This window comes from Electrona antarctica (assembly GCF_951216825.1).
Source record: "Electrona antarctica genome assembly, chromosome: 5".
NCBI lineage: Eukaryota > Metazoa > Chordata > Actinopteri > Myctophiformes > Myctophidae > Electrona > Electrona antarctica.
This window is the reverse complement of record NC_136810.1, coordinates 9,253,896-9,325,984: the sequence shown is the minus strand read 5'-3', so window position 1 is coordinate 9,325,984 and position 72,089 is coordinate 9,253,896. Positions and strand designations below refer to the sequence as shown.

Below are 72,089 nucleotides of genomic sequence, written 5' to 3'. Positions count from 1 at the left end.
CAGGCTGTGCGCTGCAGTGCGAGACCAATGCAGTGGATACATTAAGCATGTTCACACACTGCCTGTGAAACGTGTCGCTGCTTAGCTTTTTGTGTCGTTTTCACACCTCAGCATGACTCCAGAGAACTGAGATGAAGGAGTGTATATTGTTTCATATGGTACATCATTAGTTGCTTGGTAACTTCAGAGCGCTTCAAAGTCCTGACATTATTTCAAGTCTTTAAAGGCAGGGCAACAGACTAGTGTAAATTCTGGATATTCAAATGATGTAAGTAGAATACTTATGTTATCATTTGGCATTCCCATGAACAAAACAATAAATATGTTTTTTAAATGTTTGAACGACTAAATCTGCCCATTAAAACTGGGAAAGCATCTGTGTCATTTTAGATTTTAGCGTTATTTTTTTTAAAAACACACAAATCGTCTCTTTTGAGGGGCTCCTGTCATAAAACCTTTTCAGATGGGGGTTCCGTGGCCAAATTTATATCAATTTGGGGGGTTCTTGGTACGAAACAAGTTTGAGAACTACTGATTAAGTAACCTCGCGTCACCAGACTTTCCACCTCAGAGGAAAGCGTGGTATTCATTCCAAACCAGCCCGTGGTGGCAGCGGCGATCAGACTTACGTCTCGCACCGAAAAAGGATGTATACCAAGTCTTGTGAAGAGACAGCCTCACTGTGGATATACTTCTACCGTCGGAACGCCAGAGGATTATAATGGCAACGTCACACAGAGCGCCGAAACAATGGTGCTTAACACAAATAGAGAACGTGAACTTGTTTGTATACACTGTTACTTGACAATGAGTTCGCTCCGTTCCTTGTTGACGGCACAGGGGTGGGAGAAGAAGACTAGAGCGTCACCACACAGAGGCTTCGACCCTAAAATTACTTATCGCAGGGAATTATTTTGGGTAGATCTGTTTCCGGTTTGGTGGTTCTGACGTCAGAACGTACAAACCAGTGACTACAAGTACATGACGCAAGTGATTTCCGCTCCCGACCGGAATCAGAAACCCCAAAATGGTATTGATCCCAGGCTACTGAGGAACCCCTTTTGGTGTTAGCATTATGTTATGCTTTAGCTATTGAAAAATAGCAGAGCTACAAGCTCATAGCACGCCACCGAGTGGCGCGCTACGAGCTTGTAGGTCTGCTATTTTTGAAAAATCGAAGAACGAAACATAGCTTTTTCAGAAAACTGTCAGGATGTAGAAGACATTTTTAGAATCTGATCTCAGGCCTAAATGGGTTAAGAAGGCAATTGTAGAATCGGCCTCAGGTTTTAATGGGTTAGAAGTGAAACTAGAGCATAGTTACGTATGTTGATGTACTGAAATAAAACGTCTGGGTTTCCGAGGCTATGTATGCAGTGGTGTGGTGGGCATGTGTGGGAGGAGCTGTATAAACTAGTCAGGGATCCGCAGGGAGAGAATGAAGGAGCTAACAGCTGTTCTAAGCATCCTGGCTGGTGAGACAAGGCTTATGTTTGGGTCTTATCATTAAGTATATCAGGGCTGAATCACGCTGTGTCTTTGGCCTGCAATCAATGTTGATTTTGTCGACTAAAACTGTGATGAAAAAATTTCGTCGACTACCTTTATTCACTGACGGAAACAAAATAAAAGCTAAATAAAAACTAAGCCATCATCATGGCTAAGACTAAATAAATATACTGACAATTTCGTCAACAAATAAAAACTAGACTAAAATGTTCGGAAGGGACTAGTGAAGTTCTAGTAGAAGTCAAGTTTGGTTGCGCTCCAGCGTTGTGCTCTGAATATAGCAGATCTACTAGCTCACAACGCGTTGCGCTGCAACGCCTTGTAGATCGTCTATTTTCAGCATGCAACCATACAACCTGCTTGTAGATCAGCTATTTTCAGCATGCAACCATGCAACCTGCTTGTAGATCAGCTATTTTCACCATGCAACCATGCAACCTGCTTGTAGATCAGCTATTTTCACCATGCAACCATGCAACCTGCTTGTAGATCAGCTATTTTCAGCATGCAACCATGCAACCTGCTTGTAGATCAGCTATTTTCAGCATGCAACCTGCTTGTAGATCAGCTATTTTCAGCATGCAACCATGCAACCTGCTTGTAGATTTTTTTTTGGATTTATTCATTAGATCCCCATTAGCTTGCTGTGAGACACAGCAGCTATTCTTCCTGGGGTCTTAAAACATATCATCATTACATTATTTATTTTATATTATTACATACATTTACATACAACATTCATCCAACACACAATACAACACAAAACTCATGATCCGTCTACTACATTGATAGCTAGCTCCACAGTACAATTAAATCTTCAACATTGATAATAAAGTAAATATACATTATAATGGGATATATACTATCCCATTATATAGATCAGCTATTTTCAGCATGCAACCATGCAACCTGCTTGTAGATCAGCTATTTTCAGCATGCAACCATGCAACCTGCTTGTAGATCAGCTATTTTCAGCATGCAACCATGCAACCTGCTTGTAGATCAGCTATTTTCAGCATGCAACCAAGTGTGAAATCAGCCATTACGAAACGCCATTATTAAAGTCCCGCCAAAATCAACACTGTTTTTTGGCCTGCAATGCGGACGCTCTGCAGAGAGCCATCTGCAAAGCTGTTGGCGATATCTGAGCCGCCCAAACAAAACCAAGCCACTGCAATCAGCCAGAGTAGCTTGTCCGCTTGCTCCAACTGTATTTACATAACTGTGGCTTTCAGTTTAATGGCCGTGCAGGCGTGCATGACCTCACACATGAAGCCCTGCACCAGAAGATCACAGAGGCAGTCATTTGGTTGAAACAGTTCTGAGGGAATTGTAATATATGTTTATATAGCTCTGTAAGAATAGAACCATACCTACGTTCATCAACATATATCTTCATCAGGGCATCCTGTGTTGTTGGAATTGTACAGTTGTGCCCACACCCACATGTAAACTCATTAACTCAATGTAAGTTTGTAAACTCAGACAACAAGCATATAGTACTACAGCCAATGATTGTAAAGGATGATATAAAAAAATAAAAAAATGTGCACAAAAAAATATGGTGAGGCAGCTTTTTGCTTCTACGGCCCAACAGCCTGGAATAAATTACCATTCCAGCTCAGACACGCACCCTCTGTAGACATTTTTAAATCTCAACTCAAGACTCACCTCTTCACTCTTGCTTTTAGTTGAGTTTTAATATCTGCGTTCCTACTCTGTCCTGACTGATTTGCTGCATGTTGTGTTTTTATTTATTTTTTCTCTATGTTTTTATACTTTTATTTTGTTCTTTGCCATTGTTCTATCATTTTAACTACTTGACTGTGTTTTATTGTATTCTATTTTTGTGTCCTGCCCTGTGAAGCACTTTGAGCTGCATTTATGTATGAAAGGTGCTATACAAATAAAGTTTATTATTATTATTATTATAAAAAAAACTATCATTAACAAACAGAATACGTCTTGGAATAGAATAAATTACCGGTAATTAAATAGTCAAAGCAGCAGCTTTGGTGTCTGTGGCACGGGCGTAGAGGTTAATTACTTGCACCACCCCTGAGACCTGAGTTCGATTCCTGTCAGCGTTCCAAATGTCAGTGTGATCAGGCGGGAATCTGGCAGCTGGGGTATTGTGTCCTCGTCATTGCAGTAGCAACTCCTGCTAGTTAACCTGGGTGCTGTTCAGCAGGGAACTCAGTGGGAGAGAGAGAGCGTGAACGAATGTCTGTGTGTGTTAAGCACATGAAACGTAGTGTCCCTGTCGGGGGGGGGGGGGGGGGGGGGGGACATTCAGCCATAATAGCAGATGTACAAGCTCACAACACGTCGCCGTTGTTACGCATTGTATAGCTTGTAGATCGACTTTTTGGGGGCAACTGTATTTGGTGTATAGACGGAAACATGGAGCGGTCCCAGGCAGCATAGACTCCTGGGGGACTCCTGTCACTGAGGTATTTAGGATTGAAGTGGTTTTGCACTCCAGGTGAAACTCACATCACTGTTGGGTGGAAAGAAGCTTAGCAGCAGGTGCCTCAGTGTGGCTGGTGCCTCAGTGTGTATGAGAGTCTACACAGCCTCCAGGGACCAACAGACAGTGGAGGTTGGAAGAGAAAGAGAACACTACACACATGGGAGAGAAAAAATTGTCATGATAAAAAATTGGAGGAAACAGAAAAGGAAAAACAGCATCTGCATTACAGAAGCTTATTCATGCAATGCAACAGTGTTAATTTCCCCGATTAATACTGACTTTTTCACTAACAAACACGCTCACAACGTGTCGCGCTGCTACGCATTATGATCTTGTAGATCGGCTATTTTCAACATGCAAGTGTAAAAATTCGACACCATCAAGGCCTACCAAAATACATTTTCGGCGACAAAATCAACTGTAGATTTATGATATGTAATCGACTAAAACTAGTTAAAAACACACACGCGCACACACACACACACACACACACACACACACACACACACACACACACACACACACACACACACACACACACACACACACACACAGGTTGACAAACAGCCATAAAGCTGTGTGTGGACACCTCTCTGGCACACAGGGTTTTATTAGCTCATTCTGGCTCCATGTCAGGCCTCATCATCTCCCAGGATGTAACTCAGACAGCCAGGATGCATCCATCCATCCATCCTCCATCCATCCATCCATCCTCCATCCATCCATCCATCCATCCATCCATCCATCCATCCATCCATCCATCCATCCATCCCTCCCTCCCTCCATCCATCCATCCCTCTGTCCATCCATCCATCCATCCAAATTGTATTCCAAAGACTATGACTCAAACAAAATGAACACTGCAATTCCATTTTCAGCTGGAGACAGTCTTGTCTTTGTGTCCCAGATCCAAGCCAACGCCTACACGGTGATGTTTGACGAGCGTTTCTCTGTGATGTTGGACCCCTCAGCGCTGGATGAGTACAGCCTGAGGTTCGCCGCCTTTGGCATCGACACCGACGAGCGAAACATCAGCGCCGGGATCGCAGAGCTCAAACTGACTGACCTGGACCTCAGCATCCGGCCCTTCAGTGCCTGGCTCTACCTCCAGGATGTTAACAAGGTAGGCCCAATACAAGAACACTCACCCCGGGTCAAATCCTTCAACGCCTGGCTCTACCTCCAGGATGTTAACAAGGTAGGCCCAATACAAGTACGCTCACCCCGGGTCAAATCCGCCAACCTCTGAACGGTCTCCAGCATGGTATTCCTAAATGTAATCTCAGTAAAACTATGCCTAACCCTAATCTTATTCCTAAACATTACCGCAGTAAAACTATGCCTAACCCAAACTTATTCCAGTAAAACAAATACAAGAATACAAGAACCGCTGGGGGGGCGAGCAGTCTGTGACAAAAAATGGGGCTGAGTATGCTTTGTGGCGAGCCTTCCGGTTACCGGTAGAGTATGCTTTGTGGCGAGCCTTCCGGTTACCGGTAGTATGCTTTGTGGCGAGCCTTCCGGTTACCGGTAGGCTACCTATGATGTGATAGAACGAAATCTTAATTTATATCTGATTTACAGATCAGACTGATTTTTCCTTTAATCTTCCTACAGGATTCATTTAGACCAAATAGACGTTGATAAAATGCGTTAATGTGGTACAAAATGATGTGAAATGCTCACCAGAACGTGAAGCCATCTTGAAATTGCTTAATATGTTTAACCAGCATTTAGTTTTTATGCTCATGGGGGAAATGTGTTGTACAGCAAGTGCTTGTTATTGTATATTATTGGCACACTGATTCTTATCGGTCCGAAGGGGCTGCTTTTTTGCAGACATGAGCCTAGCTGACCTCGTATCAACCCCATTCAGTAAAGGCTGTCTGTATTTTTACCGTGGAAGATCTGACTTCACTGTACTCGATGCAGATAAAAGAAAAGAAAGATCAGAAGTGAAATGATTGAGGTGGTTCGATCGGGGACATCTAGTAATGATGAATCAGGGGAGCCTCCCCTGGGGAGGTCCTGCCAAGGCCAGGGAACGCCTGGGGATCCTCCAGTCAGAGCCAGAGAAAAGCATGTCTGGCAGTCTCTGCTGGAACCTCCGTGACTACACTCTGGGATAAGCAGACAAAGATGGATGGATAGTAGATGGAACTGTAGTTTGTTGCGTTGTGTTTTTTGGCAAGTAGCCTAAAATGTACTCTTTTATAGAGATGCTCATTAGGCAAGGCTCAAGATAGCAGTAATTGTAGGCCTAATAGCAAATTAAGTTTGATAGATGCATGTCAAGGATAAACGTTCAAAGAAAAAAAAAAAAACATTTATATTCATTTTCATTTTAGAGTAGAAAGCACATATCGTGTTTTGTTGATAGACAATTTATAGACAGTTCATATATCATTATCAAAATACTAATTGGTTATGGACTGTCAGGGAAAAACAAAGAAGAACACCCAGGTGCTCAGAGATATAAAAGGTAACAGTAAAAAGTGTCAATGGTGCTCACGGATCAAACGGGATCAAAACGTGTGATAAAACAACAGATGATCCGGGCACTCAGGAGGAGGAACAGCCTTTATTTATTAAAAGGCAGCTGCCAACACATTTTGATCTCGTTGTTATAGACTGTGTATTCATTCATATTCACTGTATACAGGGAAACTGCATGAATATGGATTAAAGTAAACAGTGATTCACTGGCAAATGCGTCATATATTATCTTTGAACACATATGGACAAACCCACACATTGACACAGAGAATACACACATTTATCGATAGATAACAGTGTAGGAATGTTGAATGGAAAAGTAGTTAAACCCCTCTTTCTTTTTTCTTCTTAAAATTGCTACATACAAGTTACAACGCACAAGTACTATAGTATTGATACAATCGATTATTTGCATTGCAAAACATTCAATACCGATTATTTGCATTGCAAAATGATACAATACGATACAGTCAATGTCAATGTTGCTGTTTACATTTTGATATACTTCGATTCTTGAAATTAAAATACATTTTTCGATGCACTTTACTATATCGTTACACCCCTACTATAGCTACTGATGCATGACTCAGAATTCATGCACTGTTTGCACACCACTTCTCTGAGTTTAAAGAGGTGGCTTATGACACCCCCTGCTGGACATTTATCAGAACTACAACCTCTGTGTAGGCTAATGTTGATCATGATCATTCATGAAGCAAGTAACAACACTACTTTCCCCTTCAGTTTAGTTTACCAATAGCAATTATACATTGTGTGTGTGTGTGTGTGTGTGTGTGTGTGTGTGTGTGTGTGTGTGTGTGTGTGTGTGTGTGTGTGTGTGTGTGTGTGTGTGTGTGTGTGTGTGTGTGTGTGTGTGTGTGTGTGTGTGCGTGCGTGCGTGCGTGCGTGCGTGCGTGCGTGCGTGCGTGCGTGCGTGCGTGCGTGCGTGCGTGCGTGCGTGCGTGCGTTCGTGCGTGCGTGCGTGCGTGCGTGCGTGCGTGCGTGCGTGTATCCAGTCTGTAGATGCTGTTGGGGAGATCTTGCTGTCTTTGAGCTACCTGCCTACAGCGGAGCGTCTCACTGTGGTGGTGGCCAAGGCCAAGAACCTCATCTGGACCAACGGAAAGACAATGGCTGGTGAGTGTGTGTGTGTGTGTGTGTGTGTGTGTGTGTGTGTGTGTGTGTGTGTGTGTGTGTGTGTGTGTGTGTGTGTGTGTGTGTGTGTGTGTGTGTGTGTGTGTGTGTGTGTGTGTGTGTGTGCGTGCGTGCGTGCGTGCGCGTACGTGCGTGCGTGCGACAAGCAATCTTTGGGTCAACATTTTGTCACAGCACAGGCTATCATAAATGTATAGAATTTTGACCCGGCCAATCAGAAGAGGGCAGGTTTAGGGCCCGGCCAATCAGAAGTGGGCAGGTTTAGGACCCGGCCAATCAGAAGAGGGCAGTATCAGGCCCCGGCCCGGCCCGGCCTGGCCCGGCCCGGCCCGGCCCGGCCAATCAGAATCTGATTGGCCCCAATCAGGTTTAGGGGCCTGCAAATCAGAAGAGGGCAGGTTTTTGGGCCCGGCCAATCAGAAGAGGGCAGGTTTAGGGCCCGGCTGACATCTCCTGTGTGCGTGAAAGTGAAATTTCATTATGAACTGAATTTTATCATTTTAGGATGATTCCCCCCCCCCTAACAACTGAGTGGGTTATACAACTTTAGCATGCTCTACTTATTTTGAAAAACAGTTTTTATGTGACTTGGTGAAGAAAAATGCTTCATTAGGCTATTGTGGTCTGCAATAGTCAGTCCATTTTTTATCAGCATTGCCATTTTGTGAAATAATGGCATAAGCCATAGTTGTATACAATCTACCAACAACAGCTGTCAAACAGCATTGGACGGTGACACTTTTCCTATTGCAAGTCATGCCTCTGACTTCGCAGCGATGGCATTTTTTATTGCCACACTGTCACACAAAAAATGCTTTCTCAGGGTGGGACAATGCCGGGTCTCTGTTCTATACGTGAAGTGTCATAAGACAACGTGTTTCTGTATAATAAAATCAAATAAAAACCACACATGAAGCAGACGGCTTTGTTTGGTTCTTCTGTGTAAATAAAACAGCTCTTCTTCACACCGAAGAAGAGCTGTATACCCTCCTACCCTCTTCTCCTTCCCCCTACCCCATCCTCCTCTCAATCCCCCCTTCGCTTTATGCAAGTGTCAGTCTACCTTATGTGGATTATGCGGTCGACACGCACTGGCATTTTGCACACTAATCCCATGTACAACGCAATGACCTCTGTCTCTCTTTTTTGTGTTTTTTTTCCCTAGCACCTTCAATAACATCCATAAGTATATCTTGCACAGTATACATCTGCTGCAATGCTCACGCACCTTTATATCTTATCTCAGGGACTAAATATGTGTAAATATGTTAACACTGCCAACGAATATTCCATATTCGAACGAATTTTCGAATCAAAAAAATAAATTAATATTAAACTGATGATGATGTGCGAGTTCTTGCGAGACTCTGGGCCACATAACGTTAATCGGTGGCTTGTCTCGTGAGATCACCAGAACCCTCAGTCAGAGAGGGGCACCCAGCTGCAGCAGGAGAAGTCTCCCCTAAGCTAATTTATGACGGTGCCGTGGGTAAACGAGAGCCGAGTTAACAGTATAAAAGAGTCGTTAATGCAATGCGTTGTGAGCTTGTAGATTAGTTATATTTGCCACGCGACACACAGACACCGGCATACAATGAAGAATAAATCGTCTGCCTCGCTCTGCTCCGCTCTGCCTGCCTGTTGTTAACACCATGGGACCACAGTGACACGGTAGCCTTGGATTTAATCACACAATGTTAACACTAGGTCAAGCTGAAACGGTGATTCATCTGGTCGTGAAGCACTCAAGGCAGACAGTTTACAGTGAGACTCGATGACCGACAACGCAATGTAAAAACAATGCATGGATTCTTTTTTTTTTTTTTTAAGATATTTTTTTTGCGGCTTACGCCTTTTATTGGTTTTTGAAAGGACAGACAGTAGGCTGACAGGAAACGGGAGATAGATGGGGGAAGACATGCAGTAAAGGCCGTGTCGGGCTCGGGAGTCGAACCCGCGGCACACTGCGACTGGATTACCAGTCGGGTGCCCAGACGGTTACGCCACCGCCTGGGCAATGCATGGATTCTTGTCTCTCGCAGTAAAGCTCCCTCTGTGACTGTGACACATTTATCTTGTAGCCTACAGTACCTTAATTTGATTTAAACCAAAAACAAATGTATTGCTATTGCTTTGATTATTTCCCCTTTCATGTGGAGGTAAGAACTTCTTCTATCACAGCAGCACAATGTGCACATCGTTGGATATGTAGATATTTTTGCCTTCCCCCCCATCTTTTTCTTCCCTTTCTTTTTTTCCATGCACGAAAACACATTTCACACACTTCTATCATTCCTCTCCTCTCCTCTGCCTTCCCCATCCGTTTCTCCTTTCCTTGACTTTCCTTTAACTTCTGTAAACTTGATGTAACGTGATGTAAAATAAATCTGATCCTGAATCTGAATCTGATTACCTCCATCCTCTCTATGACCTCCTCCTGTCAGATCCGTTTGTGAAGGTCTACCTCCTGCAGGACGGCAGGAAGATCAGCAAGAAGAAGACGTCGACCAAGCGGGACGACACCAACCCCATCTTCAACGAAGCTATGATCTTCTCCGTCCCCTCCCTCGTTGTGCAGGTGAAACCACGGCACAACCACAACTCTGCTACAAACCTGTTTTTTTCAAATATCCGATGTATATAGGTTTGGTTTAAAGTGGTTAAACTTGAAGTGGTTATACTGATGTAGGGAAAAATCCCATATCCTATGTCTCTGCTATACTGTCTCCCTCTCAGATTGCCTATACTGTCTGTCTCTCTATAGTCTATACCAGAGTAATGTAGTAAGAGAGTGGTGACACGCTTTGATCTCGCCGCAAAGCGGGTGCCTATGGGCTATAGTTCCAAACATTGCTCCTATGGCTGGAACTATTCCATTGAGATAGAATGAGCACTTCCGCATTCCATTGTTACAATGAGAGTCAACGGGAGTGTCATTACTCTCTTTTATACTACTCTGGTCTAGACCAGGGGTTCTCATGGGTCGCGATCCTTCGGGTGGTCGCCAAATAAAAAAATGTTTTGGGGGGGGGGTCCCAAATTATTTTCAAAAAAAAAAAAAACACCTTTTTTTTGTGAATGGCTGGAAAAATGGAAATGCAGAGTTTACATAGTACATGCATACATCTTCCTATATGATTATATATGGTTTCAGTATTTTTGATATATTTTCTCTATTATTAAGCTTATCTTTGCAGTCAATTTGTATTGGTGGTGGGGAGGGGGGCGGGGCGGGGGGCGCGAGACATGGCCAAAGCATTTACAGGGGTCCCCAGCCAGAACCCCTATCTCCCTCTCTGCATTGTCAACCATGTAATACTTAGATAGAGGACACTGCATCTCTGCATCAAAACAAATACACTGCATCCAAACAAAGGCACCTCACATTGTCCAACTGTTATTGTATCGTATTTTTGTGCTATAGTTTTCTTACTGAAATGTTATTGTATTGATGTTTGTCTGTCTGTCTAGGAATTGTCTCTCAGAGTGACAGTAGCGGAGGCGACAGATGACGGCCGTGGTGAGAACTTGGGTCACGTGGTCATCGGTCCAGAGGCCAGTGGGATGGGAATCACCCACTGGAACCAGATGTTAGCCACGCTCAGAAAACCAGTCTCCATGTGGCACCCTGTACGCAGAACCTAGTCACTCTGCTGTGTGTGTGTGGTGTGTGTGTGTGTGTGTGTGTGTGTGCGCGCGTGCCGTGTGCGTATGTGCGTGTGAGGACAAAGCATTGGTACGGTTGTCCTCGGTTCCTGTGTACTGTATTTGTGTATAAGCGGGAATTAGAAATAACTTAATTTAACCCATTTAGTCCCATGGCAAGCCTATACGTGGTTACACCTTTCAATCCGTATCTGTGTCATTTTAGATGTTGCTACATATGTATAGCAACGTCATTTTTAAAAACATTTAAGACTTTCAGAAACCTTAGGTTAGGATGTAGAAGGCGTTTTTAAATTCGGCCTCGGGTCTAAATGGGTTAAGAGAAAATCAAGTAGCCTACCAGTGAAGGCAGACATGGGTTTTAGGATGAAGGGATGAATTTAACAGTTTAAATATAGTGCACGTGGAGCAGTGCACGACACGTTGTGGGAGATTATTTCAGCCCAATTCTGGCGAAAGGCTTTGAGGACAAGGAAAGCAGAGATGTTGATTTCCTGCTTGTCAGGGTGCATATGTTGTATTTTTGCCCCCTCTAGTGGTTGGACAGTGAACTGTGTGAGGTGAGAGCCCATGGCTTGGCGGGCTACCCCTCTCTGCATGGTGCCTACCGAGGATATTTATTTGTCTAGAGAATGATCAGGAATCCACCCTATGGGGTCAGTTATGCCTGATTTATACTTGACTGCGTGCCATGTTGTTATGCACCGAAATCGGACGATCTACAAGCTCACTGCGCACTACGCTTCGCCGCGTTGGGATCGTTGTAGATTGTCTATTTTCAGTAAAGTATAAAGTCATCCTTTACTGGACCTTTTCCTTCAGGAAGAATGACTTGTTTGTCTCCTGAAACGGTGTTTGATGCACCGTGTTTTATTGATTTTGGAGCATTACAAGTTAGAACTAAATTAGAGTATTTAAGTAAAGGTCTATTTATGAGATTTATTTGCTTGTGTCATTTGTATAAAAACTGTGAGTGACTAATATAGTTCTGGGTTTTGGTATGTCCTATATGATGTTGTGCTTTTTATTTTGAAGATAAAAAAAGAAAGAAAACATAATCCAGGTACTCTTATCCAGGTGAAATTACTAGTGATTTGTAGCAGCTGTTACAGGGTGGTCCAATGACAGGTAACCCGCCACCTAAGAACTAATATGTCGCATTCTTCACTTTATCTGCCATGTTGAAATGCAATAGTCCTACCAGTTGCAGTTTAAAATCGTTCTGATTTTAGTATTATTAATATCCCCATGTAAATAGTATACAATAACTAAAAAACATCGCATGGATGCACCTGGGACGTATCCTCAGTGATGTATCATGAGGTCAACGGGGTTTTGGGTCTCTCAACATCATACCCCTCACTCAGACGACCCAGCCGGGAGTGATCAAGTCCCGACTTACGTCCCAGTAGCTACCCTCAATCAGCCCCCTAGGGAAAAACCAGGGGCACACAATCCGTTGGAACTACTCCAGAACTACTCTGTCAGGGCTGGGAGGTACACTTCTGGCGCATGGAGGGACTAGGCTCTGTGGGTTGACTCCTGTCCGGGCCCCTCCTACGTCTCACCAGGTCCACTCCTGCTCTCACCAGGAGTAGAGCGAGCACCAGACAGTTCATTCAGGAGTGGTGGGCAATGGTTCCGCAGGGTCATGGTGCTGCGGTTCCGCTTGCTGCTTGCTTGGCCCTCCCAAAGGCCTCACCGAGGGCTGTTGGGCTTCCTCCTCACGGAGGACACAGGCTGGGGTGCTAACCCATACTGCTCACCCGGGTGCCGTCTACATTCCGGCTGTCACCCGTCTCTCCGGTGGTCACCAGACTATACCTGGTTGTCACATAGTCTATTCCTATGAGTCACTATAAATAGAAGAACTATAACTAAAAAACATCGCATGGATGCACCTGGGACGTATCCTCAGTGATGTATCCTGAGGTCAACGGGGTTTCGGGTCTCTCAACATCATACCCCTCACTCAGGCGACCCAGCCGGGAGTGATCAAGTCCAGACTTACGTCCCAGTAGCTACCCTCAATCAGTCCCACTAGGACTACTAATATCTCAGCATTATTGTTTTAATTAATTAATCAATTTATTTGTTTGTTTATTAAATACAATTTAGAATAGCCAATTATTTTTTACCCCCCTTTTTTCTCCCCAATTTAGTCGTTATGCCAATTAATTTGTCCCCACACGCATTAGTGTGTTTTCACTTCTGTTGTATCCCACTGACTCACCTGCCAGTGAGGAGCCCCCACCGGGAGAGCATAGGGCCTCCCTATACACTCCCTGCTGACAGCCCGTAGGATAACGTGCAATGACCAATATCACCCTCCCCACCCAGCTTCCCTCCCCCAAGCGGGCGCCAAACTCGGGCCAACTGTGTTTGTGTACACTCGACAAAGTCGGATGCACCGTGGTGGATTCGAACCCACAACCTCCGTGGTGGTGGTCAGGGACTTAACCACTGTGCCAGCCGAGCACACTTTTATAAATGAAATAAAAAAATATATTATTATTGTTATTATTATTATCATTAATTTTAAGCTATTTTTGTTTTACTAACAATATTATCAACACACGATGAGGGTTGGACAAGTTAACATTTGTTACAGTAAGTGGTAATAAGCATTATTAATCTTCAGCTCAATGTATTCAACACAAATAGCCTCATTCATTGTTCAGTAAATATTATTATTCTAACACCTCTGGGTATTGATGTGTGTGATAGAATGTACAAATAGCAACTCTGATGCCCATGATTTATTTACTGAAACTATATAGTATGATGTGTTTTCTTCTGCAGGTTCAACACATAATATGGGGTAGAAGTTTATGTTTGTGCTTCGGCTTGCTGAACATTTTATAGCATACAATTTGCTGTTGAAACCAGTGGGTACCATTGGCTATTTCCTGCCATTAGCCTCAATGGGGAACACTTGACAAATGACAATATTACTAATAAACGTTTTCCTCTGTGTGTGTGTGTGTGTGTGTGTGTGTGTGTGTGTGTGTGTGTGTGTGTGTGTGTGTGTGTGTGTGTGTGTGTGTGTGTGTGTGTTGTGTGTGTGCGTGTGTGCGTGCGTGCGTGCGTGCGTGCGTGCGTGCGCGTGTGCGTGGGCGTGTGTCCATAATATGTTGAAAGCCTGGTAAATCTCCTCTACCAGGCACCATGCATTACTCTTGTTCTGTTGAAACTTGTGTGAACATAAACACTTGTGTTATGCTTCCAGCTATAACCCTCAGTTTTGTTTTAATTCAATTAGCCCTTCACTAAATCCCACCCCAAAAAGCGATTGTCCAATGCCAATCAAGGTTCAAGGTTGTCTTTATTTGTCTCCCTTGGGAGAAATGTGTCTTGGAGACAGAGTCACAGCTGCATACAAATAACAGACACGTTCACATACGAAAAGGAAAAACACCATGAAACACCCAACATACACAAAACAGAGATATTGCACACATTCCCTTGATAAAGTACAACTAGTCAATAAAGTGCTTTTGGCAATCCCTGAATCCAATCCAAATAGTTTAGCAACAGTTGCTATGCAGGTCAAGCTTTCTTCGCTGCTAACGTGCCTAATGGACAAGGGTGGGTTGGGGAGGGACTAAGGGCCGATTCATACTCCTATTTTAGAGCCGAATAAAAGTCGGTTCGGCTCTGTAGAGCCTACAATGTGACGTCATTTGAGGTTCGGGGGGGCGGGTACCGTCCTAAAGTCGGCTCTTCGGTGCTACTAAAATTTTCTGACGAGCCGAAATCATTTCGGCACTACAGCGCCGAAACAGCGGTAAAATAGGAGTATGCCCTTAGTATATAGGCTTACTTATAGGCCCTTAGTGAAGGGCTAATTCACCAAAGTAATGCAAAAGCCTCCATTTGTTGACCACATTCTTCACCACACATTGAAAATACACATTTCCAACCGTGCCAAATACTGAAGCAATATTTCCATTTATTGTCAACGTAATGCATTTGACACACCACAGACTTGTAGCCTACATTTGATCATGCATGGAATTATTTAGCACTTGATGTGAATGTGCCTCCTGAATAAAGTGTATTGTGTGAACGCTGTTTGAAATAAAAAATATATATATTAAAAAAAAAGCTTTGCAACGGCAATACATTTTCAACACTTGAATGTCCTCTTGGAGTCTAATGGAATTTAATTGAACTGGGGAGCCATGCTGGTTTATGGTGGACATTTTTGTCACCAGACAATAATATTACTAGAAGAAAGACATAAAGAGCTAGCCCTAAATGTTTTATCCCACAATTTTGTAACCCATTTTTTTCACCCAGTGTCAATTATCTAATGTAATCCTGGGCACTACACTTCCTCTGCCAACCTGGGGGGGCAGCGGACTGACCTCATGCTTCCTTCTATGCATGAGGAGTCCTAGCGCGTGGAAGGAACACGTTATTCCGACCAGTTCCTTTCCCCTCCATCAGGCGCCCCGGCTTAGCCTGGCTAATAAGCCAGACTCAACGGCTGATTCGGTCTGGCTTATTAGCCAGGCTAGCCCCGGCTGGCCAGGGGGAGGTAATTTCTTGACCACAATGTCCAGTTTGTCCACCACAAGCCAGCATGGCGATGACCCCTGCAATAATACGTGTCAAATGTCAATGTAAATCCATACATATTCTGAAGAAAAACTGGAGGCTACCAATTATTGAGTCTTATGATCAAAACGTGATATGTAAAAAGTAAAACTGTGGCTCAAGAGGTAGAGCAGGTCGTCCAATGATCCATGGGTCGGCGGTTCGAATCCCGGCTCCTCCTGTCTACATGTCGAAGTGTCCTTGGGCAAGACACTGAACCCCTAATTGCTCCTGATGTGCTGGTTGGTGCCTTGCATGGCTTCCGCCGCAATCGGTGTATGAATGTGTGTGTGAATGGGTGAATGTAATGCACAATCTATGTAAAGCGCCTTGGATAAAGGCGCTATATAAATGCACCATTTACCATTTACCATTTAAAACAAAACAAAGAAAAACAGGAGACAGTATTGGGTCTTGTGATCAAAACGTGATATGTAAAAACAAAACAAAGAAAAACTGGAGACTGACATTCAGTATTGGGTCTTGCCGTCTTATGATCAAAACGTGATATGTGAAAACAAAACACAAAGAAAAACATCTACAGACATAACAAAGGCAAAGTCTTGGAGAATATATTGATGTCCCCTGCCCCAAGAGACTGTTACAGGTCTGTAACAGTGTGTAAAATGGATGGATTTTGTACACTCAGTGTAGTGATTTTGTAGGTCGAGGTCCCATGGATGGAGAATTTGGAGATGGTGGTCTGTGGCCCCAATGGATATCAAACTGCATCTATTTGAAAAATAAAATAAAATAAAGAGATAGATAGATGAATATCTTTAACCTTAAACACACATGATGAAATTAGACTGTTTGACCACATGTTTTCAAAACAACAGTTTTAGAAATTAGACTGTTTGGCCACATGGTTTCAAAACAACAGACTTGTTGTTTAAACTTCCCCTTCTTTTACTAGTGTCCTTAAATATCCCCCTGCCTTCAAGTGTGTCCTGAAATATAGGTCAGTTGACGACAAGCCAGCCAATCACAGCAGAGGGGCGCACAGGGGGCGGGGATACCGTGCAAAGTCCAGGAAGCATCTTCGTGTGTAAACAGTTCAACTTCAGACTCCCCTAGCCTTTGCTCTTCATTTGACGTGTGACCGTTGATCTGTGAACATCATGGCGGACTCCAGGGACAAGGCTACCGACCAGATGAAACTGTGGAAGGAGAGCCGAAGCTCTCAGGTTGGTATATTTTGTATACGTTTACGTCTCGTGAAAGATGTGTAGGCGCAGGTCCACTTGGATATTATGTGGCTAAATAAATGGGTGAGAGGTCGTCTGACTGCAATGCAGAATTAACGCAAACAAACGTTTTATTTCAAGTTCAAGTTTATTGGTCATTTAAAATAATCACACCTTATACAATGTATTCAGGGTTTTTTTGTTGACCAAAAGGGAGTGTTTGGCAGAAGCCTCAGCTTATAATGCCAGCCCTTTTAATATTCAAAAATAGCTATAAAAGGATGAAAATACAACAAAAAAACAAAACGAGACAAAACAAAACAAGCATAACAAAACAAAAACAACATTTGACCCAAATGTTGCGTTTGATTTGATCAACATGTGAATTATTAGCCCGTAAGGTTTGCATTAATGGCATCTTAATTGTGAACTGGAAAGCTTTATAGCAGTATGAACATTGTATTGGTTAAATATCACTGAATCACTCGAGGGGAAATGCTAGCAGCTTCAGTAGCTGATCTACGAGTAAAGGGCGACTTTAACCCTATATTTTAATGAATTAAGTCATGTATTTTTTTCTGTTCTTTTTTCACCTAAACATCATCATTGATGTTCATTGTCTTGCAATGCCATTGGTCATGGTATTTGCCTATAACAGAAATTCACACAACTTCAAAATCTCTGATTTTTTTTTAACCTATAACCTTTAACCCTGATAAAAGTATTAAAGTAAAATGCCTGTGATATATATATTTGTGTGATCATTAGAATGTCTAGAACATGTTTTATTTATTATTGTGAAAAATATCCCCCAAATGTAAATTATTAATTTATTACTATTTTAATAATTATTATAAATGTGCATAAGATTTGCATATTCTTTTTTTTTTTTTTTTTACATAATTTCCTCTACCAAGTCCGCTAGTAGTACAAGTAATAGTACGGTTGAAATCTCTTTTTTGCAAGTAGAAATATATCCGGGTGTTGCAGCGTTAAACCATGTTAGTACATGTTAGTGAGATACTGTAGATATTATCTCATTCAGTGGTGCAATATAACTCAAGCCGAACCAATGACCAAGAGAGCTGCATGCATGCTATTATATCTATTTTTCTCTATCGGATATAAGCATAACATAAATTCTTAGACGAATGAGGTTCTAATTTGGTCAATTTCCCATAGGAGAAACAGGGGTTGCACTTGAACTTTGACCCTGTGTCTACTGTCTACTCATTCTTACATAATCACAGACCAGGGCGACCTTTTAAACAATCCACTCTTTTGTCTTTGATATCGAATAGATTTAGAAACGATGCACTAAATGACTTTAGCTACTGTGTTTCCAATTCCAGGGTGCATCACCATGTTGGTTGGTTTGTGTGGATACTTTTGTCAAAATTTTAAATTTGCCACGGACATAACCACATGATACAATAATATTACCAGTTTTGTTACCATGTATGTACATACATACATACATACATACATACATACATACAATAATTGTATGTATGTATGTATGTATGTATGTATGTATGTATGTATGTATGTATGTATGTATGTATGTATGTAAAAACTTAACATGAAGTAATTGGGTCTCATACATCAAACTAAGAACATTATAATGGTGTGTAAAACAGAATATAAAAAATTTGCCACGGACAAGGCCTAGTCTTTGCCACGGACACAAATGTGTCATGTCATGTTGATGACGCTCGTGTTTCTGGTACTTCCACATTCATCCTATGTTGTACTGTATGTATACATATTTGCTGGGTCATAATGACAAGGCTATGACTCACTCCAATAATGAAAGGAATATACAATCTGCAGATCACAGCCCATATGGGGACATTCAGGGCTAGGCCAGATCACAGCCCATATGGGGATGATCTTTACGTCATTTCCAGGACGTCTTCACCAGTTGAACTAATATAGCTTATTCTGGGCCAGATCTGACTAGTTATGATATGACTTATGTTGATCTGGCCTCGATCGGAGTCTCTCTGATTCATCCAGGGATGATGTCTGTCTCAGTGTGCAGAATGTATGTTGGTTGAAATCAGGTGATATTCTGGGCCAGATCTGACTAGTCTTGGTTTGACTTGATCTGGCCACAATCAAGACATCACTATTTCGTCCAGGTCCTGACCGTGCTCGCTGGGAAAGGATCAACAGCAGCAGTCCAATGAAACAGACGCGCTTCGGCGCGCAGTCGCAGGCCTACGTATTTTGCATATTCCAACACCGTTTGGTTTTACGGCTGCTGCGCAGGCCTTCGTCTGTGTTGGAATTTTGCAAAATTCAACACAATTCTGCACGTGGCCAGTATAATATTCCTGAACTCTTCCAGACTGTCCTTGAGTCGAGAGAGCCTTTCCCTCAAAGTCACTCCAACAATGAGTCATTGTTGATAAATACATGAAGTCTGAAAAAGACAAAGACCACGCACTCTCATAACCCCTCTGGGCTGGGTGGTCAAAACAAACCCTGCACGCCAGCATGGCAGCATCATGCCCATTCCCACTGTGAAATGTATTTGGCAACATTCCTCAAACCTTATGATTAGCTCTCCCTCAGACCTTATGATGATGATCATTCATGATGATCATAAGTTCTGAGGAAGAGCCTCCCGGCTCGAAATTTAGCCAAATATATTCCACAATCCACAGTGGGAGCATGATACTGGTATGCACTGCAGATTAAAAAATGATTCTGTTGTTAAATAATATGAATTCTCCCATCATCATCATGTATTTATCCTTCATCTTTGTGGAGCTGATGATGCTGACACTCGTGTGCAGTTACTGTTAAATATTGTGATTGGTATGAAATTAGAAGTGATTTATAGACAGTAGTGGTTTTGTACATGCCTGTCTTTTCATAGCTAGTTTCAGCTGACAAAGACAACAGCCATGTGCCCTACGGTCCACCAAGGTTTGTCTGGCCTTTTTTTTGTTTTTGGCCTTTGAAGTTTGAACCACAGCAAACCAAACCTTACAAAACCACTAACACGTGACTTTGATCAGCATGGCAATGCCAAGAGCTTGGTTAGATAAACATGCTTTGGTAATGTTGTTGCTGTGAATAGGAGAACATGTTGAATTCAGTGGCAGAAGTAGTATTTTCTATTAAAAAAATGGTGGATCTGTTTTGCCACCAATAGACTCTTTACACTGGACTCTCACTCTGGATTAACCCATTTTGACCTCAGATCAGATTCTAAAAATGTCTGTTTGAAAATGACAGTCGTTCTTCGATTTTTCAAAAATAGCAGACCTACAAGCCACCGAGTGGCGCGCTACGAGCTTGTAGGTCTGCTATTTTTCAATAGCTAAAACATGCTTTGGTAATGTTGTTGCTGTGAATAGGAGAACATGTTGAATTTAGTGGCAGAAGTAGTATTTTCTATTAAAAGAATGGTGGATCTGTTTTGCCACCAATGGTCACTGGACTCTCACTCTGGATTAATGCAACAAAACGCTCTTTGCCGTACACTGTTGATGAGATTGCCCCAAATAACTGTGATTGGGGTAGACGAGTCTGTGACACCCTCAAATGCAGTTTTTGAAGATGTCATTGTGTTCAAGCTAAAAATGTTAAAGGGGAATTTCTCCCTAACCCTTTTTGTTTACAAAAGTAAGTTGATAATTATGTGTATTGACAATTTATTTTATTAAAAAATAAATAAAGATATAGGGGAGCTGAAGCTGCAGCTGGAGATGAAGCTGCTCCTGGAGGGGTCTAACATCAGCTCACGTAGACCAGGATGTGTTGCTGTCACATCATCTAGAACAGATGTAAACAAATAATAATCACACCCGTGTGAACTGAGTGGTGTAACTAACCTTATATCTCTATTAAATCGTTGCTGCATGCCGGGCAGAAACCTTATATCTCTATTAAACCTTATATCTCTATTAAACCTTATATCTCTATTAAATCGTTGCTGCATGCCGGGCAGAAACCTTATATCTCTATTAAACCTTATATCTCTATTAAACCTTATATCTCTATTAAATCGTTGCTGCATGCCGGGCAGAAACCTTATATCTCTATTTCAACATCTTTTGTATTTATTTTGTGAATTAATGCCCTACTCCGTCAGACTACAGTGTCAAACAAAAGTAGCAAAAATGGCCAATCTACAATCTCACGAGTCACGACCCGTCGCAACGTGGCACGTTGTGAGTCTTTCTGAGTTTCTGAGATGGTATTTTGCCAGTGTCATATTGTACCTTCAGAGCAAGGTTATAATAGTTAACTAAAAAACGAAAACTAGAATTAAAAAAACATTTTAGTTAACTGAAACTAAATAAAAACTAAAAATAAATTCACAAAACTAACTGAAATTATAGAAAAAATACCCTTAGTTATAGTTTTAGTTTTTATAGTTTTAGTTATAGTTTTTTAGTTTAAAAAACTAAAACTAAACTATAACTAAACTAAAACTAAGCATTTCACCAAAATAAAAACTAAATAATAACTAGCAAACCCGCTCTAAAAACTAACTGAATTAGAAAAAAATAAAGCCAAAACTAACTAAAACTAAACTATAATGAAAAAATCACACCCGTGTGAACTGAGTGGTGTAAGGTCTTATATAGCCTGATCAGCTCTGATCTGACGTAATGAAATCACACCCGGGTGAACTGGGTGACCGTAGCAACCATGCTCATTTTTTGAGCACAGACAGACAGACACGTAAACTAACAAAGCCAGTTGTAGGAGTGGTTTACACCACTCAAAAACCACACCCGTGTGAACTGAGTGGTGTAAGGTCTTATATAGCCTGATCAGCTGTGGTCTGACGTAATGTCTGACGTAATGAAATCACACCCGGGTGAACTGGGTGACCGTAGCAACCATGCTCATTTTTTACAGACAGACAGACAGACAGACACGTAAACTAACAAAGCCAGTCGTAGGAGTGGTTTACACCACTCAAAAACAATTGCGCGATTGAATAGGAGTTCTAGCGTTAGACCCCTCCAGCAGCAGCTCCAGCTGCAGCTTCAGCTCCGCTATATCTTTATTTATTTTTTTATATTTATTTTTTGGTCAATATACATAATTATCAACTTACTTTTGTAAAAAAAGGGTTAGGGAGAAATTCCCCTTTAACTTATAAAGTTGCCTAGTGTTGTTCTAGTGAAATGCCTCGTCCTCTAATCAAGAAAACTGACCACCATTTATGTGAATATCAGTCATATTGTCATTCTGAATTGCAAGTAAACCTGAATCTTGAATGAATGTTTTTTGTTTGCCAGAAACGAGATGTGTTGACGACAGGAGGCGGTCATCCCGTCGGGGATAAGCTGAACTCGCAGACGGTGGGCCCCAGGGGTCCCCTGCTCGTCCAGGATGTGGTGTTCACGGATGAGATGGCCCACTTCGACAGAGAACGCATCCCAGAGAGAGTGGTCCATGCCAAAGGGGCGGGTAAGGCATTGGTAGAGGATCAAACACAATAACAGTGATTTAAATAGGTTTTCAATGTAATGAGTCCCGGGATGCAGGGATGGTCTTTTAGATGAGTCCCAGGGACATTTTATGAGTCCCACTTCAATGACGTTAGGAGTCATATTTTGCCATTTTTACAAATTGCAGCATTTAACTCCCATTTCATTTTATATGGTTATAATGTGGTTATATTCATGTAGAAAACAGAAGAAGAAATTATTATTATAACTAAAGCTAGCAAAAAAAAACTAGTACAGTAGTGCATCCCATGGATGCAGAGGTCGTTGTTTTATTGCGTCCCTTAACTATAAACTGCGTTTTGGGATGCAAAATGCACCCTATTTTAATCTCTGCAATAAGGCTTAAAGGTGACGAGGTGTCTCCTCGGTGTCGAGGCCCACATCAATAAAAGCCAATAAAAATGAAGCTCACCCATTTGAGTCCCATATCTGCACGTCCGTCCAAACACAGGTGCTACTGATTACAGAAATCCTCCGTTTTTAATCCAATTCAAGATGACATCCAGACAGTGTATTACTCGTTTTCAACTTAATCATCACACTAAAATATGTATATAGGTTGTGTACAGGTTAGAAAAAAATCCCCTGGCTTTTCTGCCGTCTCTGTCACTTTGTAAACAAACCACTGTGCATGAGACAGACCTATAGGACCCATAGCCTGGAGGGATAGGACGCTCTGATTGGTCTTCAGAGACTTAGATCCTGCCATCTGAGGCTGAAACTTCAAAATAAAATGCCCCAAAAAGCCATTTCACTACACCTTTAAGCCCGAGTTCTACTTGTTCAACCTGTTGTTGAACATACACATTGGCCCAATGACTTCCGTTCCTGACTCACTCACTTAACCACCTTCAACCTGGCGTCGCTATTTTAGCCATGTTTTTTTTTTCTTGTTTCTTGAACAACCTACAGTACAGAAAGTTCATAGACCCTTTAAAGTTTTCTTTGGAAAGCGACTAGTATCATTCACCATCCAAAGGCTCTGTTCTGTTTGAAAAAGTAGCTGATACATCATCTGGCTGGTGGACAAACAAACTGTTTTCTTGTCATCATGTATTTTCATCTAATTTAGGTCATATATATATATATACAGTATATATTGTCTCAGTTATGTCATTTCCCTCTCTACAGGAGCATTTGGCTATTTTGAGGTTACTCATGACATCAGATGCTACAGCAAGGCCAAGGTGTTTGAATCCATGGGTAAAATGACACCCATCGCTATCCGCTTCTCCACTGTGGGTAAGAATGACATGGCACTTTATGTAGACTTGGATAGTATTTTAAACAGACTTATAGCATGTTACGTAGACAGCACTAGAATTGCATTTTATGTAGTCATAGCACTTTATAGTACACATATATAATATAGTATAGTATGTATAGTTTACATAGATACTCCACTGTTACGTTCTTAGCTTACACATGTTTCATGATAACTACTTTTTATATATGTTATGTATGCCATGCTTTTTTGTTATTGCTTAATGTAAGTCTCTCTGGATTAAGAGCTTTCCCCTCACATTCAGAAGATTACGTGTGTAATCCACGTAACTCGGGGACCGTTCGCCCCACCGACTTGAAATTCGACACACCTGTTCCACATTCCCACAGGGAGTGGTGTCTGACGTCTGCATATTACTCCTTATTTGGGAATGCCTGACAAAGAACTTAACTCTATGTATTGGCATAAAAGGTACACAGACATACTATCTGGGTGGGGCATGCATTTCCAACTTGCATCGTTCCAAGTAGGCCAGTGGCCACCGCTGTAGAGGCCCCATGGCCACCGCTGTAGAGGCCCCATGGCCACCGCTGTAGAGGCCCCATGGGCACCGCTGTAGAGGCCCCATGGGCACCGCTGTAGAGGCCCCATGGGCACCGCTGTAGAGGCCCCATGGCCACCGCTGTAGAGGCCCCATGGCCACCGCTGTAGAGGCCCCATGGCCACCGCTGTAGAGGCCCCACGGGCACCGCTGTAGAGGCCCCATGGCCACCGCTGTAGAGGCCCCACGGGCACCGCTGTAGAGGCCCCATGGCCACCGCTGTAGAGGCCCCATGGCCACCGCTGTAGAGGCCCCATGGCCACCGCTGTAGAGGCCCCATGGGCACCGCTGTAGAGGCCCCATGGCCACCGCTGTAGAGGCCCCATGGGCACCGCTGTAGAGGCCCCATGGCCACCGCTGTAGAGGCCCCATGGGCACCGCTGTAGAGGCCCCATGGCCACCGCTGTAGAGGCCCCACGGGCACCGCTGTAGAGGCCCCATGGGCACCGCTGTAGAGGCCCCATGGGCACCGCTGTAGAGGCCCCATGGCCACCGCTGTAGAGGCCCCATGGGCACCGCTCTAGAGGCCCCATGGGCACCGCTGTAGAGGCCCCATGGGCACCGCTGTAGAGGCCCCATGGGCACCGCTGTAGAGGCCCCATGGGCACCGCTGTAGAGGCCCCATGGGCACCGCTGTAGAGGCCCCATGGGCACCGCTGTAGAGGCCCCATGGCCACCGCTGTAGAGGCCCCATGGCCACCGCTGTAGAGGCCCCACGGGCACCGCTGTAGAGGCCCCATGGGCACCGCTCTAGAGGCCCCATGGCCACCGCTGTAGAGGCCCCATGGGCACCGCTCTAGAGGCCCCATGGGCACCGCTGTAGAGGCCCCATGGGCACCGCTGTAGTTTGTATAAATATTTCAAACACCTGGCCCACTGGCAGTGTGCACAAGAAATATGATGCTGATCGAGATAAGCCCCAGACAGAGAGAGAGACACACACACACACACACACACACACACACACAGAGACATCTCTCTTCTTGCCATGAATATGAATATTTGCTTTTATTTGGAGGAAGATTGAAATGAAATGAACTGTTTTAAAATAACCACCTAGGCCGGTAATCCAGCCTGACGGCGTGCGGCAGGTTCGAGTCCCGAGCACGTCGGCCTTTGCCCAATGTCTTACCCCCCCCCCCCATCTCTCTCCCCTTTCCTGTCGCATTACTGTACCCTATCAAATAAAGGCAAAAAAGCCATAAAAATATATATTTAAATAAATAACCACATGCATGGGTCACATTATGGAATATCCTACGCAGCCATGAAGCCACTTGATGTTTCCTCACAATCTTGCCAACACCAGAAAGCTAACTAGTGTGCAACCTATGCCTCCTATTGTATTGCGAGCATCCTAAAGCCCAATCCACACCACTCGCAACTCCTTGCAACAAAACATTTGCAAGTAGTTGCATGTTGCAATGAGTTGCATGGAGAATCATTGGTGCGGTTTGGGCTTAAGTGGAGTAACTAAAAATTATATCTACTTGCAAAGCACACAGAGCCAGTAAAAGAGATCAGAGCTTATACTGACACATTAACATATCCTTTAAAAATGGAAGTAAAATCCAATCTCATTTAATGACATTTAATATATTTTATCTGCTGTTGACTTGTAGCGGGGGAGTCGGGCTCTGCAGACACGGTCCGTGACCCACGAGGATTTGCAGTGAAGTTTTACACAGAGGAGGGAAACTGGGACCTTACAGGAAACAACACACCCATCTTCTTTATCAGGGATGCCCTGCTGGTGAGGCGCGCGTGTGTGGTGTGTGGTGTGTGTGTGATAAAGAGAGGGAGGCTTCTTGCGAATGATAACCTTAATATTTATTGGCAGCATCGCAATTTCTCTACAGAGCCTAATAAAAACAGATGACCCACAATAAGAACACTGTTTTTATTGCATTTTTATTATCAGTCTTTGCACCCTATCCAGTCTGTGGTTCACCAAAGAAAGGGAAGAGGGCATGAATGAACATCATGTTGGTTTTTTCCTTTTTTCTCCAGCAGTTTTGGCTGTCAAAATCATTAGTTACTGGAATATTGACCGGAACGCGGTAGCTTCTTGCCACCCGCAGTTGATCACAGCCACTCTCGACAATGTTTGTGATTCAACCAGATGTGTTTTAAGACGCGTCCCAAAGCGTCTCTCCGATCCCTTACGTCATTCTTGTAGTCCGGCAGCTGAGGTGGACGGGTGGGAAATTTGGTATAGTCTTTTTTTTTTATTGGCCTAAAATATTGTCTATATACATACATTCATGAATCCACTTGCTTTTTTTTGCTTTAAAAAAAAATTAATCCACTTGCTGAGCGGCTGTCACTATTGGGCAATCTTTTTTTATAGGGGTTTCTTGTGACCCTACTACCATTAATCCTATGGCAGGCAAAAATGTCAAACTTTCCTTTTGCTTTAAGTAGCATGTGACATGACTGTAGTCGTGTCTCGACGTAAGGAATGTTAAGTACCTGCCTGGTACTCTGTAGAAAGATCTGTACTGGCTACCAACCAAATGAAAACACTGTACGTACGGGGTAGTTACCACTTACCAGCCAAATGCAACAATCTACTGTTTGTAGCTACTGTAATACCTGACGTTGATGTGTCATGTTTGGAAGTGGTTTGTCTTTTTAACCTGTGTCTTGAGAGGCCTATTCCAGCAGATGCTGGTTATAATAATACTTTTAACACTGATAAAGGCATGCGTACCAAAACACATCAGTATTCGGTCGACTGCTGCTGCAGATATTAAAACATTATTAAAAATAGACCCCTAAGACTTCTACAGAGAGTTTCGATTGTTTCTTCTCTGTATAGAGTAATACTGTAACAGAATTGGATTACAAATAGATTTGGGTGATCTAAACCTTAACGGCAGCTAAATATTTAGATCTTGTGGCAGATATCTAAAACCAAATAACCAGAAAACATGTTTTATGTCTATTTATGAGTAAAGTATAATATTTGACAACCTTTCTTCAACCCCTTCAGTTCCCATCGTTTATCCACTCTCAGAAGAGGAACCCGCAGACCCACATGAAGGACCCAGACATGGTGTGGGACTTCTGGAGTCTCCGGCCTGAATGTCTGCATCAGGTAACATCATTTTCATCCACCTCCATGATGTGTGCTGAGGTGGATCGGACCTCTGTGTCTCAAGCAACATCCTGTGTTGGTCAAATGTACAACAGTACGTTATAGTTGACAGTTGTTGTGCAAATAATTGTGATTAATATTATAACGTATAGATGGCATTGTACATAAAAAAAATACAATTCTGTTAGTCGTTTAGGTGTTGAAACAAGGCAGATACTGAATACCGGTATGCAAACAATGAGTTGCGCACATCCATGTCTTTGCTGGTTGCGGGACACAGTGTTTTAACCCATTTTGGGCGGGTACCCCTTTTGGTGTTAGCATTATGTTATGCTTTAGCTATTGAAAAATAGCAGATCTACAAGCTCATAGCGCGCCACCGAGTGGCGCGCTACGAGCTTGTAGGTCTGCTATTTTTGAAAAATCGAAGAACGACTGACATAGAAACATAGCTTTTTCAGAAAAAAAGACATTTTTAGAATCTGATCTCAGTTCAAAATGTGTTAAGTAAACGACTCGCAACTGTCATGCAACTACTCGCAACCATTATTTGATATGGCAGTTGCATTGGTGTGACATGCCTTCAAAGTGTTTTGTAGCAAGGAGTTGCAACTCGTTGCAACTTAAGGATGTAATAATTGTGACAGGACTAACTGCAACATCCGGTGTTGGTAAACTGTAAGTGTTTCAGATGGTCTGCAACATCTCGTGTTGTTCATGTGCTAAACCTCCTGTCTCTTCTTTCTGCCTCACGGCTGCTGTGTCAAGTGGTCAGATGGGTGGGCCACGTGCATTTTCAGAGCACGTTCATCTCAATAAACAATCAATCCATTATGTTCCTGCTTGGATCAAAGGCAAAGTTCATATTTATCTAATATAGGGTAACGGTTAAAACAACGTTTTCAATGTTTTACGAATAAATACCATGACTTTTGTTTTATCATCATCACAATATTTATGTTATTTCATCATTTAATTGTTTTGGCAATTATTTGGGGGCTTACTTGCAGTATCCTCACGGCCCAGTGGGTCCAGCAGTGGGCCCCCGACCCACAGGTTGAGAATCACTGTTGTACACTGTCTCTCTCTCTCGGCTCTCCTACAGTCGATAATATCAGTGCAGAGATGAGTTCAGATTAGAGTGGACTGCGCTCTTTCCTTGAGAGGAAAAACAAACAAAAGCAAATACAATCTTACTGTATTCTGTTTTGGGTTCACGATGTATATCCTTTCTTCTGGTTAAAAAGTCAAAGATGGGGCCTGGGCCATGGCTCAGTGGTCCAGGCACCTTGGCTGGTAATCCAGTCTGGCAGTGTGCTGCGGGTTCGACTCCCGATCCCGACGGCCTTTACTGCATGTCTTCCCCCCCCATCTCTCTCCCCATTTCCTGTCAGCCTACTGTCTGTCCCTCCATAAAATATATAAAATAAAGGCGAAAGCCAAAAAAAAATGTAATTTAAAAAGTCAAAGATGGATTGATTAAAGTTCCCTCTCTGTCCACCAGGTGTCGTTTCTGTTCAGTGACCGTGGCCTACCGGACGGCCACCGGCACATGAACGGCTATGGTTCACACACCTTCAAACTGGTCAATGCTCAGGACGAGGCCGTCTACTGCAAGTTCCACTACAAGGCCAGTATTACATTCAGTGTGATGTTGTGTAAATGATGCTACAGTCCCTACAATACTGTACTGAGGTTGTTTTTATTCTGTAAATACTGCAAGAATGCATTTAACATTTTCCATTACATACAATAGTGTCATTTAATTTCTGAAATGTAAATTAGGGATTATTGGCTTGGATTTTCGAGTACTCTTTGTTCAATGTATTGCTTTGTAACACAAAAATACAGTTGTATAAATGTATATTTACCCTGTTCTATATTAAAAGTTAAATGTTTTGACAGGAGACATTGATTTACAGTAACTGCTATCTATGAATATCTGCCCACATCCATATAGTAAAAAAATTATAGATCTGCCTTTTTTTTCCTTTCCGTTTTTGTTGCTGCGTGTATTCGAATGTGGAAATCACTTAAAATTGCCATGCCTAATGTAAATATCTGCCTTGGATTAATTGTCAGTCCTGTTTTTGTTCTTTCTCAGACTGACCAGGGCATAAAGAACCTGACCGTTCAGGAGGCAGACCGTCTGTCCGCCGCTGACCCCGACTACGGCATTAAAGACCTCTTCAACTCCATCGCCAATGGGAACTTCCCCTCCTGGACCTTCTACATCCAGGTCATGACCTTTGAGCAAGCTGAGAGCTTTCCCTTCAACCCCTTCGACCTCACCAAGGTACACTGGAGTACTGTTACTTGTAATTTCATACTGTACAAAAAAAAGAAAAAATAATCTTTTCAGACCACTGGAATTATACATGTACAGTGAGTTAAAAAGATGCTAAATGGACGACACAAAAAGCCAAAAGGCTTGTTTCCTTTGTGGTCCATATACAAATACATACAGTATACTGTACATGGGTCCATCCATCCATCTTCAACCGCTTATCCGTTGTCGGGTCGCAGGGGCAACAGGTCCACCAGAGAGCTCCAGACTTCCCTCTCCAGAGCATGGACTATACATAGGTGCATATTCGATTGATTCTTTTTTCTGTAGATATAAAGCACTCAGTCTTTGGACACAAAATAATCCCCCACAAGCCCTCCCCCTCATGCCTTCTAGTTTTGTTTCTCCCCAAAAGCCCAATATAGAATGGAAGACAGACAACAATGATATTAGCTATACAAAAAAAAAAGTTTATGGTAATAACAATTTAAAAAAGAAAAATTGTGTTAATGAGGTAAATCATATGGTATGCATCACATATATTCACAGCATAGCTGTAATTTGTAATGCGACTATTGTCCCCAGCCCTGCACAATAGTCTAGACTAGAGGTCCTGGTAGGATAGAATTCCCTGAGTCCCTGAGGAACGTTGCTGTGAATAAATGACTAAAACCTATTGAATTGTGTGCTTGTCTAGGTGTGGTCCCATAAAGATTACCCTCTGATCCCAGTGGGCAGGTTGGTTCTCAACAGGAACCCAGCCAACTACTTTGCCGAGGTGGAGCAGCTGGCCTTCGACCCCAGCAACATGCCACCGGGTATCGAACCCAGTCCTGACAAGATGCTGCAGGTAACGGAACATTTAGTCTATGCGTAGTTTACGGCAGTGATTCTTAACCTTTTTCACTTCAAGGACCCCCAGTTTGATATGCATAAGGGAATGGACCCCATTTCATGAACATTTCTACACTATTAATCCTCAGTGTTTTATTTAGTGTAGTGTGTCCATTTTGACATCTGGTGGCCTGCAGACCCGACTTTGAGAAACATGCTTTACTGTTAGTTTTGATTATCCCTATTTCTACCTCCTGTTTTATATATTTTACAATTTATGTATCCATAACTTTATGTATATTGTAGTGTATCTTGGTGTATCTACATTGTGTAATTGTCTTGTGAGCCTGTGCGGGCTGGGCAGGACACTATAATAAAAAAAACGTATCTTATTTGTTTCATGGCATTAAATGCTTGATACTCTTATAATCTGTGGAGAAGTTTGGAGATGAAATGTGCTTGCTAACTATGAATAGATTTACACACATTTATCTTTTGAGTAGTGATGACTGAATCCTAACTGTTTGTCTCTCTCCTGGTAGGGTCGTCTGTTCTACTGAATCCTAACTGTTTGTCTCTCTCCTGGTAGGGTTGTCTGTTCTCATGAATCCTAACTGTTTGTCTCTCTCCTGGTAGGGTCGTCTGTTCTACTGAATCCTAACTGTTTGTCTCTCTCCTGGTAGGGTCGTCTGTTCTCATGAATCCTAACTGTTTGTCTCTCTCCTGGTAGGGTCGTCTGTTCTCCTATCCAGACTGAATCCTAACTGTTTGTCTCTCTCTCTCCTGGTAGGGTCGTCTGTTCTCCTATCCAGACACCCACCGACACCGTTTGGGGGCCAACTACCTCCAGATCCCTGTCAACTGTCCCTACAAGACCCGCGTCTCTAACTACCAACGAGATGGACCCATGTGCATGTATGACAATCAAGGTCAGTCAGTCCTGAACTCAGACACCAAACCAAATGGTGTGTCAAATATGAGAAAACATTGATATCCCCAGAAATTCATTAAACAGTAACCGTGTGTGTGTAATGACTTTGTCTGTGTATACATGCCCATGTGTTTTATTATAACCTTCTGACCAGTTGGGGTGTGTTCTCTTGTCTGACCTGTAGGTGGTGCTCCCAACTATTTCCCCAACAGTTTCAGCGCCCCAGAGACCCAGCCTCGCTTCCTGGAGTCAAAGTTCAAGGTGTCGCCTGATGTGGCTCGCTACAACAGCGAGAGCGAGGACAACGTCACACAGGTAAACACCAGAGGGCTGGGTCATAATGACACACGCACACACGCGCACACACACACACACACACACACAGACCATGGGACTTGTTTTAGCAGCTGCACCAAGTGAGGGGATGCGTCACATCCGCTTTATCGCTTACTCATGGATTGATTGATTGATTGAAGAATTTATTAACAGTTTGCAGAATTACAGTACATTTCAAGCACAAACTCAATACAAAGGCTGTTAACTGTGAGTGGACGACCCAATTAAGCATTACACTTGTTTCCAATAGGGTCCACCATGTTCAAATCATCAAAACATTTAGAGACGTACAAATAGACACTTCTATAGACAGAACAGGAATTCATCATAAAGGAGGTAAAAAGGGAAAAGAAATATATACAGTGAGGGGAAAAAGGGGGGGGCGGGGGGGGGATTCAGATTTTACGGGGGCCAGTTTCGAATTGCAGCCATCCGTAGGTGCCCTTTGAGAGCGGTTTTGAAGGAGTCAAGGGATTCGCATGTCTTAATGACAGTTGGTAGGGCGTTCCACATTTTGGTGGCATAGGAGCGAAAAGAATTTAGTCCCTTGTTTGTGCCGAATCTGGGTTGTACATGGTTCGTTGCACTCCCTCTGGTGTTGTGGGTGTGGACTTAAAAAAGAGCATCCGTTCTCCAGACTGAATGACGGAAGCATTTGAAAATTGCGAGAGGCAACCAAGGGGCCAGTGAGGCTATTCAACGTTGAAGCACTGGGCCCTAGTGGTAGGAGGAGGCACTACAGGCGGACCCGTGGATTCATGACCGGGAAACCCCGTGCAGCTGGGCTTTAACATTGAGCGCTCGGTTGCACTTCCGCATTTGACCACCAAAATGTGGTGGTCAAATGCGGAAGTAGACGTTCTGAGACGGTACTTCCGGCAGTCTTCCGGGTGCTTCAAAACGCCACTGAGCAACTTCCACTGACATGAATAGCTGGGGGGGCGGAGCTTCGCGCCAGTTCAGTCTCTATCCTTTTATATACTCTATGGAGGCAACCGTCTCGCCATGCGAGGCTACACACCCAGATAAAGACCTGTATGATCATGTCATACAGGGTCATCTTACATCCAGAACCTGTCCAAATATTTAGGATTCAGATTACATTTACGCTTGTTATTACAAGGTGTCTCACATTGAAACCAAGCCTTGTTTTCCTAGATAAAAGTGTCTGTCTGTCTCTCTCCTCGGTTCCTGCGTATACGTGGAAATTTGAAATAACTTAAGTGTGTGTGTGTGTGTGTGTGTGTGTGTGTGTGTGTGTGTGTGTGTGTGTGTGTGTGTGTGTGTGTGTGTGTGTGTGTGTGTGTGTGTGTGTGTGTGTGTGTGTGTGTGTGTGTGTGTGTGTGTGTGTGTGTGTGTGTGTGTGTGTGTGTGTGTGTGTGTGTGTGTGTGTGTGTGTGTGTGTCAGGTGCGTGAATTCTACACACAAGTATTGAATGAAGAGGAGAGACAGAGACTGTGTGAGAACATGGCAGGGGCCTTGAAAGGAGCCCAGGTCTTCATCCAGAAACGCTGGGTGAGTCTTCTTCACTTTATTCTTGCTCTGCAATCCATTTACCTAGTTTTGCATTTTCTCTTCCCAAAACTCTTAAAGGTATATTCATTGATTTCACTTAATTCAAATATCACTTTTCTTCACTTTTTTGGGATAATCCTCCCTACTATAGAGTGTGCTGCTGACCATATACTGTAAGGAGTTCCTCCCTGTCCCAGTAAGCCCCTGGGGTCAAAAAACCCTAGTTTCGGTTTTGGTTGCGGGTGAGAAAGCCTTCATCCAATCAGGATGAGAGGGGCCATCCTCCAATCATGATCGAGTGGGGGCGGGCCTTGGTGCACGTGCTGTTGGCCTGTTGCACTCCGCCACCGAGTGGCGCGCTACGAGCTTGTAGGTCTGCTATTTTTGAAAAATCGAAGAACCACTGACATAGAAACATAGCTTTTTCAGAAAACTGTCTAGCCTGACACTCAGCCTGAATTTTCATTTCGTTTCACTCCATTATTCAGTCTGAAAGCCCTCCCTACTACAGCCGTTTCTGAGATGGGCGTTGACAAAGAGGCAGTCTTCGGTGATTGGTTCATACCAACCAATCAGAATAGTAGGAAAGCAGATGACGTTGTTGTCAATCATGTGGCTATGGCTAACCCGTTTGCTAACCAAACAAACACAGCCAACGAGCGCTACTAGCATGTAAACAAAAGTGGTAAAATATGTCGGATGATGATGTTTATAAAACCCCTCGTGTCTGTAAAGAAACTATTCATCATACGTCGATTTAATAGCCAGATTGATACGGCCGTGAGTCACCGCAGTGGGGGCAGCCATGTTTGTTTGTGTCTGGACGGCGCTGTTGTTTTGACGTCATCGAGTTGAAACGACGCTGATTCGTCGTACAGATTTCCAACCGAGTCTCAGACCTCCTTCGAGAGCGTCACCAGACCCTGAATCGCCTGAATATATTTTTTTAATGGGCGTGGCTAGCGATTCAGGGGCTGGAGCCAGGCTAAAAACTGTCAGGATGTAGAAGACATTTTTAGAATCTGATCTCAGGTCAAAATGGGTTAATTGAAAAAAGGAAGCCAATCACGTCCCTCACAGTTGAAGGAACGATAGGCCAGTTACGCCTGTGAGGAACATTACTTAAAGCTCATAATAGTCGTCGTACTCTTCGATCAGAGCTTGTAGCTCTCTAGCTTGTAGCTCTCTAGCTTGAAGCTCTCTAGCTTGTAGCTCTCTAGCTTGAAGCTCTCTAGCTTGTAGCGCTCTAGCTTGTAGCGCTCTAGCTTGAAGCTCTCTAGCTTGTAGCTCTCTAGCTTGAAGCTCTCTAGCTTGTAGCTCTCTAGCTTGTAGCTTTCTAGCTTGAAGCTCTCTAGCTTGTAGCTCTCTAGCGTGTAGCTCTCTAGCTTGAAGCGCTCTAGCTTGAAGCTCTCTAGCTTGTAGCGCTCTAGCTTGTAGCTCTCTAGGTCAGTGGTTCTCAAAGTGGGGACCCTCGGAGTACCCTTAGGGCGGCTGTGGCTCAGGAGGTAGAGCAGGTCGTCCAATGATCCCTGGGTCGGCGGTTCCAATCCCGGCTCCTCCTGTCTACATGTCGCAGTGTCCTTGGGCAAGACACTGAACCCTACGTTGCCTCCAGTGAGTTGGTCGGTGTGAGCTTGCCACCATTGGTGTGACGCTGGCGTCGACTGTTCGCCGCTTCACCTCCCAATGTATGAATGAATGAACCATTGTAAAGCGCTTTGAGCACTTGGAAAAGCGCTGTAAAAATGCAATTAATTATTATTATTACAAGTTTGTAACTTTGAGCATATGGAACAAATGGACCCTTGCGTGTCCATTTTGTTCCATTTGTTCCAAATGAAAAGGGGCTCCAGACACTGAAAAAGAGTAGTTTGGTTAAAGTAGTGTATTTCATAGTTCTGTTTTCCTCTCCTTCCCTCTCCAGGTCGGCCAGCTAATGGCAGTCCATCAGGACTATGGTAACAGAGTCCAGAATCTGCTCACCAAGCACAACGCAGATGCCCAGAAGGTTCGTATTCAACAGTTATACAAAGTTCTAATGATCCAAATGACAGAATCAATAACATACTTAACAAAACAAACAAAAGCCCTAATCTCATTAGGATCAATGATAATATAACCGGTGATCCCTCCATAATTGCCAATGCGTTTGGTCAGCACTTTTCCTCTGTCTGTAGCTCACAATCGGATCCACCCTATTCTCACGCTCCCTTGAATAACTCTAGGGTCGGCAGCTCCTTTTCTTTTGCTAGAATTACTCCAACTGATGTTCAACAGGCTATCTGTGAGTTAAACCCAGGTGCTGCTGGGCCAGATGGTTTGGAGATTAAGTTCTTGAAAATCGCTCCTCACAGTCTTTCATTTCCACTGTCCGATTTATTTAATCTATCTCTATCTACATGCGATATTCCTTCAATCTGGAAATGTGTCAGTGTAACCCCCCTGCACAAAGCTGGGGATCCACATGATCTCAACAATTACAGACCTATCTCTATTATCAACAGCACAGTCAAGATATTTGAAAAGTTAATATTTAACCAACTCTCTAAGTATGTCAACGACTCCCATATCCTATCTCCATTCCAATCCGGTTTCAGACCCAATTTCTCAACAACCACAACACTTCTAAAATTCACAAACGTTGTATTTTCATCATTCGAACATAGTATGCGTACAGGTGCAATATTTATAGACCTTACAAAGGCATTTGATTTGGTAGACCATTACTTACTTCTCGACAAACTTCATTCCATAGGTCTCTCAAAAGAGTCTGTCCTTTGGTTCAACTCATATCTCCACCTCAGACGTCAGTGCGTCTCATACCAGGGGAACCGCTCTGACTTTAGGATCCTTCCATTAATAGATTACGCTGACATTGTTTATCAAAATACTTCTGAAACACACCTCTATCCTCTTAATGTAACGTATAATAACCAGATGACACATCACTGTGTCATGTTTGAGACCCTCAACTGGTTAAATCTCAAATCTAGAAAGCACTTTCATTGGCTCATATTCATCTTCAAATGTATTCATTTTAACTACCCTGAATATTTAAAACAGTATCTGCATCCCTTTAGCTCACCATACATACATACCACCAACATTAGGAAAGAAGTCGGCCGACGTGCTTTCAAATACAAAGCTCCGGATGACTGGAACAATCTCCCCAGTTCTCTTAGATCAATCAACTCCTTCAATATCTTTAAAGTCTCTATCCTTACTTCTCTTCAAATACCCTGCTCCTGCTTCTGATATGCCTTAATTTGTTTCTAACATACTAATCTGCAAATATACTGTAATTTGACATCTATGCATGTGCACGTTTGTAATTCTGTATCTATCTCGCTAAAGCATTTTACTGCATGTGCATACAGTATCTGTAATAGTTTGTTTTTGATTTTTGATTTCTGATTCTTTTTTTTTTTTCATTGATATTTTTATTAGAAGTTAGGCATCAGTATATGGTGTCATTTCAGTCACATCATATATACAATAGTTATTTAGGTATACTGTACATGGAATGACAACATTTTATAATACTTCTGATTATATTGCTTTGCCCACTCCATTTTCCATTTCTAAACCAATACACAAACAAACATAACAGACATCAGAAAGTAATACAATAAAAAGTGCATAAAGAACATGGTACAATATATCACATTTTTTTTAAATAAATATTAAAAACATGTAAAAATAATAATCATAAGCACACATAGAGAGAGAAGAAAGTATAGAAAGAAGGATAGAAAGAGGGGGGGGGGGGAATCACTCAATGAGTAGGGATTAGTTGGCGATTAAAGAATAACAATAAAGGATCCCATTTCTCTTGGAATGTAGTGAGATTACCTCTGGTAGAATATCTGATTTTCTCCAATTTCAAAAGGGACATTACTTCTCTCAGCCATTGGGTACTAGAGGGTGGTCTAGTAGATTTCCACTGGAGAAGTAGATGGCGTCTTACTATTAGGGAGGTAAAAGCCAAAACCTCCAGCTGTCTGGGAGTGTATAGATCGTAGTCTTCTGGGACCCCAAACATTGTGATTTCTGATTCTTGATCTATGTCCACTATATGAGTACCATGATGCACTAAGTGCCTTATTTTCGGGGTGATTAGGTGGGGCCAACTTGGGAGAGCTTTCTGTTTTGTTTTGTAATGTATGCATGGATGTATTTGTTGTAACGTTTCTGTCTATTGTATTGCTCTGTATTTGCTGTATGTTGTTGGACCCCCTCGAAAACTAGATGTGACATCTCAAGGGGGTTCATATATAGTTAGGCAAATTACATCTATTATGCATCACAAATGTTGTGATGCCACGCGTTAAAACCACTTCAAAGGTTATGGGTTTCATTCCCTCTGTAGCTCACTGCCAGGGTTGTGTGTTTGTTTCAACTAGTGGACCTAAAACACTGTAAATATCTGCTGTCACTGATTTTGCATGGAACCTTGGATTTGAAGTATGTTCTGTCTTTGCTTTATCCCCCCGCCCTCCGTTCCCTTTCTCCTGACCAGTGTGCACCTGTACACGTGTACTCCCGTGCCTCTGCCATCGCTGCCGCGTCTAAGATGTGATGCCTTAAAATGTCCACCAGGGAGTGCCCACACACCCCATCAACGCAAGCGGTGTTTGCACTTCCTCTTTCTAACTGCTCCTATGGGTACATGCCTACATAACTAATCCATCCACTTTTACATGCAATATCCAACTTCAAAATAAATTACTGAGATGAAATCTGTCACTCTTGTTGAGTGACGGAACTAGGTTTTATTTTCAGTCCATTAGGTAACGAGGCTAATGATCTTGATAATGTTTGTTGTTTAATATCTGGGAGAGTAGACGGATAAGCAGCTTTGCATTCTACCTGCGTCACCATCTTATCCATAGTAACATTCTTCCGTTTTACTGCTTTATTCACATTTTGGCACATGAGATTACATTTCAACATAAGTTTTACTTTGCTCCAACGTAAACATAGCTTGTTGCTCTACTATGGCAAAAGACTAAGAGAGCTCAGTTAATGATTACCTTTGGCACGGGTGAGATGTGATGCGACTTCTAGCAAAGTCAATGATATTTTTGTGATTATATGTAAAGTCAAAGCTAAACACATTTCAATGTCTTCCACAATTTACAATTTAGGTATTTAGCAGACGCTCTTAATCCAGAGCGATGTACATTAAGCAATAACAAAAAGCATGGCATACATCACATATATAAAAGTAGTTATCATGAAACATGTGTAAGCTAAGAACGTAACAGTGGAGTATCTATGTAAACTATACATACTATACTATATTATACATGTGTACTATAAAGTGATATGACTACATAAAAATGCAATTCTAGTGCTGTCTACGTAACATAATATAAGTCTGTTTAAAATACTATCTAAGTCTACATAACGTGCTATATTTAAAATACTATCTAAGTCTACATAAAGTGCTATCTAAGGGGCTAGTGCTACGGGCCATGGTGGAGTCTGAAGAGGTGGGTTTTCAGACTACGGCGAAGGATTGGGAGTGAGGCTGCAGTTCTGATTGTGATGGGGAGTGCATTCCATAGTTTTGGAGCCAGAAGGGAGAAGAGTTTGGGACGTGTGGAGCGTTGTCCTGGCGTTTTTAGTGAAGGTACTTCCAGCTTCCAGCTGGTTGAAGAGTAGAGGGGTAGCTTTAATGGATAGTTTTAGGAGTTAGAAAAGTATAAGTGCGAAAAGAACCAGAGTGTGTCTCTCTACGTGTGTGTGTGTGTGTGTGTGTGTGTGTGTGTGTGTATGCAGAGTTTCAAAGTTGAAACAGCTGTGGAGCTGTTTAACTCCTTGTCTCTGTGACCGTGAGTGAGTGAGTCAGTGATCTGAGGGCAGATATATACTGTCCATTAGGGGCTTTAATTAAAGCCTTGATCTGGCCAGCAGGGGGATTCAAGTAGAGCACTCAGTGAGTGGTCTAATTGTTAAGCCACCACCACCACCACCAAAGCTATGAAAGATGAGAAATCCCTGAAAGAAAAACACAATTGTCTTAAGTGAGTTTAACATACACAAGGTACACAGTTAGCCAAGAACAACCACATCATCAGGGCGCTCACCAGCTTGTGAGTTCTGTCCAGGACCAGGTCAATGATCTCCTTGCCAATTGTGTAGTGTCCGCATGGCATAATGGTTGGCTGCAGCCTCCTTTCTGGTGATCATCTGCTCAGGGTGGAACAGCCTCATCTGTGAATGAAGGTTTCAAGGAAACAGTTGACAAGCATTACTCCTTTATATTTCTTCTAGGAACATCTAGCAAAGTCATAGCACTTCATAGTATATAGGTACAGCATAGTATAGTATATATTTATAGTTTATGTATAGTGTCATTATATAGATATGTTCTAGTTATGTTCTTAGCTTACGCATGTTTCATGATAAATGCATTTTATATATGTGATGTATTCCCATGCTTTTTTTTTTGTTCTTGCTTAATGTAAATCGCTCTGGATTAAGAGTGTCTGCTAAATGCCTTAATTGTAATTGTAAAGTCAATGATATTTTTGTGATTATATGTAAAGTCAAAGCTAAACCACTCAAGAGAATTGCGACAGCTAAATGAATGACTTTTTAACTGCATTGTTTGTGGAATTGTTTTAATTCAAGTCAATCTGATTGAGGTTTTACATGGAAAATGCGACTCTACAGCAACGGTGGTCACCACTAAGTATTAATATGATATACTATAGTTAAGGGGTATAGGATAGGTTTGTTTGGATGGCTTGTATAGTTGGGTCAGAACTGGAGCTGGACACATTTTTAAAGTGCCCAATATCATTTCAAATGGCCTGGAATCCCTAATAATGTTTGCCTGAAAAGAACAGATTTTTTTCTGGGATGTATATTTAGTGCTTGTATCAATTAATTTTGTAATCAAAAGCTTATGCTCATGCCTTTCTCTTTTTTTTCCTACTGAGTTTTATTTTTGTTTTTGTTTGAAACAGGTTTGGTCTCAAACTGGTTCAGATAATTTCCAAGATCTTGTGTTAAGGACTCAAATTTAATAAAATAAATATAATAAGCTCTGTGTGTGTGTGTGTGTGTGTGTGTGTACTTGTTCTACTTTCAAACCTGTGACTCAAGACAGAGCGTAGCTCACAACTCTAGTTGTCTTTGTACGACGCTTAAAAGGTCTTTAAATATATACTTTTTGAAATGTCTGAGGAAAATGAACGGGGAATCATTTCCTGGGCCCTGGTAGGGGGCGGGACTGCGACGCTCTATTAGATTTCATTTCAGGAGAAGATTAGCACAGTAACTGGTTCATGCACATACAGTACACAGAAGCAATACAATACGGCCTGGGCCGCGGCTGGGCGTTCCGGGTGCCTTGGCCGGTGGTCCGGCCTGGCGGAGAGCCGCGGATTCGGGTCCCAGGCAAGGGGCCAGTGAGGCTATTCAACGTTGAAGCACTGAGCCCTAGTGGTAGGAGGAGGGACTACAGGCGGACCCGTGTATTCATGACCGGGAAACCCCGTGCAGCTGGGCTTTAACATTGAGCGCTCGGTTGCACTTCCGCATTTGACCACCAAAATTTGGTGGTCAAATGCGGAAGTAGACGTTCTGAGACGGTGCTTCAAAACGCCACTGAGCAACTTCCACTGACATGAATAGCTGGGGGGGCGGAGCTTCGCGCCAGTTCTGTCTCTATCCTTTTATATACTCTATGGTCCCAGGCCCGTCGGCCTTTGACGCGTGTCCTTCCCTGTCTCTCTCCCCCTTTCCTGTCACATTACTGTACCCTATCAAATAAAGGCAAAAAAGCCATAACAAAATCTTTAAAAAGAAACGACACAATGCTATATAATAAAAGTACATGGAAGTAGAAAAAAGATTTGGTGAAATATTATTTGACTTGATGCACCGATCCTGGTGGAAGTTATAGTATGTATGGAAACTAATACCAGCCCCTGCAGCTTGTAGATAACAAGAAAGGACACTGCCCAACTGACACCACACCTGGCAGGGGACCTCTAATTTCCCACAAAGGTTGGCTGTGTGTTAATCATTTCTATCCAACGTTACAGACCGAATTTCCACACAGCGACTCCCAAGTTGGTTAAATCCTTTAACGGTGTTAAAGGAGTAATTTGAACATCAGCCATGTTGCGTAGAATTCCTTGCTTTCTTGCGTGTTGGTTGTTATTTGGTTGTTATGTTTCTGGGGGTCCCACGGCGGACCTGAGACCTGAAATCACCGACCAGGAGCTGTTCTGGGGAGCTGACCAATATGACTTTTCCATTGTGCTGGGATCCTCAGGGATGGAGTGCTTCTGGCATTTTGCTCACGAGGGAGAGAGATTCTACCTAACGTTCATGGTAAAGACTGCGTGACTGTCCTCTACTAATTGTAACCAGAAAGCATTATGTCAACCATTCCTGTGTTGTATGATAGTAATAGGGGTCAGAAAAGTACACAATTATATTAGTATTTTTCCCCAACTATACAGACCTAGATGTATAATGTATTTCTTTTGTTTTAAGTTGGCTATTAAATGTTCAAATGTCAGACAAGAAAAGTGCATTTTGGTTCCTTGGTTGTGCTATATATGTTATACATTTCTAGGCCTATTAGTATTTCCCCCAGCCATACAGATCAAGATGAATGTATTTTTATTTTATTTTAAGTAAGCTATTAATGTTCAAAAATGTTTACAAAGAGTTGAAGGTAGTTAAGACAAGAGTTTAACATACGGTTTACTTTGCTTGTAATTGTCTTCTTTTCCATATCATCATAGTATAAATGAAGTAGAAAAACATCCACTTAGTTGCTGCGTAGTAATAGGTGTTTTCTGTTATCATACCGTGTGTGTGTCTGTGTGTACGTGTGTTTGCGCGCGCGCGCGTGTGTTTGTGTAACTGTAGGTCCAGTGGGTGACAGGGGTTGGTCATGACAGACACCTGTCGGTTACAGTCAACTCCCCCAAGAGTCTGCTGGTGTCCGCTGTGGACGATGCCACTGGTCAGATCAACTTCAAAGCCGAGGAGACGGGTCAGTTTAGTCCTTTTCCTACGTCGTTGACCATGTGACGCAACATTTCAAAGCAGCCCAGACCAGAGCCTGATTAGTGCTGTTTATGAGAAGAGGAAGAAGATGGTCAGTGTGTGCCAAACCATGTGGTTTGTTGTGCTTCTTCGGAAGACACAGGCTGGGGGGGCCAACCCATACTGCTCCCGGGTGCCGTCTACATTCCGGCTGCCACCCGTCTCTCTGGTGGTCACCAGACTATTCCTGGTTGTCACGTAGTCTATTCCTATGAGTCACTATAATAATACGAGTTCACAACTCATTGTGGCGATTTTTGGCTAATGTTCCCCCCCAGAATAGGCATGCTGGGGTTCAAGTGGTGAAAATGCCAGTTTTATAATGAAGCTGCATGTTGTCTCATTGCTTTCTTTCTTTCTTTCTTTCTTCTTATTCCCCAGGCTTCTATCAAATGTGCTTCAACAACTTTCACAACCGCTTTGGCGTGATGCAGATCTTCCTCAACTTTGGCGTGTATTATGACTCACCTGGTAGTGTGGCCGCTGCGAAGGCCAAGGAGGAAGAGGACACGGCGAAAGAGGAAATCAGGAAAGACCTAAACAACACCCTGTCGGCCATAGAGGTATACACTACACATCATCACCATGTCCTGCTGTCAATCACAATGTAGTGTATATCTTTCTTTCTTTAACCTTTATTTATTCAGGGAAGTCAGTTGAGAGCAAGCTCTCTTTTTCAATAATGCCCTGATTACAGTACACATAACATACAATATAAATAATAAATACATTACAGGATAAGAAACAGTTTAGAGTGAGCAAGTACAGCTGGATCTCAAATGGAACCTTACAAGTCTTTTAAAACGTTCAAGTGAAATCAAAATTTTCAGTTTTAAGATTGATTGTAGACAGTTCCACATGTGAGGTGCATAGTAATGAAAGGCTGTTTTACCCAATTCAGAATTCACAAAGGGGATTTCTAACATAAGGTAGTTTTGGGAGCGGGTGTGATGTTGGCCAGTTTTGGGATGTAGTAGGCTGCTAAGATATGTAGGCATTTTTTAAGTAAGGCTTTGTAGATAAAACAGTGCAGTGTTGTTCTCGTCTCTTAGCCAATGAAGGCCAACCAACCTTTTCATACAACCTACAGTGATGGGTATTATACTATACAGTAGGCCTATATCAGTGTCTTATGATTGGATGAAACTGTTAACCATGCTACCCTGTCAACTACAATAAGGCTTACTTACTTGATTAAACCCTAATTACGTTGACTGGTCTCCACCAGGGGTCCATACTCAGTCCCCGTCCCCGTCCCCCCCCATTTAAATTAAATCTCTTCACAGAAAATAGCCTGAATATTCACCCCAGAATATAAAGATGTGATTAACCACCACCCTGACAATGATAACATTACAAATTCACTTTAGAATGATAACTTAACTTAAAGCGGCAACTTTATTTTTAATAATGAATACATTGTAATGTTGTCCAATCTGATTATGTTAATACAATATAAGTTATAATATACTTGGGGTGGTTGTATTTTGTCTCCATGTTCTTATATTGAGACATTTAGATTGTGTCAAAGGTCATGTTCTCACCTAGACGCAGGATCTGAACACCAATTTATCTAATTAGCTCAATGGTAAAAAGGTCAGCACTTCAAATCCAGGGTAGAAGAGGAAAGTTACCCATGGTGCTGCTTTAACCCATTTTGACCTGAGATCAGATTCTAAAAATGTCTTCTACATCCTGACAGTTTTCTGAAAAAGCAGACCTACAAGCTCGTAGCGCGCCACTCGGTGGCGCGCTATGAGCTTGTAGATCTGCTATTTTTCAATAGCTAAAGCATAACATAATGCTAACACCAAAAGGGGTTCCCGCCCAAAATGGGTTAAATGGTCAGTAACCACTTTAATAAACGATCTCTTTATTAGCCTACAAAGCTTGTACTGTATATGCTCAGCACTGGGAGAAAACTAAACGCAGATATTATTCAATACAACTTCCAATATAACATCACACAGACACACAATCAGGGACGTGCACACATAGCCCCTGCCCTTTTACCCGACTGTAAAACAACTGCCCTCCCGGACGGTTAGCTCAACCGTCTGGGCACCTAAGGCTGCCAAGCCAGCCGGACGGCGTGCCGCGGGTTCGACTCCCGAGCCTGACGGCCTTTGCCGCGTGTTACTCCCCATCTCTCTCCCCCCTTTCCTTTCTAGTTACTGTACCCTATCAATAAAGGCAAACGCCAAAAAAATATTAAAAAAAACAACAAAAAACAACTGCCCTTTCCAGACCACGAATGCAGCATTTACTATGGTGAAAGAAATGCAAATGCCACCAGGGACAGATTAACCCCAACGAGGCCCCCTGGGCCGGTAATTTTTGCAGGGCCCCCATAGCGCGCGTGCGCGCGACATTTGTGTTTTTCCGTGTTTTTATCATCTTTTTGACCTAAATTTAACAAAATCAATGGCCAATGAAGGGCCCCAGGAGCCCTTTTCAGGGCGTCAAACCCAGTACCACGCGGTCCAATTTCCCTGAAGGGCCCCTGAGAGCCAAGGGCCCCTGGGCCATGGCCCCACTGGCCCAATGGCTAATTTGTCCCTGAATGCCACTCCTTTCCATGCCATGCCGGAAGCACCATTCAGGAGAATTGCTTTTGTTCCAAACTTCTGAAGTCTCCTGAACTTGAACACAGTATTTTGAGTTGAACAAATATGTTTATGTCGTACACCGCATCTCGACTAGCTAAAGAGTGCTGGATTGCACCCCGAAAATAGCTGATCTATACAAGCTCTCAACGTGACGCATTGTGAGCTTGTAGATCAGCTATTTTCGCTGTTTTTGTCCAAAAGTGCCCTCTTACGGGATGTCAGCCCCTGCCTCTCTAACACCCCCTGCACGACCCTGTCCAGGCGACCTCCCACAGGGTAGAGAACCGCGTTTTCCACATGTTCCGCTTCTACAACTTTGGCCGCATGAGGAGAAGCCTGGACTACTACCTGCTGCTGTCCAACTCCAAGTTTGTGACGTGGTGGTCGGTGGCCCAGAGCGCCGTCATCGTCCTGGCGGGCTACCTGCAGCTGCTCTTCCTCAAGAGACTCTTCAACACCAAGAACAGCACCGAGGGCGAGAGGCCACGCTGCTGAGGTCGTCTCGGCTGCATCTTCTTGTCCATACTGTGAATGATTTGCTTCAGTGGTTTTCAACCTTTTCCATATCAAGGTCCATTATTTGAGCCACGGACCACCGTGATGAGATTGAGCCTCTCAGACCCAAAACGTTGAATATTTTTTGTTATCGTTGGATAAGATTCTGTCCACAATTCCATGTTATGTTGTTGTGGTACAATAGGAGAGATAACAATTCTTCTATTGTTCTCACATTCTCTAATTGTGTAGACTTCTTGTAAATTAAGTAATGCAGATGTTTAGTAACAATTTAACCCTTGGGAGCGTAAAAGTAAACCAAATGAGGACCCAAGGGTCCATTTGGTTTCATTTTACACTCAAGAGTTAAAGATCTACAAGTACATTTGGTTACCAACTCTCAGAATATCAAGTTTCAGAATATCAAATAATTTCATAATAGCTTCTCTTATGGCCAGTGGTGGGGGGAAAGTTGCCTAAAGTTGCCAACGAGTTAAAGTTCTGTAGAGTACTTGCTTTAAAAATATATATATACTCAAATGTACAAAATACAAAGTACATTTTATTTGTAATATCAATCTGTTTTAACATAGACAGATTCAAAGGTTTTCCAAAAATATAGAGTTGCAAATTGCGGCTAACTGGGAACATGATTTGGGGCTTACACTGTCTGCTGAAAAGTGGGATTCCATTTTCTCCTCCATACACCAGTAAGAAGCCCGAGGGCAAGAAGCGACCTCGCCCTTGCACGCATCCGCCTCGTTGGCGGCAGACTGCTGGGCGAGCGCTGGCACTTTGGCATGGGGGGTCAGATCAACAGATTCTGTACTGGCCATATAAGGAGCATGTATTGAGTGTACAGGGTTTGAAAAACTGAGAAAACAATATTTTTTATATGACACAGTGATGCCTATGAATGAAGCTTCGTATCAAGGACCTTGAAGGCTCTTTTGAAGAGCTGTTCTAATTTGAGGACTCTCTTCACTGAAAGCATTTTCCATTTTCAAAATCAAAGCAATCAACAAGTTCTGCTTGATGTCTTTGCCCATGAATGCTAGAGAAACGGGTTCATGCAACTGTTTGCGTGTATACAAAAGTCACCGATATCATCGTTCCAGTTCTAATAAATGTGTTGTCCTGTGACTGTAACCTGTGACTGAGGTTAATTTCTAGTAAAATTACAATGTGGTAGGGAAGCCAACAGATGACAAATGTGACTATCAGGGCAGTCATGACTTTGAAGGGCATGGCAGACCTGGCCATCCTGTTGTTCTGGATCCTTTTAATCATAATAAAAACAAAACAAAAATACATCGCATGGATGCACCTGGGACGTATCCTCAGTGATGTATCCTAAGGTCATCAGGGTTTTGGGTCTCGCAACATCATACCCCTCACTCAGGTAGGGAAAGACCAGGGCCACACAATCTGATGCTCCGGAACTGGGAGTGAGAAGAACTCTGTGTGGGTTGACTCCTGTCAGGGCCCCTCCTACGTCCTACCAGGTCCACTCCTGCTCTCACCAGGTCCAATGCACCTGCATTCTTCTTTTCGCAGAAAAAGAATGCAAAAGTTTTTTTTTTTTTTACTCTGTCCCAAAAGTTGAGGAGACACTGTGGAGGCACTGGGGGGACAGTGGGGACACTGTGGAGGCACTGGGGGTCCATTGGGGAGGCACTGTGGGGACACTGGGGAGGCTCTGTGGAGGTACTGGCGGGACACTGGCACTGGGGAGACACTGGGGAGGTACTGGGGAGGCACTGGGGGGCCACTGGGGGGACACTGGGCACCCCTCCCCCATGGCGCTCGAAGCAATATTCGTCGGCCTGTAGGAAGAACCGGGCCTGATTAGGAGTGGTAGATTCTTGAGCCGCAATGGTTCTGCAGGCTCCACCTGGGCAACGGTGGTGCTGCAGGCAGTGCAGGCTCCGCTTGCGGCTTGAATGGCCCTCCTTAAGGCCTCACTGTGGGTTTGTTGGGCCCAGCACCAGACACTCCATTTCAGGGCCGGTCCTGAGCAATCTGGCGCCCCAAGCAGGATTTTTCGCGGCGAAATTATTACCGATATCTGATCTCCAATTATTTGCAAAGTCATATCTGCCGATACCGATTCTGACCAATTCCGATATTATACAGAGGACAGAGGAAGTGTCTGTTTTTCACAACTGAATGAGATGAGTACACAAATTAAATGTAGAAATATGTAAAGTTTATTTTTACTTAAGATCTTACATCATATTTGATTCTGTGTTTGTTCTGGACTAGAGGTACTAGACACTTTTGATTTATATTGAACTCATTGATGATTTTTTATATTTTTCATTTAACAATTTTGCTGGTTTAAACCGATTAAATAATCTATATTATTTTGAGGCCGTTCCGATACGGCATTTTTATGGCCGATATGGCCTATTCCGATTATGCTACCGATTAATTTTGCATCACTAATTCCAACCCATCAAAATGGGCGTTCTGGGTGTTCTCTCTTCATCTGTGTGCTATCAACATCAAGTATAGGCTATTATGATCCTTTATAAAACATAAAAAATGTAATATCTCCAATAAATTTTGATTTAGATGGGGTTTTTTTTCTTACAAGGCGCATGCTCCTTGCCGTTGCTTGGTGCAAAAAATCAAGTATTGTCTCTTTTTGACTAACAACCATCCATCCATGACCATTAAACAGTAGGCTACAGAAGCCGTGAACGTGATGTTCTGTTATGTTTAGATTTCCTTTTTTTGGCTTTTCTGCTTTTATTGAACAAGAAAAGATGGACAGGAAAGAGGGATAGAGAGAAGGGAGACATGCAGCAAAGGTCGTCATGAATGGGACTCGAACACGCGACACACTGTCAGGCCAAAGCATAGGGGCCAAAGCCTATATGTGGCATGCACCTTTTTGATGAATTGAACAAGGTGGACCCTCTTGTAAACAAGTGTAATGCTTAATTGGGTCGTCCACTCACAGTTAACAGTCTTTGTATTGAGTTTGTGCTTGAAACGTACTGTAATTCTGCAAACTGGTAAAAAAAAAGGTACAAGCTTGTAGATCTGCAATTTTAGAGATAATTTGAAAGTCACTTTCTGCCCCAAAAACCACATTGCAGTTTATTTTCTATTACTTGGGAAATAGCTCCATCCTGTGGTAGAAACAACATTGACACATCCAATCCAGCAGCTGCATTAGGATGCATTTGTCACCACCGGATGGCCACCCTAGAATCCAAGCCTTTAAAAAAGATATATTTAACAACATTGTAAAAAATACTACACTATTATACACTGGTGATTAAAGAATGAACACATTCCTACAAAAAATTGCAAACACCCGAAATAAGACTCACTCACAGGTGCACTAATTTTCCTGAACACGCTCGCGGCACATCTGCAGACGCAACTAGTCGAACTTGGAGATTCCACAAAGACAAGGCTGCCAGTGCCAAGTTGTGTCAACACAAACATCAACTTTTACGGCACGCGTCAATTCGGGGTAGGGCTCATTTCTTTCTTTGTCACATGCTTAGCTTAATTTATTTGCTGTGCAATGCTGTTACCACTATGACATGAATTGCTACTTGCGCATTTTGATGTTGTCATTTTGTTCCTGCATGGAACCAAGCAAATGTGTATTATTGCCGAATAATTTCAGTTTTCGGTATTGGGGTCGACGTCTTAATTGTCACCGTTTGGAGTTGGCGTAACCATTTGTGACGTCGTCGACTGTTGTGTAACTTGTGTTTATAGTGAACATACCTTGTCGCCCAAGTCCCTATACTTGGGCGATACTCATGGTTGCAGTCAGAGGAAGTTCAGACGTGTGATCAAAATAACTGCAATCCAAACGTTCGCTGAGTTCATATTACATTATATTTATTATCCGACCAATGTCCTATATACTAAATAAACATAAACGTTCACAGTCAAAACGGGTATATATCTGCCACTGGCAACACCTGAGCCTAATTGTCACTGGATTCTGCTGGAGGATTGACGAACTGAAACTAAAGAGGTTTACTCTTGTGTAGGCTACTGTACTCGTGTTATGATATGTGTCAAATATTGCATGGGGATATTGAAATCTTTGGGGAAACAGTGTTGCTGATATTTGTAGCTCCATTTTCATCCACATGATGTCAGTAGAGCAACACCTACCACAACTGTTATTATAGTTGTTTGTTGTTAAGAATTGCAATATTATTTTTAGATCATTTTATTAATCACCACCCTACTTTCATTTTCCCTTCTTGTTTTCCACTCACAGAAACCACAATACGAAAACACTATAGACTTCCTGCTGTAGATAATGATGTGAATGGCATAAACTTTTTTATTTTTCTCTCAATATAGCCTAAAAAGACTAAAACTTATAATGCACAATGTATCCTACTGTCAAGAATGGTCTATCCACCAACACCACAAGTTTTAAAAACTGTAAACGGACAAAAAAGGTCATAGTTTGCTCACATCAATTAATTGAGATGACCACAGGCTATTGTACTTTTGCTGTAGGCCTACTCCACAACAACTTCATGAAATTAATTCAGGTGGCTTTTTAACCCTTTATTCTACTCATATTTGCCTAAAATATACTGAGCCATGGGGGGAGTATTCAAATTGAGTCAGGTATTTTCATTCTCCCCTTCCTCACATTTACAGAATAGTCACCTCACCCTTAGATACCTCACTTTATATACATGAGGTCCAGAGCCGGATTTACCTTGCTGAGGGCCCCCGGGCTGGAGCAAATTTGAGGGCCCCCCTCAAATTGCGATTCAGCCGAGCGGCTCAAAAATTTGGGCTATTTTGTTTTCATTTTGGGGTACCCAGGCCCCTAAAAAGAGAGGCAGGCAGGCAGGCAGGCAGGCAGAAGCTCTCAATGGTTTAACCATAATACAACTAAATACAATAACTATACACACATTTCACTTGAATTGGATTTTTTTTGGGGGGGCCCCCGGGCTGCAGCCCACCCTAGCCCAACGGTAAGTCCGGCTCTGATGAGGACATTGTGGAATTTGTGGTTAGCCTACCACACCTGGGTTCATTGCACTTTCTTAGCTCTGATCCATAGTTCTAATGCCTTTGCATTAGAGCTATGCTACTCTTAATTCTTGTCGTGCGCTCGCATGAAATGCAGACCAGCCTCTCGTCTGTAGTGAAAATAAAAAGATCGTTTTTGCTACTCACCAATACAAAGTTGGCTTGTGCTATTAGAAAGCCTATACTTTCCTTAGTGGACGCACTTTGAGCCCCCCACCACACGTATAAAATGCACTCGGTAGTGCTGTCGCCTCACAGCTAGAAGGTCCTGGGTTCGATTCCCGCTGTGGGCGCTGGGGGCGTGTTCCCTCCTCCGCGCCATCAGTGCCCATACCCGAGGTGGGGTTGGCGAAAGGGCCTTTCTGTGTGGAGTTTGCATGTTCTCCCCGTGTTTCTAGGGTAGGTACCCTCACAAAAACATGCAGTAATCCTGGTCTCTAAACTACCTCCCCCTCTCCCCCTAGCCAGCCGGGGCGCCTGATGGAGGGGAAAGGAACTGGTCGGAATAACGTGTTCCTTCCACGCGCTACGTCTGGCCAGGGAAATTCTCCCCTGTCAGGTGAAAAGAAGCAGCTTGGACTCCTCATGCATAGAAGGAGGCATGAGGTCAGTCCACTGCCCCCCCAGGTTGGCAGAGGAAGTGTAGCGCCCAGGATTACATTAGATAATTGGCACTGGGTGAAAAAAACTGGGTTGCAAAATCGTGGGATAAAAAAACACTTTTTGGCCAGAAAGGGATTTTTTTTCACCGGAAGGAAAAATATTGTCTATGGGGTTTTCTCTTGACAATATTTGTAGAGGACGCAGTGGATATACTAAAATATGTTTTCTTCCGGTGGAAATAAAATCCCTTTCTGGTCAAAAAGTGCATTTTATATGTGTGGTGGGGGGCTCAGAGTGTGTCCACTAAGCGAAAACATTCTTTTTATTTTTGCAAAAGACGAGAGGCTCTAATGCAAAGGTATTAGAGCTACGTATATGGAGGAGAGCTAGCACTTTCTCAGACCCTGCTCTTTTTAAGGCGCAGGTCAATACATACGAAGACAAAACAGTGTTGGTGAGGTGCTGACCTAAGGCAGTAAATAAGTAAAAATGAGAAAAAGGCCGCACACACGTAGCCACAATGCTGTATATTTATTGACAAGAATCCGAGGTCAATCCGCAGGAATCCGCAGGTCAATACATACGTCATGCGTCCAAATATTCCGCATTGGTCTATTCATTTCATATAGAACTTGATCGTTACAAGGTTGAAGACTTCCGTGCTGAAGAATTGACCTAATTTTGTAAAATAAAGTTGACTAGTATCACTGAATAATATTTGCATGTGGATGTACTCCTGACACAAACAATGCTTCAAAAACATCTATTTTCAGGGGAATTAATCACACAAAACAACACTCCCAGTAGTGTGTAAGGATCTTTTAATGAATTCTTTATCAACTTTAAATAATTCTCAATAATATTCTTCTGGCAGAAGTTGATGGTTATTATGGAGTTAGCAGTATCTCTCTGTCCCTGATTAAGACGGCACAAGGGGCATTAAGAAGAAATAAAGAAATTAGAAGTGTGAGAGAAACAATATGGCATAAGGATCAAGTTGGAATTAAATGGAATTCAGTCAGACAACTCACGAATAGATTTACCAATATTTATTATAGAATGAGTAATGAGTGTGCATATGATATTTGACTTGGCGTTCGGCTCTGCTGGATTTCTCCCTGCTCGACAAGATTAAGCTACAACATAAAACATTAAGAGCAGGGAGATAGATATACAATAACCCCCCCCCCCCCCCCCCCCCCCCCCCCACACATGGGGAACATAAATAGCAGAGCCCACCGATGGTGGTGGGAAAAAACATCACATACAACCAAGGACCATATGCAGAGGAAGGCAGGAAGAGCATGCAGACTGGTGAGCTTAAGTAGCCCGCCCAATTGGTCAGCTGACTGCCGCATCGGCGAATGACGTGAGGGACTTGCACACACTGTACACCCACATAGTAATGCAGCATGTTAACCCCTTGAGTATAGTATGCACCTTTGAGCATGGCATGAACCCCCTCGAGTATGTCTGACTGAACTAACTCTGCGAGCTATGTCTCATTAATACACCCCATTAGTTGAGGGTGTCGTGACCTGAGATGAATGAACGTATCCCATCTGAGAGCGTACGCCAAGCAAAAGCAGGAGACTGTAGGACAGATGCAACAAGTTGTAAGGAAGAGATGGGTTTGGACTTGGGACCAGTCAACCCACATGGTATGATGGCACAAGGCAAATTCACTATACCCAGAGAAGAAACCTGGTGTCCATCAGCAAGAGGAGGCTGCAAGATGCACAATTTAAAGGCAGTCTCACTGTCCAAATCGGGTCAATGGACAGCTGGGAAAACCTGGAACATCGTAAGCTGGCATGAAGGGATCTTTGGGAGAAGGAAGGAGTCCTCAGAGCAGTTTGTGAAGCGTATGTGGGACGCAAAGAACCGAAGTAAGCAAGCATAGCAGCCGGAGCAGAACAACACGGCAGGCTTGCCTGTTAAAGTCAGGTGTAGACTAGAGCAGGGTTTGTGGCCTCGTCCATCACACTGTAATGCGTGCTGACTTTGTTTGTGCCACTATAGTCAAGGAGGATCTAATCAACAAGGCAAGGCACCGCCGGTGTAATTGTGGAAATAGATGATATCAACAAAGTCCAGGGGAAGATGTTGAGGACGAAAACAACAGATCTTGTTAAAGCAGGGGATGATAATCACTAACAAAGTTAACATGTGTGGAAACCACAGGGAGGGGGAAGGGGAGCCGGGAGGGGTGGATTTTGGGGAAGAAACCCAGATATTATTCATTGTAATACTAATTATAATACAAATAATATTTAATACAAAACTAAGTCATTTGTCAAAACTGTACCATGCCTATTGCCTTGATTTGGGTTTTATGCTATGCTAGGCCCTACAACATAAATGAATCATACATTTACCTTCTTAATTAATTAATTCACGCTATAATGTAAGGGTGCAGGAATTTGTTATGACATATACCAAGAGTCCGACAGTCATTAGTCACCCTACCCAAGCACTAACCTAACCCAGCACTAACCTAACCCGGTGGAACGCCCCGGACTCAAGGGGAGATATTAGGTTTTTGGTCATCAGGCAGTGGCTCTAAGCCACTACTGCTGCTATAGGCATGACTGGGCAGGCCTGTGATTTTTCGTGGATGGTTGTGACGTCTGTGTCTGTCCTGAGGAGGAGACGAGCGATGACCTCTCTGGTGTCAGATTAGTCAGACTGTCTAAAGGCACTGGTTTCCAACTTTGGAGCTTGAGAGCCAAAAGAGAAATCTGAGATCTAAGAGCTTGTAGATTATTATTATTTTCAGCTGCTGTGTAAGCACAGCTGGTCAATGTTCTCTCTGCGGTGCTTTCACGCCCACTTGCTGTAGTTGAGACCTATGTTTCTCATTGGCTGTACTGACAACCTATCATCCTGGCTGCCTCGTCTCTAGGCAACCACACACCTTTTGCCTCTTGCCGACCTCTCAGCCATGAGACAGCAAGCAGCAACATGTGCACTCTCACAGTTACAGAGTCACCTGGACAGATCCTGTTGTTTATACACACACACACACACACACACACACACACACACACACACACACACACACACACACACACACACACACACACACACACACAGATAGACACAGATATTTACATTTCAGAGCACAATTCTGCAGATATAAGGCAGCACCTGGTAATGAATTGATAATCAATTCTTGTTTAAACATTTGCTTTATAATTTATCTAATTAGTTGTTTTTTCAATTTAGGCTATACTGTACTCACAAATGGGTCCCGACCCAGTGTTTGCGAAACAGTGGTCTAAGGTATTGTTCAGGACTACAGTGGTATTATGGACACACACACACACACACACACACACACACACACACACACACACACACACACACACACACAGTGTGGTGAAGGTGATACCAGATGAGGGAAACCACTGCCATACTGTGCGCGTTGTTCACTGACTGGATTATACATTGGAATGTATACGGCTAACTTGCCATAACTCCACTTCCTCCCAGATACCATCATACGAACATAGCATGTGTTATTTGTATGATATGCACAGAACTCGTGTGCTCCCTCTGAGACATGTGCATTTAGAAACATGCGGAAAGGCACTTATTCTTTGTACACAATCAAATTACAGCCAATCCTCAATTCCTCATTAACAAAATGTTTCAGTGCCCAACATTTATGTGAAGCAAAAAATATAGGCCTGTTCAACTTCACTAATGACAAATTGCTGCAAGGAGGCAGTGCTGCTGGACAGGCAAATTAAAACCAATTTTCTCCTAAATTCTACATTTTATTCTACGGGTCTGTTATTAATTTTTAAGCATTCAGAGCTGAACATTATGTCCCTCAGCACATTTGTAATTTATGCCAGTCTGACTGGCCACAAGTTGGCAAAGTGTTTTGCAATATCATGTCTTCATTTTGCCTGACAACAGCAGACACCACCTCCGCCCGTGGTGGAGTAGAGGTTGAGGGGCTATCAGCAGTGTTATCAGAACATTATGAAGCTCTAATAGCAATTATCCAACTTGTAATGGGTGCACGACAGCCATACACATATACTATTCATAGTCTTACCATCTGATCAAGAGATGAAGCGTGGATAACATCTGATCTGTGTCCATTTCCGAGGCAGAACACCGGATAGTTTGCAAGGATGCTTGAATGCAAATGACACATCTCCCCTCGGTGATCAGTAAAGTAGCCTGCTGGTTATTCTCTGATCCGTATCGGGTAGCAGCGTTCCTGTCCTCCCGTGGCTGATAAACTGTGTGTCTTCTTTTTCTGATCTTTTTTTTCTTCCTTTTTTGCATTCCAGCTTCATAATCAACCACTTTTCACCTCAGTATTGTGTGAACTTTATATAGCTGATGATATTTGAAATATCCTGCCAAACTTTAACTTTTATCTGTTAATGTGATTAAACTTCTCATTTATACATGGGGGAAATACTTCAAATTCGCTTTCACAAAAGTTCCTCTGCTGCACACAACCCTTCAGTCTGCATGCCTTTACTGGGAAATGAGGCGTTCGACTATGCAAATGATTTGCACAGGCACGCACATCCAATTTGCGAATGTGTGGCATCCATCATCATTTCATACACCTGTTGCGTTCACGTATCAAGACACACGTTCCATGAGAGGATTTGTGAATGAAGGCCATTGACTTTTCCCAATTTCTCTTTCGAACACACACTCTCTCCTTAGCCTTGTTTAATTAAACTACCTCTTTTCCTCTTTGCATGTGTCATGCAGTGGTGGAACGTAACTAAATACATTTTCACTAGGAAAGACCAAGCATCGGACAAAAGGACCTTTAGGATTGTTTATGGGATAGACGTGGAGTATGGTCGTTTATGGGCGCATCGCATTAGCCTGGCTAATAAGCCAGACTCAAATCACACTGTCGTGTGGTATTTGAGTCTGGAGATGCTGTGTATGGATCTTGTTTCCCGGGGGGCGGGTTCAAACATTTTCTCTTTGACGCAATTGGTCAGAGCTACTGTCAGTCAAAGGTCTCAAGCATTGAATGTCAGTCTACCAAAGCCCGCCCATATTGCATACCGTGTCCCGATGGCCACACCAGTTCTCTGGTGTAGGAAATGGGCTTACAATTGAGCCTCTCCAGACTGTAATCCGCCGGCAGGCCATTTTGTTTTTGCCAACAGCTGATTCGGTCTGGCTTATTAGCCAGGCTAGCATCGCATGCGAAGCATGGACCGTGCATAAATGGCCACGGCATGGAAAGACTTTAGGGGAGCAACCCATAATGGTCATCTAAGTCTAAGGTCATCGCCACATGCAAGCGTGTAGTGTGCGGCTTGGGTGGCCAGGGGCGGGGGATGCCATTAGAGGTGCCGGCGTGAACATCTAAGGTCATCGCTACGCGCAAGCGTGTAACGTGCGGTTTAGATAGTCGGGGGCACGGATGGCATGTGGGGTGCCGGCGTGATCATTGAAGGGTATCACTACACACGAGCATGTATCGTGCAGCTTGGATGGTCCGGTCGTTGGGAGGATGCCATTAGAGGTGCCAGCATGAACATCTAAGGTCATCACTACACGCAAGTGCGGCTTAGATAGTCAGGGCCACTGGTCATATGCCCATCTTTTTTGTTACCTAACTTGTCCTGCACAACATGTTCATTGATGGAATTTGTCTTCCACTAAAGCTGTAACTTCCATGTTGTCCCACCATAGATTCAAACCCGAGAGACCCGTGCAAATGTTGAGCTTTTTATCCCTGAACTATAATAAAGCATACCTTCCACTACAGGGGAGAGATTGAATTTGGACCTTCAGGCAGCACCACTTGCCAACCAGTATAGTGGTCAGACACGGGGTCTGCATTTCTTATAGATGTAAAGTAAAGTAAAATGTTATTCACAAAGTGTGTGTGTGTGTGTGTGTGTGTGGAGAGATAGACTTTTTGAGGCCATCAGGCAGAGGCTCTGAGCCACTCTGCTACACTCACCTCCCTTTTGACCTCCTCCCACAGGGAAACCCGATCCAGGTCACGGCACCAATGTATCGCCCGGGATTCGAACTCTGGTCTCCCGCGTGAAAGTCCAACATCTTAACCACTAGACTAGACCAAAGGGACATCCCTCTGGAGTGGACCCGGTGGACCGGGGGAGATATTAGACTTTTTGAGGCTATCAGGCAGAGGCTCTGAGCCACTCTGCTACATATGCAAATAAAGGTTGACTCTTATAGCAGACTGACCGCTTTATAATGTGATATGGCTGCGTCTGTAATTCATTATAGATATGGGTTTCATAGCGTTTAGCGTGATGAATTGTCCTTCTATACTTAGGCAATAGGCATAGTGCAATAACAGTTGATTAAAACGTCAGTGGAACAATATTTCAACAGTATTATTTCATGTTTATCCGCAGTATGTTCTGCTTCGGTGCCGCTGGAAGTACGACTGACTGCAGTCAGTGCCTTCCAGACCCTTCACCAGACAGACGCATTAGGCTTGGCCGCTGCATCTCCAGCTAATAGCTCTCTGTGTCCTCAGTGAATTGAGTAAGCTACGGGTAAACTTTATAGTCCACACATTTTTCTTGGCCACATGCAGTGGTTGCTTAAAGGACCACTTCACCACTTTTCAACATCTCTTCATATAATTGGTCCTCACTAATGTTCATGATAAAACACCACCATTTTTTCCTACTCAGTCTGTGTCTCATAGGAGGGCTTTGGGCAGTTCGGACACCCGTCCACCAGTGACATCATCATTAGGCAGATTTCTTTTTAAACAAGATTTGTTTTAAAATATATTTAGATTTGTATTATCGTGAGAACGATAGCTTCAACTTTTGCATTGCAACTTTTCAGGAAAAGAAAGCCTGCCGTTTCTATTAGCTTGGATTCACCATCGATGATGTCACTGGTGGACGGGTTTCTGAACTGCCCACAGCCTTCCTATGAGACACAGACTGAGTAGGAAAAAATTGTGGTATTTTATCATGAACATTAGTTAGGACCAATTATAGGAAGAGAAGTTGAAAAGTGGTGAAGTGGTCCTTTAACAAACACCTTAAACGTGTTGGGTTGTAACTTGTTATTAGAGAAAGAAAAGATAACTAAAAGTGTTTAGTTATTATTTCGTTTTAGCTATTTTTTACAGTGGGCATTCGAACAAGTGGCTAATATGTATTTTTACAGCGATTTATTACTATAGCCCTACTAGACCCCAGGAAATTATATCTGGTCACAAAAGATCACAGGATCTATTAAATGTGAAGAGGGAGGTGACAAACTGTCATATTGAGCCTATGCCACACAGTATGGCAGCCCCCAGAGATACTCTTTAAAGCTGCTATAAGCAATAATATGTCAAAAGTTGAATGACCTTTTTATTTATTTTTGGTATTCAGACAGCCAGCAATGGGTAAAACGATCCCAAAAAGTATTTAGTCTCTGTGACACATCTAGGGGCCGCAATCTGCATTCAAAGATTTTCCTAGGAACTTTGTCATTGGTCGATTTGCCTGTCTGCTTCCTGATTGGTTAGTCATTGCGACCGGGTTTTTTTCGACCAATGACAAAGCTTCTAGGAACATCTTTGAATGCAGATTGCGGCCCCTAGATGTGTCACAGAGACTACATTTTTTTGGGGGAGTGTTCTACCCATTCCTGGCTGTCTGAATACCCAAAAAATAAAAAGGTCATTACAATGTTGACATATTGCTTATAGCAGCTTTAAGGGTTTTAACTTGACTTCAGTTCTATAAGCTGCAGAACTGTATTCACTCGAATTAACCAATACATCATTATTTTGCTATGATTCCATGCTTTCATAGAAAGGAAAAAAACCCACAATGTCATTCTAATAAAAGTATAGTCACATTTTGCCTTTCAATATTGAAAGGTCACACAACAGACTAGACTAGAGTGACATACATTAGGATAATATACTATTGTGATATGGCATACGTGTTATATCAAAATATAAAGATAAGTTGTCCTTTACACTTAAAAGTAGATATTTTCACTGTACATTTAACATTGTCATCCTGATTCTAACAGAAACTGAACGCTAAGTGCTAAAGTGCTGGTGTATTTATTGCACATGTGCTCCATTGCACTGACTAAGTCTTAACATTTGAGTTCAGCAGTTTGACAGAGCCTGGAATAAATGATGGCTTCAAGCGGTTTGATTTGCACTTTGGCACTTCCTGATGGCAGAGGGTTTTTTATTCTGAAAATAGAGAGTGGGTGGCAAGGAAGTCAAGTGCCAAACAAAAATACTGTACATTTATATTTATGCCTTTCATATTGACCATAGCTTCAAACTTCCATATCAAAATAAAGACTGAAATAAAGAGAAAACAAAGTACCGGACCCTGCAATGAAAGATGGGCAGCCGCTGAACAGCATACACAGCTGAGTGCCATTGAGGTTAAATGGACTACTTGACTTTCCTATCCCTTAGCTCCCTCTGGTGCTGACTATGAGTACTGCAAGCTGTTTCAGTATGGACCTCAGACGATCTCATGTGGCTCACTGTGTAGTATGAGGACAAACCTCTCAAATACTGGTATAGAAACATAAAAATCAACATCAAACACAATGATAAACAGTCACCTCACACAATAACACAGCAGAGATTAAAATAGGGTGCATTTTCTACTGTACTGTTTTTTATTCTAGTTTATAATAATCATTTCCTTTTCTGTTTTCTACATGAATATAACCACATTATAACCATATGAAATGGGAGTTAAATGCTGCAATTTGTAAAAATGGCAAAATATGACTCCTAACGTTGTTGTAGTGGGACTCATAAAATGTCCCTGGGACTCATCTAAAAGACCATCCCTGCATCCTGGGACTCATTACCTTACCTTTTAAAAAAAAGTCTAGGAAATAGTGGGCCTTAAATGTATAAAGGCCTCATTTATAAAACATGTAAATATAAAATCAAAGATGAAATGTAAAATACTAACTAAATAAATGTTTTAAAACAATGAAATACCTGTTCTGGATTGACTGGCACCCCATGTGAGCCCTAACCTATAGTTACTTATGTGTAGCCTCTAACCTATAGTTGTGAATGTTTGGAAGCTGAATAACATTGAGAGGAACCATAAAGGGAACCACGTTCTGTGTTGTGGTTTTGTCCCAGTAAAAGCCGCCTGGCCTGGGGTGCCTGCAGGCTCATCCAGAGTGCACAAACCACATGCTCCCTCCCTGTGAGGCATGGTGTCCAAGTTCAGACCACATGCTCCCTGTGAGGCATGGTGTCCAAGTTCAGACCACATGCTCCCTGTGAGGCATGATGTCCAAGTTCAGACCACATGCTCCCTGTGAGGCATGGTGTCCAAATTCAGACCACATGCTCCCTGTGAGGCATGGTGTCCAAGTTCAGACCACATGCTCCCTGTGAGGCATGGTGTCCAAGTTCAAACCACATGCTCCCTGTGAGGCATGATGTCCAAGTTCAAACCACATGCTCCCTGTGAGGCACGGTGTCCAAGTTCAAAACCACATGCTCCCTGTGAGGCATGATGTCCAAGTTCAGAACCACATGCTCCCTGTGAGGCATGATGTCCAAGTTCAGACCGCATGCTCCCTGTGAGGCATGGTGTCCAAGTTCAAACCACATGCTCCCTGTGAGGCATGGTGTCCAAGTTCAGAACCACATGCTCCCTGTGAGGCATGATGTCCAAGTTCAAACCACATGCTCCCTGTGAGGCATGGTGTCCAAGTTCAAAACCACATGCTCCCTGTGAGGCATGGTGTCCAAGTTCAGAACCACATGCTCCCTGTGAGGCATGGTGTCCAAGTTCAAAACCACATGCTCCCTGTGAGGCATGATGTCCAAGTTCAGAACCACATGCTCACTGTGAGGCATGATGTCCAAGTTCAAACCACATGCTCCCTGTGAGGCATGGAGTCCAAGTTCAAAACCACATGCTCCCTGTGAGGCATGGTGTCCAAGTTCAGAACCACATGCTCCCTGTGAGGCATGGTGTCCAAGTTCAAAACCACATGCTCCCTGTGAGGCATGGTGTCCAAGTTAAAAACCACATGCTCCCTGTGAGGCATGGTGTCCAAGTTCAAAACCACATGCTCCCTGTGAGGCATGGTGTCCAAGTTCAGAACCACATGCTCCCTGTGAGGCATGGTGTCCAAGTTCAAAACCACATGCTCCCTGTGAGGCATGGTGTCCAAGTTCAGAACCACATGCTCCCTGTGAGGCATGGTGTCCAAGTTCAAAACCAACTCCTCATGTCTTCCCTCTCTCAGCCCTCGGTTTCCTACACTCGCCTATCTAAGCATAAAAAGACAAATGATCCCTGCATGGCCTTTGATCAGCAGATAACTGTGTTTTTTTTGAGGGGCCTAATACAACCATTAACCCATTTTGACCTGAGATCAGATTCTAAAAATGTCTTCTACATCCTGACATTCTGAAAAAGCTATGTTTCTATGTCAGTCGCCACTCGGTGGGGCGCTACGAGCTTGTAGATCTGCTATTTTTCAATAGCTAAAGCATAACATAATGCTAACACCAAAAGGGGTTCCCGCCCAAAATGGGTTAAATTCCATTGACAATGAATGGACAATTTTGAGTGTTTGTGTAAACACAAACATTGCCTAACGGAAACATTGATGACGAAGGTGAGGACGCAAATTGTGATTGGCCGGAATCTGATGATGTATTATAAGAGCGCCCCTCACTTCACATGGGTGTGACGTGTGAGTTATCTAATATTATATTTAACACCTACAGTACCAATTGCTCTCACGGTTGGTGCCTCACAACGGGCCAGATTTGACCAGACTGACCACAAGGCTGGTTGTAAATGGTAAATGGTGCATTTATATAGCGCCTTTATCCAAGGCGCTTTACATAGATTGTGCATTAAATTCACCCATTCACACACACATTCATACACCGATTGCAGCGGAAGCCATGCAAGGTACCAACCAGCACACCGGGAGCAATTTGGGGGTCAGTGTCTTGCCACTTCGACATGTAGACAGGAGGAGCCGGGATTCGAACCGCCGACCCATGGATCATTGGACGACCTGCTCTACCTCCTGAGCCACAGTCGCCCTTGTAATGACATGGGAGCGATGCTTTGACGCAAGCACGTCTCCAGAGTCGAACTTATATTTTTTTTTTAAAGTGCCGCATGATTACAGAATGCTTGGTGGTACAAAAGATCTTCGGCACCGCGGTGGAACAATGTGGGCTGCGAGTGTTCAAAGCCTGGTCTAAAGATAAATCTATATCGGTGGGAGCCAAGACCTCCCCCACAATTAGCCCGCGGCCATGAGCTGAGCTGCACAGTTCTACATATATAGCACCCACATCTTCTCAGCTCCTCATTCTTGGGATTGCCTGCTGTCTTCTCTCTCTCTCTCTCTCTCTCTGATCCATCACCGCCTCTCTTCTTGATTCTTCTCCTCCTGCCCTGCTTCCTTTCTGTCGTCTCCTCCTCTGCTCCGTCTCCTACTCTCTTCTACAGTCAGACCGATATATACTATATTGGTTTGGCCAATTTGTATCTCTTTTTCAAACCTGGTGTCCCTATTTTGTTTTTGAGAAATTGTTCAAAAGGTTTCTTCAAAATAGCTGATCTACAAAGTTCACAATGCACTTGTAGATCTATTTATCTTTGAACTTTGAAAGGTTTTGTGCATTGTAATGTATTTGTTTGTATGTCATTTAAATGTTCTCAAATAGAAACTGCAATCACTTTAATTTTTTTTGCTGTTTGTCAATGAAAACATCACTGATGGGACACTTTTTCCCCAAAGTGTGTGTGTGTGTGTGTGTGTGTGTGTGTGTGTGTGTGTGTGTGTGTGTGTGTGTGTGTGTGTGTGTGTGTGTGTGTGTGTGTGTGTGTGTGTGTGTGTGTGTGTGTGTGTGTGTGTGTGTGTGTGTGTGTGTGTGTGTGTGTGTGTGTGTGTGTGTGTGTGTGTGTGTGTGTGTGTGTGTGTGTGTGTGTGTGTGTGTGTGTGTGTGTGTGTGATACATCCTCACAACAACTTTGGAAACTTAACTTTGCTGGATTATTGCGCCCCTTTATTAATACCAATTGGTATTGTATTTAATAATTAGTCACCTTTACAACAAAGTACAGCTTGTAAGAACCAGGCATTTGTGGAATGAGCAACACAGCTAAACATGTGGGTAGTGCCCCCAAAACACTTGCCAAAATGGCAAATGGTTGGTATTCACCCTTGCTTTGAGTTTCTTAGTTGTATTGATTGGATGATTCCACTCTCCCACAGTAATAAGGAAAAAACAACACCCATTGGCTAAACTCAGTGTTCAGGAACTCAGTAGCTTCTGGAAGATCCATGCACAGCTGCCACACAACAGCTTGGCACCTCCTCCTAATGCTGGTCACCAACCTAGCCACATGTTGCTGTGGCTAGGAAGGATCCTCAACCAGGATTTGTCAGCCAACGTGGTTCCGTTTGTCACTCTAGCCCAGCGGTGCCCAAAAGGTAGATTGCGATCTACCAGTAGATCACAAAGGCTGTGCATGCAGACCACAGCATGGCATGGTCCTAAAAATATATTTAATTTAAATAGGCTGTTAAAAAATAACTTTTGGGAATCTGACACTTGAATTATGGTGACTTGTCAGTTCAAACCCACAATGCAATTATTGCAATACTTGTATTGCAACAAAAACACAAAAAACACCCTACCAATTCCATTTGTCTCTCTATTTCCTTTATATTTCTATTATTTTAGTGTGTTTGTGTTATGTCTTGCTGTATGTAACGCCAGCGACGCTATTCCAAAGCCCCCTCAGGTACATTTTTAAACAAATTTCAGCAATGATCATATTGGTGGGTAGATCTGGTTGAGCTGGTCATTTTGAAAGTGGCTCTCAAGTAAAAAAAAGTGTGGTCACCCCTGCTCTAGCCCAAGCTGATCCCACAAGTGTTCAATTGCGTTGAGGTCTGGACTCACGGCAGGCCATTCCATCCTCTCTGTGGTGATACTGGCTCTGTGGAGGAGGTTCTGTCATCCAGGAGGATGGCGTTAGGTCCCTGATTCAGAAGATATGGGATCGCCGCTGGCTTCAGAATCTCATCCCGATATCTCACTGCATTGAGATTGCCTTCCATCATGACAAGTTCTGTCTTGCCTCTGAGAGAGATACCGCCCCATATGCCAAGCTGTTGTGGCTGCGTATGGATCTCCCACACGCTATCGAGTTCCCTAACACGGAGTGTAAAATTACTAAAGTGTAAAAATAGCCAATATGTGTTGTTTTATTTTCTTATTACTGTGAGAGTGCAATCAAGCAACTCAAAGCAAGGGTGAATACCAGCCATTTGGCATTTTGGCAACATCTTTGGAGGCTGTGTTGCTCATATCACAAATGCCTGGTCCTTACAAGCTGTCCCTCCTTGTAAAGGTCTAGTTTGTGTCTCAGGCAAATGTTTCTCTCTTTTGGGTCTCGACGTGAAAGGTTTGGGAACCGCTGGTTTGGACAGTGGTTCTCATAGATCCTTGAGGGTGGTTCCAAATGGACCCTTAATGTCTGCAACTCTCAGTGCACAAATTAATTACATTTGGTTACATTTGTTAGACCACAGAATAATATGTTATAAACCACCGAGCCAAATTAGAATATATATTTTCTAAATTGTTAAGTATATAAAAGTTGGTTTCAAAGTTGCGAAAAATAAGCTGTCATTTTTCTGCCGTTTCTGAAGTGAAATATATATATATATGTTTTAGCCAGAAGATGGCGATGCACTCTATGGTATAGGCTATAGCATGCATGGCACACTGGCCATATTTAGCATCAGAAGATTGGGGTACCTTGGGATAATTGCTAACTACACCAATTCTGCCATCATAGGACTCGCAAAAATCTGTATCGGCGTCCGACCCCAAAGCTCTGGCATCGGTCGGGCTCTACTCTTCTGCTCTCCGGTCCTCTACCCTCCTCCCTGTGCTGTGCCTCCCACAGTGAACCAACCATTCTATGGTTCTCATCTCTCTTCTGCTCTTGGCACACCACCATAGCACTGTATAGGCATGGCTACACAGAGATAAAAACAAAATGCTCCTTTCCTTTTTTCTCTCCGTCGTCACACATGACGTGATGGCCTGCTGTCAGTGCCGTGTACACACACATACACACACACACACACACACAGTGTGTGTGTGTGTCTCTAGGATATGACGCTCTAAACCAGTGTTGTTTTCGTCGACTAAAACTAAGACGAAAATTATTCGTCGACTACCTTTTTCCACCGACAAAGACTAAATGGAAACTAAATGAAAACTAAGCTGTGATGACTAAAACTAAGACTAAATATACTGACAATTTAGTCAACAAATAAAAACTAGACTAAAATGTTAGGAAGGGACTAGTGGACGAGAGATCCAGTATAAGTCGTTTACACTTGTTTGCATGCTGAAAATAGCCGATCTACAAGCTCACAACGCGTCGCAGCGCGACGCGTTGTGAGCTTGTAGATCGGCTATTTTCAGCAAATGTAAAATCAGTCATTATGACGGCATCAAGCCCCGCCAAAACACATTTTAGTCGACTAAATCACCTGTAGATTTAGTCGACTAAAATCTCATGACATTTAGTCGACTAAAACTAAACTAACACTAACACATTCCAGGTGACTAAAATGTGACTAAAACTAAGTGAAAACTATTCAAGAGACTATGACTAAAACTAAAATAGAAATTTGATGCCAAAAACAACACTGCTCTAAACTGGAGATATCACCACATGGTAAGCTCTTCTCTTTGGAAGATATGGAAATTGTACGCCTACACGCCTCTCTCACACACACACACACACACACACACACACACACACACACACACACACACACACACACACACACACACGTTTTCTCTTCCTTGCCTCTTACTGTAACTCTCCCATCATCATGATCTCTATCTTTTCCTCTTTGTATGTGTCATATCTGTCTGTTACCCTCCCTCCATGCTTTCCCCCTGCTCATCGTTGATGACATTTATCTTCCATTAACCAAAATCGTCTTTTTTTTGTTTGTATTTCCCGTCCGCCTTCTTGACCTGCTATTTCTGCTGCACTGTCAGAGGTTGAGAAGTTGAAAGCTTGTAATGGCAGGCTGACAGGCGCAAATAGACTAACTGTAGCGCCTTATAAGCTGCAATCTGTGGCTTTCTTGTCTCTGCCATGGATGCAAACCCCCGTCAGCCCCCTTGCAGGAATGGCTATGTATGAATTAATGAATCCTACCACTACGATAACAGAGCACACACCTTCTCTTACTCGGGGGAGGAGTAGAACTTTGACCTGCCGGAAATACTACTTGTAGAGTATAGTAATAGTAATAGTGAATACTTATTATTATAAATATGAAACAAATGGTGCTCGGGAGGCGCAATGGTAAAGTCCCTGCCCACATTCAAATGAGCTTGTAGATCGACTATTTGAACTATTTTAAAATGTTTTTTAAAATGGTAAAAACAAAAAAAGGCAAATAAGTTTGAGGATGGAAGGGTAAGGCACCGGCAAAATATAGGGCCCCTAATTTATAGGGTCAAAGTGGTTAAACTCATTGTGAAGCTATATTAACTAATTTATCTTGGATGTCCCTGGAATCCCTTAACTCTTTGAGAGTTTCAAGGATTTCTATATAGTTTGTAGACTTCTCTATGGCAGAATGGCGTTTTTGAATGATTTATTGAAAATTCTCTGTTGTGAATGTGTGACAACGAAAGACCTTCAGAGAAAGCTTGACTTGTCTGCTTCCAGGAAAAAAATTAACTGAGTTGATAAAATGTTTAGTTCTTGTGTTGGAAGCCATTTAAAAGAGCCTGCATTTACACTGTTTCTGTTTCTAGGACAACCAAAAAAAGTTATGCCCGGTTGAAGTTTTATTTTCTAAATAACTTTTTTTCTGCTGGGCATACATAGCCATGCAATATCTCATTTTAAAGGGTGAGTTGTCTAGTTCAATTAAAATAAAATAAAAAGTTTCTCACATGTACCACTGTAGATATTTTGCCATCTATAAATAGCATGGTCAGTCATGATCAATCTGACCTATCCAACTAAAAGTCCCCCTAGCTCTGAAATGGAACATCATATAAACTCAATTCTTTTTTGGGGTAAAATTAGACATTCTAACGCACATTTTGATATATACCATGTTTACATAGTCTTACCAGTACCTTGTCTATTCATGCATGTATCTCAAAAACCTGTTATGAAGAAACACAGTTTTGATAAAAAACACATCCAAGGACATTGTTTTGATATGACTTGGTGCCCATGATATGTATCAAAATATAGACTTGAATGTATACTGTATTATAAAAAAGAAATTGAGTTATTACCATCTACCGTTACAGAGTAAATCACAGTTGAAACTTGCTTAGTCATATACAATAAACCTCACAATAGTGAACAAAATAGTCATGACAGGTCTAACTCATTGTAAAAGCGTCTTTTATTTTTTACGACTACTAACATAATAAAATGATAAATATTACAGAAAATAAATAGGCCTACATACAAAACAGTTACTCCTCCCCTAGCTCTGATCCATAGCTCTAAATGCGCATTTAGAGCTATGGATCAGAGCTACTCCTCCCAAATGTCCCCAAACCCAGTCCTTGACGGTGTGTGTGTGTGAGTTAACCTGACTCCGCCATATGGGGCAGCAGAGTGTACACTGTGTTCCCCCCTCCTGCTCCCATCTGGGAACTCTCAGGCAGACTTGATGCCCGGCCACAAAACGGCCTGGCCAATCAGCAGCAGCTTCTAGCAACTTCTAGCAGCAGCTTCTAGCTTCTACTAGCTGCTGCTGATTGGCCAGGCCGTTTTGTGAGCAACTTCGCTTCTAGCTGCTGCTGATTGGCCAGGCCGTTTTGTGGCCGGGCATCAAGTCTGCCTGAGAGTTCCCAGATGGGAGCAGGAGGGGGGAACCCAGTGTACTCTCTGCTGCCCCATCTGGCGGAGTCAGGTTATGTGTGAGTAGGCTAAATAAAAAAAAACACCCAAAAACTGCCCCCCCTGAAATGAATGAATGAATGAATCCGGTTCAGTGTCGGAGAACGCCATCGCAGTCTTGACTCTTCATCCTCCTCCTCCTCCTCCTCATCTGATGCCAGTTCTAAATATATAAAAAGAAATAAACATTTTAGCTGTAGTCAGTGCACGCTACTATTACATGGCGTTTTACCCGGCTGCTGGCGATCAATGATTTTATTGTGCAGTGTCTTTGTGGGCCGAGTCGTGGCATGACAAATACAAATAGATGCTTGTATAAGTAGTATCACGATAAAATAATATGGCAACGTTAGAATGAAACACCAATGAGTGATCGGTGGTAATGTAGCTAGCTGCCCAGGGTATATCCAGCACCATTGCGTCGCAATCATCCAGCAACATTGGTACTGGCTATTGCCCGGGCTTGTGGCCCGGCCAATAGCCAGTACCATTTGTGCAGTGTTTGTTAGCAACTACTACTAGCCAACAGCCAGTGGAATGTGGTGACGTGATGGTGCTGGATATACGCTGGGCAGCTACATTACACGCGATCACTCATTGGTGGTGTCATTCTAACGTCGCCATATTATTTTATCGTGATACTAATTATACAAACATCTATTTGTATGCCACGATGCCACGATTCGGCCCACAAAGACACAGTACAATACATTCATTTGATCAGATGTTTTTGTTAGCTACGTCGATCACCTATAGTACCGACCCTTGTTATATATTCTCCGACTATGCATGTCACGATGACTAAACCAGTTAGATCTATCCATATATGGTTCTACCACATCTATCTGATATCAGCACTAGGTCGGCTCGGGCCAAATATAGGGATCGTCTTACTAGACATGTCATATTAGGGCATTTTCGAATACAATAAAATTACCTTTTAGCGAAGGCATCAGCCTTGGTGGTAACTCCGGTGGGGAGAAGAAAAAACATTGCACACGTGTAATCCGCGAGGGTGGATGTTGCAGCCCGGCCAACGGTCTGGGACTGGAGAATGCCACTGGACACGGATGGATCATTTTTCAGATTGTTTTTTTTGCGGCGACTGCAAACCTGGCTGAAAAACTCTTCCTCCAGTGCCCACCACGGAGGAGTCAACCAACCCCCCTGTTCACTGGGGGCTGGGCGTCAGTTTCCAATAGGAAAGCATACACGTGTGTCACGTGACACGGGAATTCTGGGAAATGTAGTTGATATTTATGCTCAATACTATATACAGAGGTGCGGACCGAATTAATATATTGGTATTAATAAAAAAAGAGAACTACGGAAAATCACGTACAGGGCAGAAAAGACTAATGCAAAACTCCACGTGTTTTCCAGTAGTAATCTGTCTAAGGGTTAAAGGAGTTATAAACCCAATTAATAATAAACCCCATCTATCAATTTATTTCACTGACCATGGTTCCCCAGGGGTCTGTACTTGGTCCCCTCCTTTTTTCCCTTCTACAAAAAAAATCGATTCGAATTAAAATCGTGATTCAAAGTTTTCACTACATGGTGTTTGTGATATGAAATGTAAGCTTACCCTAATGACAGTAAACATCATGTCTTCAGTCATTTTCAAGTTACTGTAGTCACTTCAGTTCAAGACTGCATGGAGTAGATTGTGATAATCCTATGTATTGAATCAAGAATCGTTTTGAATTTGAAAAAATAAAATGCTTTTGAGTTTTTTTAAAATCGTTTTTGGATTGAGAATCAAGTTGAATCGGAAAAAAAATATTTTGAATCGAATCGTCACCCCAAGAATCGGAATCGAATCGTGGGACACCCAAAGATTCACAGCCCTAGTGTACAGGTCCATCCCAACAAATTAGAATAATCTGAAAAAGTTCATTATTTTCCATAATGTAATAAAAATCACACCCGTGTGAACTGAGTGGTGCAAGGTCTTATATAGCCTGATCAGCTGTGGTCTGACGTAATGTCAGTGACCATAGTAACCATGCTCATTTTTTTGGGTCCCACGTACAGGTACACACACGTACAGGTACACGGGTACAGACACGGGTACAGACAAAGCTGGTTGTTGGAGTGGTTTGCACCACTCAAAAATAAATAAACTTTCATATATTTTAGATTCATTACACAACTGAAATAATTCAAGCCTTTTATTGTTTTAATATAGATGATTATGGCGTACAACTAAAAAAAAATCAAAGAATCCTATCTCAGTGAATTAGAATATTTTACGAAAAATGTCGACCATCTGAAAAGTATATTAATGTATTGCAGTTGCCAGTTACTACTTGGTCTGGGCTATTTTTGAACAAATTATTTCATCAATGGGGCGTGGCATGGAGGTGATCAGCCTGTGGCACTGTTGAGGTGTTATGGAAGCCCAGGTTTGCTTTGATAACAGCCGTAAATTAATTTGTATTGTTCAGTCTTATGTCTCGCACCTTCCTCTTGACAATACAACCAAGATTCTCTGTGAGGTTCAGGTCAGGCCAGTTGGCTGGTCAGTTAAGCACAGTAATACCATGGTCAGTACACCAGTTACTAGTAGTTTTAGCACTGTGGGCAGGTGCCAAATCAGTAAAAAGAATAATAATACTGTTAGTATTTAGTATTATTATTGTTATTTATTTTTTGTGAATCATAAATAGTCCAATTTAGTAGCATAAAACATTGTCCATAGAAGAGCAGAGAAGAAAGTCAGCTCTCAGCAAAAGCACAAATGGATATTGTGCAAATCACATGGTACGAAGAAAAAAATTAATGTACTGTATATTAGTTTCATAACACAGCAACCCTTTATGGGTATAGTGTTCAGACAAGGCTACGAAGACGCCTTCCATCACCCCTCAGTATGGGTATAGTGTTCAGACAAGGCTACGAAGACGCCTTCCATCACCCCTCGGTATGGGTATAGTGTTCAGACAAGGCTACGAAGACGCCTTCCATCACCCCTCAGTATGGGCATAGTGTTCAGACAAGGCTACGAAGACGCCTTCCATCACCCCTCAGTATGGGTATAGTGTTCAGACAAGGCTACTAAGACGCCTTCCATCACCCCTCAGTATGGGTATAGTGTTCAGACAAGGCTACTAAGACGCCTTCCATCACCCCTCAGTATGGGTATAGTGTTCAGACAAGGCTACGAAGACGCCTTCCATCACCCCTCAGTATGGGTATAGTGTTCAGACAAGGCTACGAAGACGCCTTCCATCACCCCTCAGTATGGGTATAGTGTTCAGACAAGGCTACTAAGACGCCTTCCATCACCCCTCAGTATGGGTATAGTGTTCAGACAAGGCTACGAAGACGCCTTCCATCACCCCTCAGTATGGGTATAGTGTTCAGACAAGGCTACTAAGACGCCTTCCATCACCCCTCAGTATGGGTATAGTGTTCAGACAAGGCTACTAAGACGCCTTCCATCACCCCTCAATATGGGTATAGTGTTCAGACAAGGCTACGAAGACGCCTTCCATCACCCCTCAGTATGGGTATAGTGTTCAGACAAGGCTACGAAGACGCCTTCCATCACCCCTCAGTATGGGTATAGTGTTCAGACAAGGCTACGAAGACGCCTTCTATCACCCCTCAGACTATATTGGACATCATCACAATAAGGACGTGATGACGAGAGGGATTTGGTATTCCAGCGCAGACTAAGAGGTTTTAAGTCTGGGACCTACATCACACTCAGCTTATCTTCCATTAACCAAAATCGTGACAAGTCTTTTTTTTGTTTGTATTTCCCGTCAGCCTTCTTGACCTGCTATTTCTGCTGCACTGTCAGAGTCCATTTTGGACTGAGTTCGATTAAAAAAAAAGGCTTCTAAATCAAAACATTTTTCTGAAAAATTCTATGTCCGTGGTGGCGTGCTCAACCTTTT

The 72,089-nt window shown here is 42.8% G+C and overlaps 3 protein-coding genes across 4 annotated transcripts in view; all 3 read left to right on the top strand.

Annotated features, from left to right (window-relative positions):
* The window catches only part of syt12 (synaptotagmin XII), a gene marked incomplete at both ends in the record, with an annotated part of 18,014 nt that extends 6,736 nt beyond the window's left edge, over positions 1–11,278 (top strand). Inside the window, 4 exons of the mRNA XM_079501290.1 lie at positions 4,890–5,105; positions 7,495–7,615; positions 10,078–10,211; positions 11,105–11,278. Coding sequence (XP_079357416.1) covers positions 4,890–5,105; positions 7,495–7,615; positions 10,078–10,211; positions 11,105–11,278 — 645 coding nt within the window. The remainder of the gene's footprint in view (positions 1–4,889; positions 5,106–7,494; positions 7,616–10,077; positions 10,212–11,104) is intronic.
* Positions 11,279–16,927: 5,649 nt separating this feature from the next.
* On the top strand, positions 16,928–40,455 carry cat (catalase). Of its 2 annotated transcripts, XR_013790093.1 has the most exons (14): positions 16,928–17,088; positions 22,359–22,530; positions 23,703–23,813; positions 26,020–26,150; positions 27,393–27,497; positions 29,002–29,127; positions 29,602–29,793; positions 30,482–30,634; positions 31,409–31,547; positions 31,734–31,864; positions 33,294–33,401; positions 35,326–35,409; positions 37,921–38,525; positions 39,962–40,455. XR_013790093.1 is itself a non-coding variant. In XM_079501850.1 (13 exons), the coding sequence occupies exons 1-13, from the start codon at positions 17,023–17,025 to the stop codon at positions 37,978–37,980; spliced, it is 1,578 nt and encodes a 525-aa protein (XP_079357976.1). In that variant the 5' UTR covers positions 16,928–17,022; the 3' UTR covers positions 37,981–40,455. The 2 variants fall into 2 exon arrangements, 1 of the variants encoding a protein (XP_079357976.1); XM_079501850.1 differs by having other exon boundaries at positions 37,921–40,455.
* Positions 40,456–41,537: 1,082 nt separating this feature from the next.
* Positions 41,538–45,583, top strand: LOC306923256 (transmembrane emp24 domain-containing protein 6-like; the record flags this gene model as incomplete). Its single annotated transcript, XM_079501289.1, has 4 exons — positions 41,538–41,753; positions 42,300–42,426; positions 42,861–43,042; positions 45,350–45,583. The coding sequence occupies 4 exons, from the start codon at positions 41,538–41,540 to the stop codon at positions 45,581–45,583; spliced, it is 759 nt and encodes a 252-aa protein (XP_079357415.1).
* Between the last annotated feature and the right edge of the window lie 26,506 nt (positions 45,584–72,089).

What these genes read in the sequence shown, in the direction of transcription:
- cat (XM_079501850.1), top strand. Translation starts at nt 17,023, where the DNA reads ATGGCGGACTCCAGGGACAAGGCTACCGACCAGATGAAACTGTGGAAG. An exon ending in AGGAGAGCCGAAGCTCTCAG is followed by an intron (nt 17,089 to 22,358) that starts GTTGGTATATTT and finishes TTTGTTTGCCAG; the next exon opens with AAACGAGATGTGTTGACGAC. An exon ending in GGCCTGAATGTCTGCATCAG is followed by an intron (nt 27,498 to 29,001) that starts GTAACATCATTT and finishes TCTGTCCACCAG; the next exon opens with GTGTCGTTTCTGTTCAGTGA.